Source organism: Castanea sativa, chromosome 12, assembly GCF_040712315.1.
Source record: "Castanea sativa cultivar Marrone di Chiusa Pesio chromosome 12, ASM4071231v1".
In the NCBI taxonomy this organism is placed as follows: domain Eukaryota; kingdom Viridiplantae; phylum Streptophyta; class Magnoliopsida; order Fagales; family Fagaceae; genus Castanea; species Castanea sativa.
In genome coordinates, this window is record NC_134024.1 from 49,645,444 (window position 1) to 49,717,532 (window position 72,089).

The 72,089-nt window shown below is 33.4% G+C and overlaps 2 protein-coding genes across 2 annotated transcripts; both read right to left on the reverse strand.

Annotated features, from left to right (window-relative positions):
* Positions 1 to 37,641: 37,641 nt before the first annotated feature.
* On the reverse strand, positions 37,642 to 44,188 carry LOC142619866 (uncharacterized). The gene is made up of 4 exons (XM_075793205.1): positions 44,057 to 44,188; positions 43,138 to 43,922; positions 41,453 to 42,843; positions 37,642 to 37,976 (listed from the first exon to the last, which is right to left on the reverse strand). Exons 2-3 carry the CDS (start codon positions 43,781 to 43,783, stop codon positions 41,546 to 41,548), a joined length of 1,944 nt encoding a protein of 647 aa, XP_075649320.1. The 5' UTR covers positions 43,784 to 43,922; positions 44,057 to 44,188; the 3' UTR covers positions 37,642 to 37,976; positions 41,453 to 41,545.
* A 6,500-nt stretch (positions 44,189 to 50,688) lies between these two features.
* LOC142619559 (putative metal-nicotianamine transporter YSL7) lies at positions 50,689 to 56,699 on the reverse strand. The gene is made up of 6 exons (XM_075792698.1): positions 56,065 to 56,699; positions 52,910 to 53,064; positions 52,650 to 52,747; positions 52,429 to 52,563; positions 52,089 to 52,278; positions 50,689 to 52,008 (listed from the first exon to the last, which is right to left on the reverse strand). Exons 1-6 carry the CDS (start codon positions 56,465 to 56,467, stop codon positions 50,896 to 50,898), a joined length of 2,094 nt encoding a protein of 697 aa, XP_075648813.1. The 5' UTR covers positions 56,468 to 56,699; the 3' UTR covers positions 50,689 to 50,895.
* Positions 56,700 to 72,089: the final 15,390 nt, after the last annotated feature.

A 72,089-nucleotide genomic window follows, 5' to 3' on the forward strand; every position in this document is an offset into this window, starting at 1 on the left:
CTATTTAGTTTTTTTTTTTTTTGGGATATAATGTCGGCAAACTATCAGTCTATTACTAGTTTTTACCTATTTTCTTACTTATATCAATTTTTTTACTTCAAAAAAATGTAGATCACAAATCTTTTTTTATCACAATTGTGACGTGGTAGCCTGTAAATGAGAGAGAAAAAATAGTAAGTCTATGAGTTGTGGCAAATTTTTAAATACACAATAATTTTACAACAAAGTCGTAGATAACAAACTATTAATATTTTTTATTTGAATCCACTATTGATATTATTTTTTTACTTAGAAAAAATCTAAGACCATAATTTTTTTTACCACAAGTGTGATGTGGAAGCCTATATATAAGTGATGGAAAAAAATTGTAAATTTATGTGAAAGTGATGGACAACTATTAATAGTCTACTACATCAAAGTTGTAGTAAAAAAAATGATATGTCTACAATATTTTCACAATAAATCTTTTTTTTTTTTTAGAAACTTTTCATAACAAATTTTAAGTAGCAAATTGTCACTGGTTGTAATTGATGGGATAAAAAAATATTGTAAACGTAACACTTCTAAAAAAAAATGTTCAAAGTTTGGTAATAAACTAAGTTGTAGCTTAAGGCTACAATTTCATTCAATTTTTTTTTAATGGATATGAATTTTGACAAATTCACAATTAAATTACATTTTATTCTTATATTTTTCTATTCTTGCAAGATTTATAGAATACCAAAGATCTTCTAAATCAAATGTTTAAATTTTATATTTTTGTAATTTAAAATTATGAATAAAAAATAAGTTTATGAATCAAAGTATAAATAATATCTTATTGACACAAAACTTTTTTTTTTTTTAAGAAAGCTATTGACACGAAACTTGATGTGTGTTTTAAAAACATTCCCAAAAAAAAAACCATTTAATCCAACTGTGAGAATTTCAAAGTATGTAATTATGTTAAATTTTTTAATGAGAATTATAACTTTAGACTGTAACTAAATTTGCAACTAAACTTTATAAAAAAAATTGTGATCGAAGTTATGGAAAAAAAGAAAAAAACAATTATGGTTCCAAAACAATTATTTTACTTATTTTAATGTATCCGTTAATGTATATCTTTAGGACATACATTAATTATTTATTTTTTAAAATATTTTATATGTAAATGAAAAAATTATATAAAAAAAATTAATAACTTTTCCATTTTTCTATAAAAAAATTTCTTAAAATAGGCATAGCTGCATAGGGTTAATAAAACCCTTTTACTTATTACCACTAAAAAGTTGGCTTGAACTTTATTTTGAAAAAATGGATGTAAAAAGTTAGTGGGATATATAGCTTTATTTGGCGTTGGCGTTGGCGTTGCCTCGTCCGCTTGCAATGCCTATGGTAACCTCTGTGCTTGTGGTGTCCGAATCAGGGCCCCACACGCATATTGAATTTGGCTCCCGTTACAAGAGACTGTTCAATTGTCTTCTTATTTGTCCTTTTCTTTACGGTTTTTGTTTAAATTCACTTTATATATATAATCATGTTAATAAAATATGGGGTAATGGGTATCCTTAAGTTAATTTTTAATAAATTATTTTAGAAAATTTTTCACACAACTTTCATGGAAAATATAAAATACTATCAAAATAAATATTTTTTTTCATAAAAAAATATTTTAAAATATTTTTTAAACTAATAAGGCATAGTGCATAGTGGTAATAAGACATTTGTCAACATTTCTCTAAAAGATATTTTAATTAAAGTATTATAAAATAGGTTAGCAATGAATTTTTTCCCCAAATTGATTTGAAGAAAAATTTATATTTTTTAATGTAACAGCTCTTTTTTTATACAAGATAGAATTTGTACTATAACCTAATTTAAGTGTATGTGTGTGTGAAACTCCCTCCTGGAGATTTAAACCCTGATCCTTACTTGCTACACCCCACAAGTATTTATACTTGTGAAGCAGCTACTGCACCAAGAATATACGGTGGCCTTGTCCCATTTGAGGTGTAATTTGTAACAACTCTAAAATGAGGTGTTATTTGTCACATTTGTTATAATTGGGATGTTGACTTCAAGTTTTTTAAGTAACTAGTGAAATTTATAAAAGGTGCTATATTTCATTGTTCCATGCTCTGAGAAAGATGGTCATTGGACTACCAAAAGTGTTAATGGGGAATTAATTGTCTTCGTAAATGAGATTTATTTATTTAGTTTTCTTCAACACGTTTTTTTTTTTTAAAACAGCAAATCGTTTTTTGACAGCAAGTCATGTGTAATTTAAATATTCATTTTTACAACTCATGACTTTTAGGTTACTTAGGAAACTTTTTTTTCTTTTTTGACTGGTACTAAGGAATCTTTTCTTTTGGAATAAAAATGGAAAATATTTATGGCACAATTTAAGAAGTTTATAGTGGATAATTATTAAAATTATGGAATTGATAGTGCAAAATTTAAGTTTTTTTTTTAAAATTTATTGGTGACACATGGCAAAATGATTGACACGTGCCAATAGATTTATGCTATATGGCATTTGAGAAGTGACATGTACCAATAGTTGTCTATCACGTGGCGTTTGAGATGTGTTATTGTTTTTTTCATTGTAAATGAAACATGTGTCACCATTTTGTGTATCCACCAGTTTGTGGGATCCAAATTTTATAGTAATATATTATAGATAGATAAATAGATGTGTAAAGATTTTTGGGAAGGTTTGCAATAAATAATGGTTCTAAAAACTTAGAAAGATTAGATTTCGAGGAAAAAAAATCATCAACCAATGCAAGATAAGTTTTAAATTTTTTTTTTATATATAATATTTGACTCATGTGATATTTTACGAATTTTTTGGAAATTATTAATAATTAATTATCTATTAGATCGTGTGGCACCCTATATAAAGAAATGGTCCAGTTAACAGTGCCCTTAAGACATTTGTTAATAAACTATTTTCTTTTTTTAAAAAAATTTGATACTACTTTTATGATAAATATAAAAATTAAAAAAAATTGTAAAAAAATTATTATTTTTTCCCTTTCCTATAAAAAAGTTTTTAAAAGTATTTTTTAAACAAATTCCTTTAGAGCATCAATTAACAAAATCCATGAAAAGAAATGAGTAGATGGTAAATCTTTAGAACATAAAAGTGAGCTCATGGATTTCCTAAAAGACGACGCCACCTTTAGCATTTTTTGATTTATTATACATTTTTTTTTTTAGAAAGTTGATTTATTATACATGTTTGTATTTGTTGGTTGTAGATATGGTGTTATATATATATATATATATATATATAATAGGTGAAATTGAGAGAAACTCAAATTAGAATTCCAAATTAGAGTTCCAATTTTGTGTTATGTGTCATAAATTATTTATTCTTAAAAAGTTTTATTTCTTAATTTTAGAATCAAATGTGGGACCACATCATAAATATTCATTCAAGTGAGTTATTAAGTACAAAAATTAAAAAGTTTAGAATAAATGAATGGTAAAAAAAAAGTGCTTCACAATAAATTTTTCTAAGAAAACATGGACAATTTACATTTTATACCTAATAATATCCTTACAAATTTTTTTAAAGAGTTTACAAATATAAAAATGACTATCAAGAGTATTTAAATTATATATATATATATATATATAAATTATATTATGTATCTTATTTTACATATTTAAGTGTATCAATGCATATGCATGGAGTTACAAGCTAGTTTAAATAGAATACAAACCTTCTATATTATTTTTTATGTTCCACCAATTACAACTTGCCATGTATTTGTTTAACTTTCTTTATAAAATAGCCAAAGTTTAAAATGGAAAAAAATAAACTTATGAAAAGTTGTAATTGAAGGAATATAAAATGAAATACAAAATGTGATACAAAAAATTTGTATTCATTTAAATAAGTCAATGCAAAGAGAAGAAGAGCATCATAATCTTGTTTGTAGAATTGTAGTTGGCTATTGTTAAAAAATAACAAAAACAAATTTCAGGAGAAAAAAATAATTAAAAATAAACTTCAACATCTTTTTTTTTATTTTGTGGTTAAAAATTAGATTATGAATAAAAACTTTTATAATATTGATGATGCTCAAAATTAGTCGTAACTCCTTCTTCTCAAGTTTTGGAAGACCAACAAAAGATCTTGCAAAAAGATCACAAGGAACTGGGAGTTGGCATCAATGTGGTACCGGTCAAAGTTTCTATGATGCTTAGGCACAAATATGTTATTTATTAAATACACAGTGCTTGTAGAATTTCTCTCATACCTTGTCATGCCTGGACTGAGATCAAAATTTATAATTTATAAATTATTTGAGCCAAATTTGACATAGTCTAATTTCATATTGTGTGGCTGAAACAGACGTATAATCTTGGAACCATTGATTTTTTTTTTTAAAGAAGATAATTAATTTGATAATTCCGCAGCTTGAACTTTTCTACCTTAAACCTCTAAATGCTTTGTGTATAAAGAAATATCAATTCGGCTACAAAATCGTTAACTTTGAACCATTGTAGTATGAAAGATACATAAAAGTTAATTTATGGGGGATAAAATATATACAAATTGGGTCATAGTCATTTTAATATATTTGAATCATTGAACTTAGTCTAATATAATATAATATGGATTGGTTAGAAGAGGCCGCTGATGTTTAATAAGTTATAACGAGATTGTCGGTGTTCATCATAAAAAAATAAAATAAAAAAGTGGAAAATACAGAGAGAGACAGAGAGACAGAGAGAGCATAATTAATAAGGAAGTGAGGGTATAAGTTATATGATATACCTTCTGTTTGGTGTCCTGTAATACTAGATCTGTTACGATCATGACATATGTCAATAAGAGACATGCGTCATGATCGCAAGCCGGAGGCACTGGACAGTTGAGACAGAATCCGGGCCCTAAGGAATAAGAAACGAGAAATGGTATGTCAGGTCAGAGGACAAGTGGTGTTTCTCATGCACGTGATAATGGGTCTGGTGGTCATCGTCACTGTCACATTTGCAACACTCTCTGTACGTCTTGCTCAATCAATAATGTCCATATTATACGATTCCAACATTAGTACCTTTTATATATATACATATATATATATATAATATTTAATTAAAAATCTTAAGTTTTTTTTTCTTTCTATATTTAAATTAAACCAATTATTAAAATGAATGATACTCTGACTTCGGTTTCATAAATGTAATATAGTAAGCTGATACTCTGTCTCATTGTTCTTTTTTAACAAAATATTCTATAATTATATATATATATATATATATATATATATATATATATATATATGTGTGTGTGTGTGTGTGTCCAGTATACATATTAAGCCATTTATTTTTTAAAAATATTTTTTTTAAAATTGAAAAAACTGTCAATACTTTTTTAATTTCTGATAGAATATTTTTAAAAATAATTAATTATTGTGTGTCCTTAAAGCACACATTAACAAAATCTTTTTTTTAATGAAACATTTTGTTAAAAATGTTAGACTTACTGACTTAGACATAGGCATAGATACAAACTTCAAGGAATGTGTTTTATGTCATTTATTATAATTTAAAAGAATGTCATTTCTTGAAATTCTAAAGAAGGATGGTGCGATTTATTTATATTTATTTTTTTTATCTTAGGAGAAGACAATAAAGTTCATAGTTTATAAGCCAAGAGTAGGTAATAACATATGCTTAAAAACTTATGTACGTTCCCAACCCAAACTTTTCAAATTTCATTGTTAGTTCAACTGCAACTCTACTTTACTCATAGAAACCGAAAAAGGGGATAAATTTTTTGAAATTCAAGCAATATAATTCTCTAAATTGTTAAGTTGGGATTTTGTTGATTTTATTCTGTAAAGTGACAAGATTCTAGTTTTAACCTTACCGTTTTAAACTTATTTTATAATGACCTACAACCTACAATATTATTCCAACTCCTAACTTTCTAGCCAATTAAAATGTTAAAATAAAGTAAAAGTGTAAAACTAAACCAAAAATAACAGAGTTCTATCATGAATTAACCAAGTACATTGTTTTTCTTTTTATTTATTGTGAATTAACAAATTCAGTTTTTTTTTTTGTGCAACTTATGACTAGTGATGGTGTGAGAAAAAAATCACTGGGGGAGGGATGCCCATAAATGGGGAGGTTAATGGTGCCCATGTTGAAGTTGGGTTTAGTGCAAACTTATCACTCAACCAGATTTCTTTATATAGAGAACTCTTTCATCCATTGTCAACCAACGAAGCTAAAGATTTCTTTTATATCCCATTTTTCATATGGGTATTGGGGATAACTAGTTAGTAAGAATGCCAACTAAATTTTAGATCTGACAAGATCTCTATTAGATTTAATGAGATCTCAACAGATCTAGTGATTATAATAAAATAATCTCAATTTTAAGAAATTTTTTAATATGACTGTCATTCTCCACTAACAAAAAAGGATATAGGGATAATATTTCATCTTTTGTGTCATTGCGCACATGTTTCTCTACTTGGTTGATGGTTTGCATAAAATTATCATGACCCAACGATTAAATTCTTAGTGAGAATTATTGACTTTATGATTATTATTAATTACCCTTTTTAACTCTCTCATCATGTATTGTCAATCTTGTGACCCAATAGCATTACATGTGAAATATATATCACATGTGAAAAAAACTCTTTTAATTTTGAAAATAACAAAATTGTCACCATGCCTTGCTCTGAGTTTCTTACATTTTAACATTTAAGCTGTTTTTCTTTTTCTTCTTTTTATTTATTTTTATTTTTAAATTTTAATATATTTTTAAAAAATTTTAAAAAATAAATTTCAAGACAAAGTTTAGTTACAAAATTAGTTGTAGTCTAAGGCTACAACCTAACTTAATATCTTTTTCTTAGATGTGAATTTTGATAAATTCACAATTGGATTATATTTTCTTCTTTATATCCTTCATACTTGTAAAATGTCTAGAAAATTAAAGACCAATAGTTATGTCATTAGTAAATTTTTTAAATTGTAAGTTTTTGTAATTTAAAATTATACATATAATATAATCTTATAGATTATATAGTGAATAATATTGAATTAGCACAAAATTAGACATGTACATTAAGAGCGTAAGGAATATGCAATCCAATGGTTAGATTTTTGAAATATAATGTTAATGATATTGAGTAAGGTTGTAGCCTTAGGTTATAATAAATTTTATAGCTAAATTTTATTGTAAATTATAACTTTGGATTTTAAAGTTTTACATTGTTTTTCATTTGAGAATTTTATTTTAGTCTATCAAGTCTGATTTTGCTTTTGAAATTATCATTTCTTCCATCTCTGTTATTGACCTGGCTTTTAGCACCAACAAAATGAGTTGGTTTTCTGTCAATCTCTTTGATCAAATTAGCCTTGGACATGGATTGAAGGACTTTTTAAAAAATAAAATAAAACTTGGTGGACCAAAATGAAAAAAAACATACACAGAAGGAATTAAAATGAAAACAATATCAAACTTTAAGGATAAAAAGTATAGTTTAATATTTAAAATTTTAACTTTGTGATACACACACACATATATATATATATCAATTTATTTATGACCTTTAATTCTTTTTTTTGGGGGGGGGGGGGGGGGGGTTAACTTTCAAGGTATCATGAGATTCCTTAAGATTTAGCCATAAAATCATATTCCGAGGATGTACATATATCTTAGCTTAAAAAAATTAACCAACGTGACAAAATGGGCTTGAAAGTGTTTAAACTTATGATGTCCGCTTTTTATAATAATTTTTTATTATCAAATCAAGACACTAATTGATTTTTGGTGTAGCCGAAAATTAAACTCTAAATTTTTTGTTCAACCATAAAAGACTTTACTAATTAAATAATTAAACATAACAAGACAAGCCCGAAAATATTAGATAAAAGAAATGCACATTTTTGTCCGAATAGAACCCGTGGTGTTGGAAAAAGTCTAATTACCTTCTTATTATTATCATTATTCTTATTTTAAATTTTCAAATGATTTCTGTATTTTTTTTTTTTTGTTGGGTTGACGCAACGGGAAGAAAGCAGGGGAATGAATGGAGATGGATGGAGGAGTACACCTACGCGAGCACTTCACGGTCCACTAGTTCTTTGCCACGTGGAAGTAGGTGATGTTACTACTTCTTAGGAAATTTGTCACCTCCACTCAACAGTTGCGTATTGAATTTTGGTAGACTTTTCTCTGTTGTCCCCGTCTCGGTTTTGGCCCTTATGTTTTGACTACCATGCACTTCATGTCACTTATTTTATTATTTTCTTTTTTGAGGGTGACTTGCGTGGCTACACTGCCTAGGTATTATCGTAACACCAAACTCGCCTCAAGGGGCAAATAGATAGAGCACTCACAAAGCGCTGATAGGCATGCTTGAACCCATGCAATGTGTGTGGGTGCTTATTATTAGATATATTTTTACACAACACATGTTTTCTCTTCTCGTATTTACGGTATATCTTATTAGTTATTTATGATGAATTTTATAAATTAAATTAAGAATAGAGCTTATTATGAATGTGAGATTGTAAGAACCTAATCGTTTTCTAATATTTGCATAGTATTTATAAAAAAAAATATAATAAATTTTGGTAATTTTTATGATAAATATGACAAAAAAACTAAAATTTAAATTAAAAAAAAAACTTATTTTGCTAAAATTTTTAAAAAGAAACTGAAACTAGAATTAAACATATGTCATGACTTATGAGATCTATTATGATATTTTGTTGGTTTTAATTGATAATCAATGTATCTATCTTATATTGTGTAGCACCCTATATAATGAAGATAAATGATAAATCTTTTTAACATAACAAGAGCTCATGGATTTCCTAAAGACCAAGCCACTTTATTCTATTTTTTTTTTTCATTTATTATAGAGGTTTTGTATATGTTTTTTGTTTTTGATATGGTCATATGGAGGTTTATAAATGTTGGTTGCAAATTAAGTCTAAATACAATGATATCTTCTGATAAATTTGGTGTTATCTTGGATTAGATAAGGAAAAAGAAAAAAGAAAAGTAACAAGTAAAGAAGAAAATTTCAATTTTGTTTTTTAGTTGGGTTGTTGTTGACAATGAATATCAGAGAAGATGAATTTGGTGTTGAAAATTATCTCAAAGTCTTATGCTCAATTATAAATGACACATATTCTTCAACGGTTCATATTTCAATTAAAATATTTAAAAAAAAAACTAAATGTCAAGATCCATTTTTGTTTTTGTTAAAGTGCAAATAAATAGAGCATCCACAAAGTGCTAATGGGCGTGCTTGAACCCATGCAATGTGCATGGAAGCCCGAGTCGTTTTACATTAGGCCACCAACCATGTGAGTACTTGTTATTAGATATATTTTTACACAACACATGTTTTCTCGTCTCGTATTTATGATATATCTTATTAGTTATTTATGATGAATTTTAATAATTAAATTAATAATAAAGTTTGTCATGACTTTGAAATCGTAAGAACCTAATCATTTTCTAATATTTGCATGGAATTTGTCAAAAAAATATATAATAAATTTTGGTAATTTTTACAAAAAACTAAAATTTAAATTAAAAAAAAAACTTATTTTGCTAAACGTTTGAAAAAGAAAATGAGACTAAAATTAAACTAAATGTTTTGTGTGAAACCCATTGAAATTCCCTTCTTTTGTGTGTGTGTGTAGAATCACGTTAGTAAAATATATGTGAATTAAATCATTATAAAAATGTTAGAGAGGAAATTATTATTTTTCTCTCAAAATTTTTTTGAATAAAATTATATATATTTTTTATATGGTACCGCTAAAACAAGGTGTTATTTGTCACATTTGAGACGTTGATTACTAGTTTTTCAAGCTTTGTATGTAACATACAAAGTTTCAAGTATTTAGATCTCTTGCGATCGCACAGTGCAATCACATTGTGGTTGTGCGGTGTAAAAGTTTGGTAAAAGTTTTAAAAAAAATGTAAAAAATTGAAAAGTTGATCTAAAGGCTTGGATTAAAATTGAACTTCTAATTTTAATCCCACCTATTGATTCACTATTGTTTGATAACTATTGTACCAAATCTGGACCCAAGTTTTAGAGGGTGCTCTACAGTTAACTCTAAAAAACTCGATAGATCTTTTTTTTTTTTTTTTTTCCTTTCAAAAAATAGGATAAGATTTGTTGAAAGTTGAAACATATTTCATGACTTATGAGATCTTTTATGAAATTTTGTTGGTTTTTTTTTTTTTGAGAAATTTCTTTTGTTGGTTTTAATTGATAATCAATGTATCTATTTCACCACTGCACATCCTTGGTGTGATGGTCACTTCACAAGTATAAGATAGATAAATAGACGTGTAAAGATTTTTGGATGGTTTGCAATAAATAAGGTTCTAAAAACTTAGAAAGATTAGATTTCAAGGAAAAATAATCATCAACCAATGCAAGATAAGTTTTAAATTTTTTTTTATATATAATATTTGACTCATGTGATATTTTACGAATTTTTTGGAAATTATTAATAATTAATTATCTATTAGATCGTGTGGCACCCTATATAAAGAAAGGGTCCAATTAATAGTGACCTTAAGACATTTATTAATAAACTATTTTTCTTTTTTTTTTAAATTAATACTACTTTTATGATAAATATAAAAATAAAAAAAAATTGTAAAAAATTTATATAAAAAAATAATTATTTTTTCCCTTTCCTATAAAAAAGTTTTTAAAAGTATTTTTTAAACAAATTCCTTTAGAGCATCAATTAACACAATCCATGAAAAGAAATGAGTAGATGGTAAATCTTTAGAACATAAAAGTGAGCTCATGGATTTCCTAAAAGACGACGCCACCTTTAGCATTTTTTAATTTATTATACTCTTTTTTTTTAGAAAGTTGATTTATTATACATGTTTGTATTTGTTGGTTGTAAATATGGTGTTATATATATATATATATATATATATATATATATATATATATATATATATATATATATATATAATAGGTGAAATTGAGAGAAACTCAAATTTGAATTCCAAATTAGAGTTCCAATTTTGTGTTATGTGTCATAAATTATTTATTCTTAAAAAGTTTTATTTCTTAATTTTAGAATCAAATGTGGGACCACATCATAAATATTCATTCAAGTGAGTTATTAAGTACAAAAACCAAAGAGTCTAGAATAAATTAATGGTAAAAAAAAAGTGCTTCACAATAACTTTTTTCTAAAAAAAATGGACAATTTACATTTTATACCTAATAATATCCTTACAAATTTTTTTTAAAGAGTTTACGAAATATAAAAATGACTATCAATAGTATTTAAATTATATATATATAAATTATATTATGCATCTTATTTTACATCTTTAAGTGTATCAATGCATATGCATGGAGTTACAAGCTAGTTTAAATAGAATACAAACCTTCTATATTATTTTTTATGTTCCACCAATTACAACTTGCCATGTATTTGTTTAACTTTCTTTATAAAATAGCCAAAGTTTAAAATGGAAAAAATAAATTTATGAAAAGTTGTAATTGAAGGAATATAAAATGAAATACAAAATGTGATACAAAAAATTTGCATTCATTTAAATAAGTCAATGCAAAGAGAAGAAGAGCATCGTAATCTTGTTTGTAGAATTGTAGTTGGCTATTGTTAAAAAATAACAAAAACAAAATTTCAGGAGAAAAAAATAATTAAAAATAAACTTCAACATCTTTTTTTTATTTTGTGGTTAAAAGTTAGATTATGAATAAAAACTTTTATAATATTGATGATGCTCAAAATTAGTCGTAACTCGTTCTTCTCAAGTTTTGGAAGACCAACAAAAGATCTTGCAAAAAGATCACAAGGAACTGGGAGTTGGCATCAATGTGGTACCGATCAAAGTTTCTATGATGCTTAAACCACAAATATGTTATTTATTAAATATACAGTGCTTGTAGAATTTCTCTCATACCTTGTCATGCCTGGACTGAGATCAAAATTTATAATTTATAAATTATTTGAGCCAAATTTGACATAGTCTAATTTCATATTGTGTGGCTGAAACAGACGTATAATCTTGGAACCATTGAATTTTTTTTTTTTAAAGAAGATAATTAATATCATAATTCCGCAGCTTGAACTTTTCTATCTTAAACCTTCAAATGCTTTGTGTACGAAAAGATATCAATTCGGCTACAAAACCGTTAACTTTGAACCTTAATAGTATGAAAAATATATAAAAGTTAATTTATGGGGGATAAAATATATACAAATTGGGTCATAGTCATTTTAATATATTTGAATCATTGAACTTAGTCTAATATAATATAATATGGATTGGTTAGAAGAGGCCGCTGATGTTTAATAAGTTATAACGAGATTGTCGGTGTTCATCATAAAAAAATAAAATAAAAAAGTGGAAAATACAGAGAGAGAGAGAGCATAATTAATAAGGAAGTGAGAGTATAAGTTATATGATATACCTTCTGTTTGGTGTCCTGTAATACTAGATCTGTTACGATCATGACATATGTCAAAAATAGACATGCGTCATGATCGCAAGCCGGAGGCAGTTGAGACAGAATTCGGGCCCTAAGGAATAAGAAACGAGAAATGGTATGTCAGGTCAGAGGACAAGTGGTGTTTCTCATGCACGTGATAATGGGTCTGGTGGTCATCGTCACTGTCACATTTGCAACACTCTCTGTACGTCTTGCTCAATCAATAATGTCCATATTATACGATTCCAACATTAGTACCTTTATTTTTATATATATATATATTATTTAATTAAAAATCTTAAGTTTTTTTTTTTCTATATTTAAATTAAACCAATTATTAAAATGAATGATACTCTGACTTCGGTTTCATAAATGTAATATAGTAAGCTGATACTCTGTCTCATTGTTCTTTTTTAACAAAATATTCTATAATTATATATATATATATATATATATATATGAGTCCAGTACACATATTAAGCCATTTATTTTTTAAAAATATTTTTTTTAAAAATTGAAAAAACTGTCAATACTTTTTTAATTTCTGATAGAATATTTTTAAAAATAATTAATTATTGTGTGTCCTTAAAGCACACATTAACAAAATCTTTTTTTTAATGAAACATTTTGTTAAAAAAGTTAGACTTACTGACTTAGACATAGGCATAGATACCAACTTCAAGGAATGAGTTTTATATCATTTATTATAATTTAAAAGAATGTCATTTCTTGAAATTCTAAAGAAGGATGGTGCGATTTATTTATATTTATTTTTTTTATCTTGGGAGAAGACAATAAAGTTCATAGTTTATAAGCCAAGAGTAGGTAATAACATATGCTTAAAAACTTATGTACGTTCCCAACCCAAACTTTTCAAATTTCATTGTTAGTTCAACTGCAACTCTACTTTACTCATAGAAACCGAAAAAGGGGATAAATTTTTTGAAATTCAAGCAATATAATTCTCTAAATTGTTAAGTTGGGATTTTGTTGATTTTATTCTGTAAAGTGACAAGATTCTAGTTTTAACCTTATCGTTTTAAACTTATTTTATAATGACCTACAACCTACAATATTATTCCAACTCCTAACTTTCTAGCCAATTAAAATGTTAAAATAAAGTAAAAGTGTAAAACTAAACCAAAAATAACAGAGTTCTATCATGAATTAACCAAGTACATTGTTTTTCTTTTTATTTATTGTGAATTAACAAATTCAGTTTTTTTTTTGTGCAACTTATGACTAGTGATGGTGTGAGAAAAAAATCACTGAGGGAGGGATGCCCATAAATGGGGAGGTTAATGGTGCCCATGTTGAAGTTGGGTTTAGTGCAAACTCATCACTCAACCAGATTTCTTTGTATAGAGAACTCTTTCACCCATTGTCAACCAACGAAGCTAAAGATTTCTTTTATATCCCATTTTTCATATGGGTATTGGGGATAACTAGTTAGTAAGAATGCCAACTAAATTTTAGATCCGACAAGATCTCTGTTAGATTTAATGAGATCTCAACAGATCTAGTGATTATAATAAAATAATCTCAATTTTAAGAAATTTTTTAATATGACTGTCATTCTCCACTAACAAAAAAGGATATAGGGGTAATATTTCATCTTTTGTGTCATTGCGCACATGTTTCTCTACTTGGTTGATGGTTTGCATAAAACTATCATGACCCAACGATTAAATTCTTAGTGAGAATTATCAACTTTATAATTATTATTAATTACCCTTTTTAACTCTCTCATCATGTATTGTCAATCTTGTGACCCAATAGCATTACATGTGAAATATATATATATATATATATATATATATATATATGTAAGTGCATAATTGCACCTGGACCCAAAGGCAACTGTGAGCTTAGGCCCAATGAGCCATAAACAATGAAATTTGTAGAGTATAGATTTGAAATCTAGTCTAGGGATGCTGAAAACTTACTAAACAGGCTAAGGTGTAAAAATGCTTGTGAATAGTAAATGATTATGGCAAAGGAACTTCCTCGGACGTAAGCCGAGGACAATTTCTGTATTATTTCTCTGTCTTCTTTGAAGTTTACAATTCTTAGTCCCTATTTTTGATCACTGATCCTCATTTCTTTGCCCTCTACTCTTCTCAAATACTTCTTCTCTTGGTACTTTATTCACGTGTTGCATAAATCTTATCTTCCCTCCTCTGATACCACCTTTTTCAAGTGTTTAAATAGTAACCAGAAGGTTCAATTCTACTGTTTAGCGGTCACTTCCCCATTAATGCGGCCAGGGAGGTAAGTGCAGGATCTTTAATGTGGAGGTGGCAGCCTTTTTCTAAGATATTTCTCTAACACCGGTGCATCTAGAGGGTACAGGGATTCTCCTCTCAACCAACAGTCTTTCCGGAACTCTGCCTTGATCTTTCTAGCGAATCTCCAAGTCATCCCGAGTCTGTCCGAGGAGAGATTCTTCTTTGAATGCATCCTCGGACCCTCGGCTTGCGGACCGACTTTCAGTCCTAAAGGCCTTTAGTCAAGAATGAACTGACCCTTCTTATCAGAGCCCAAAGGCCCAAATACCTGCTCGGGTCCTTTTACTCCCCACAATATATATATATATATATATATATATATATATATATATATTTCACATGTAAAAAAAACTCTTTTAATTTTGAAAATAACAAAATTGTCACCATGCCTTGCTCTGAGTTTCTTACATTTTAACATTTAAGTTGTTTTTCTTTTTCTTCTTTTTATTTTTAAATTTTAATATATTTTTAAAAAATTATAAAGAATAAATTTCAAGACAAAGTTTAGCTACAAAATTAGTTGTAGTCTAAGGCTACAACCTAACTTAATGTCTTTTTCTTAGATGTGAATTTTGATAAATTCACAATTGGATTATATTTTTTTCTTTATATCCTTCATACTTGTAAAATGTCTAGAAAATTAAAGACCAATAGTTATGTCATTAGTAAATTTTTTAAATTATAAGTTTTTGTAATTTAAAATTATACATATAATATAATCTTATAGATTATATAGTAAATAGTATCGAATTAGCACAAAATTGGACATATGCATTAAGAGCGTAAGGAATATGCAATCCAATAGTTAGATTTTTGAAATATAATGTTAATGATATTGAGTAAGGTTGTAGCCTTAGGTTACAACAAATTTTATAACCAAATTTTGTCGTAAATTATAACTTTGAATTTTAAAGTTTTACATTGTTTTTCATTTGAGAATTTTATTTTAGTCTATCAAGTCTGATTTTGCTTTTGAAATTATCATTTCTTCCATCTCTGTTATTGACCTGGCTTTTAGCACCAACAAAATGATGTTGGTTTTCTGTCAATCTCTTTGATCAAATTAGCCTTGGACATGGATTGAAGGACTTTTTAAAAAATAAAATAAAACTTGGTGGACCAAAATGAAAAAAAACATACACAGAAGGAATTAAAATGAAAACAATTGCAAACTTTAAGGATAAAAAGTATAGTTTAATATTTAAAATTTTAACTTTGTGATACACATATATATATATATATAAATATATATTTCAATTTATTTATGACCTTTAATTCTTTTTGAGGGGGGGGGGGGGGGTTAACTTTCAAGGTATCATGAGATTCCTTAAGATTTAGCCATAAAATCATATTCCGAGGATGTACATATATCTTAGCTTAAAAAAATTAACCAACGTGACAAAATGGGCTTGAAAGTGTTTAAACTTATGACGTCCGTTCTTTATAATAATTTTTTATTATCAAATTAAGACACTAGTCGGTTTTTAGTGTAGGCGAAATTTGAACTATAAATTTTTTATTCAATCATAAAAGACTTTACTAATTAAATAATTAAACATAACAAGACAAGCCTGAAAATATTAGATAAAAGAAATGCACATTTTTGTCCGAATAGAACCCGTGGTATTTTTTTTGAAAACAATAGAACCCGTGGTGTTGGAAAAAGTCTAATTACCTTCTTCTTATTATTATTATCATTATTCTTATTTTAAATTTTCAAATGATTTCTGTATTTTTTTTTTGTTGGGTTGACGCAACGGGAAGAAAGCAGGGGAATGAATGGAGATGGATGGATGGAGGAGTACACCTACGCGAGCACTTCACGGTCCACTAGTTCTTTGCCACGTGGAAGTAGGTGATGTTACTACTTCTTAGGAAATTTGTCACCTCCACTCAACAGTTGCGTATTGAATTTTGGTAGACTTTTCTCTGTTGTCCCCGTCTCGGTTTTGGCCCTTATGTTTTGACTACCATGCACTTCATGTCACTTATTTTATTATTTTCTTTTTTGAGGGTGACTTGCGTGGCTACACTGCCTAGGTATTATCGTAACACCAAACTCGCCTCAAGGGGCAAATAGATAGAGCACTCACAAAGCGCTGATAGGCATGCTTGAACCCATGCAATGTGTATGGAAGCCTTTTACATTAGACCACCAACTATGTGAGTACTTGTTATTAGATATATTTTTACACAACACATGTTTTCTCGTCTCGTATTTATGATATATCTTATTAGTTATTTATGATGAATTTTAATAATTAAATTAATAATAAAGTTTATCATGACTTTGAAATCGTAAGAACCTAATCATTTTCTAATATTTGCATGGTATTTATCAAAAAATATATAATAAATCTTGGTAGTTTTTACAAAAAACTAAAATTTAAATTAAAAACAAAACTTATTTTGCTAAACTTTTTAAAAAGAAACTGAGACTAAAATTAAACTAAAATTAAACATATGTCATGACTTATGAGATCTATTATGATATTTTGTTGGTTTTAATTGATAATCTATGTATCTATCTCATATTGTGTAGCATCCTATATAAAGAAGATAAATGATAAATCTTTTTGACATAACAAGAGCTCATGGATTTCCTAAAGACCATGCCACTTTATTCTATTTTTTTCATTTATTATAGAGGTTTATATATGTTTTTTGTTTTTGATATGGTCATATGGAGGTTTATAAATGTTGGTTGCAAATTAAGTCTAAATACAATGATATCTACTGAGAAATTTGGTGTTATCTTGGATTAGATAAGGAAAAAGAAAAAAGAAAAGTAACACGTAAAGAAGAAAATTTCAATTTTGTTTTTTAGTTGGGTTGTTGTTGACAATGAATATCAGAGAAGATGAATTTGGTGTTGAAAATAATCTCAAAGTCTTATGCTCAATTATAAATGACACATACTCTTCAACGGTTCATATTTCAATTAAAATATTAAAAAAAAAACTAAATATCAAGATCCATTTTTGTTTTTGTTAAAGGGCAAATGAATAGAGCATCCACAAAGTGCTAACGGGCGTGCTCGAACCCATGCAATGTGCATGGAAGCCTGAGTCGTTTTACATTAGGCCACCAACTGTGTGAGTACTTATTATTAGATATACTTTTACATAACACATGTTTTCTCCTCTCGTATTTATGGTATATCTTATTAGTTATTTACGATGAATTTTATTAATTAAATTAATAATAGAGTTTATCATGAATTTGAAATCGTAAGAACCTAATCATTTTCTAATATTTGCATGGTATTTGTCAAAAAATATATAATAAATTTTGGTAATTTTTACAAAAAACTAAAATTTAAATTAAAAAAAAAAACTTATTTTGCTAAACTTTTGAAAAAGAAAATGAGACTAAAATTAAACTAAATGTTTTGTGTGAAACCCATTGAAATTCCCTTCTTTTGTGTGTGTGTGTGTAGAATCACGTTAATAAAATATATGTGAATTAAATCATTATAAAAATGTTAGAGAGGAAATTATTATTTTTCTCTCAAATTTATTTGAATAAAATTATATATATTTTTTATATGGTACCCCTAAAACAAGGTGTTATTTGTCACATTTGAGACGTTGATTACTAGTTTTTCAAGCTTTGTATGTAACATACAAAGTTTCAAGTATTTAGATCTCTTGCGATCGCACAGTGCAATCACATTGTAGTTGTGCGGTGTAAAAGTTTGGTAAAAGTTTTAAAAAAATGTAAAAAATTGAAAAGTTGATCGAAAGGCTTGGATTAAAATTGAACTTTTAATTTCAATCTCACCTATTGATTCACTATTGTTTGATAACTATTGTACCAAATCTGGACCCAAGTTTTAGAGGGTGCTCTACAGTTAACTCTAAAAAATTCGATAGCTCTTTTTTTTTTTTTTTTTTCAAAAAATAGGATAAGATTTGTTGAAAGTTGAAACATATTTCATGACTTATGAGATCTTTTATGAAATTTTGTTGGTTTTTTTTTTTGAGAAATTTCTTTTGTTGGTTTTAATTGATAATCAATTTATTTATTTCACCACCACATACCCTTGGTGCGATGGTCACTTCACAAGTATAAGTGCTTGTGGGGTGTAGAGGGCAAGGGTCAGGGTTCAAGTCTCCAGAAGGGAACTTCACATACATATACACTTAGATTAGGTTAGAGTAGAATTCTATCTTGTATATAAAAAAAAAAAGTATCTATCTCATGTCTCTCAAAAAAAAAAAAAAATATCTATCTCATATTGTGTAGCACCCTATATAAAGAAATAAGATAAATGATAAATCTTTTTAACATAACAAGAGCTCATGGATTTCCTAAAGACCATGTCACTTTATTCTATTTTTTTCATTATAGAGGTTTATATATGTTTTTTGTTTTTGATACAATGACATCTGCAGATAAATTTGGTGTTATCTTGGATTAGATAAGGAAAAAGAAAAAGAAGAAAGTAACACGTAAAGAAGAAAATTTCAATTTTGTTTTTTAGTTGGGTTATTGTTGACAATGAATATTAGAAAAGATGAATTTGGTGTGGAAAATAATAGCAAAGTCTTATATATGCTCAATTATAAATGACACATATTCTTCAACGGTTCATATTTCAAGTAAAAGATTAAAAAAAAAAAAATGAACAATATAAGTTTATATATTTAATATAAAAAAATTTGAATGACTTGAATGAAATTTGAAATAGTCTAAATTCATTATGATACTATACGATCTAGAAGGCGTTGACATTTTCTCTAGTGGTACATAACCTAACTGTGGGGTCTGATCTGGTAAGGTAAGGGGACAGACAACGTTTGTCATCTCATGCACGCACGTGATGAGGTCGCACCACTGTCTCACTCCCAGGTCCCATGCTGGTGGGAATGGGATCGATCGATCGATAATGCCATATTGCGATTCCCATATTTTAGTCCTTTCCATCCTACATTTTTTATATAAATAAAAAATGACCTAATCACTCACACGTCACCAAAAAGCAAATTAATATCTTTGCTTAATGATAAATAATAATTATCATAGAGTGGCAAAAGCGGCTCTAAATTTTTTTTTCCTGTACTTATTATGAAACTTAAATTATACAAAATATAATAAAAAAAGAATTCCATATATTTGACAAAAAAAAAAAAAAACACAAATGCATAAAATCTTACAATATTCTTCTACAATCTTATTTTAAAATTGTTTAACTACAAATTTAATTGTAAACTCTTACTAAAAGAACTAAAATGTTTATAAATTTTAAAATCTAATTTTGGAATTGCATGTTATTTCTGTTTTGAAAACATATGTCAAATGTTATGTCAATCGAATGTTATTTACTATTAGATCTATAAAATTATTTTTTATATATAATTTCAGACTACAATTAAAAAATCAAAATTTAAATATTTGATTGATGATATAAACTATTTTTTTTATCTTATTAAAATTTTGCAAGCATGGAAGATATAAAAAAAAATGCAATCCAATAATAGATTTATTAAAATTCATACCTAATAAAAAAAAAATATTAGGTGAAGTTGTAGCATTAGTTTACAACCAAGTTTGTTTTCAAACTTTATCTAAAGTTTAATTATGTTTGGTCTAAAAAAATTTAGGGTGGTCACAAATTTTTTATAAAGGTAAAAAAGTCATAAATTTCTAAAATTTATACATAATAAATATTTTTTAGGTTGGGTAGTACTGTGATCACCCTAGCTTCAATAATAAGGAGCCAACCTATGTAGAATGGATGCCAGCGACGGATCTATATATTGACAAGGGGGCAATGGCTCCCCCTAAATTTTGTTAAAAAAAATTAGTATATTGATAGTTATTAATTTTAGCAATTTTGTTTAATAAAATTACATTCTTCCCTCTTAACAATGCCATCAATTCTTTTAAGAGTAATGTTATAGTCACACATTTTTATACAACATTTTTACAAAGATTGAGGTAGCAGATTCTTATTGGTTTGCACACTTATATCACTTTTAACTTATCAATAATCACTTACTACATTAGTGATCTGTAAAAATTTTGTAGTTTTAAAATTCTCCACCTTTTAAAGGCCATAAAAATTAATAGATTAAATCTAAAACAAAATATACAAGTCCAAAAAAATTAGCCCAACAACAAAATTTACCAATAATAAAGCTAAAAAAAAAAAATTAAGTTCAATCAATCTATTTTACCAAAAACAAAAAACTTGGTCATTTAAAAAGTTTTAAATAAAAATCCTTAGTGATAAAGTAATAAAGTTAAAAGCCGGAGCTGCCACACACAGTTAGGCTTGGTTTGGATACAATTGAATGTGTCCAATGTTCAGCGTTTTCCAGCCCCTTTTTTTTTTTTTTTTCTTTCTTTTGCCGCGTTTCAGACAAAACGCACTGCGCGTATTATGCGCGTACTGTTTATGAACTTTTCAGCAATTTTTTATTAAAAATAGGTCCCGCAGTATTATTCACACATTTAAAAATTATTTTGTTACATTATTTTCAATTTTCAGTTTTTAGTTGTATCCAAATGGATCCTTAGTAGCAAAGCCGCTCTCCTAACTCTAAATCCTGGCTTTGTCCCTGATGGACGCCATATATTATTCTATCGCGTGTATCTATATAATATATATACACATACACATACACATACACACATAAGAGTTCTTCATTCATAAAAAAAAAAAAATACATATAAGAGTTCTAATTTACTTGCTTTTTATAGTTCCTTGTTACTGACATCTCTCCACTGCATTTCAAAGTCCTCTTAACCCAATACTAAATCATATATATTCACTTAAATACAAAGTTAAATAATCTGTTCAAGTTCATAATCAATCAAATCGAAACTTGACATAAGGCATCGATCTATTTGTAATTACATCGAATAAGTTAAAATTAAAATAATCTCAGACAATTGGATAACGTAAAATAATCTTGGTTCAACTCTCACACGTAAAAATCTTCCCCACCCACTTCTACTATAAAGACATTTGCTTACTTATATTGGCTCCAATGGAAACATTCATGCAATTCAACTTTAGGTCACACATTTAAATTTAGAACCGAGCTTTGTTCATGGATCTCCATCTAAATCCTTCAATAAAATCAGGTTTCTGTCAAAAGTCTATGGTCTGTTAAGCAAAACCTTTTCTTAATTAAGCTGGTTTTTGAACTTAAAAAGAAAGGGATTCTCTTGCCACCACACCTCCATATGCTCTTCAAGTCGGTCTTGAAAACTTCCTTGTTAAGTCTCTTAATTGTTAACAACATTTCCTCCAGGCATGTTTACACTCCACAATCCAAATCTCAAAATTCAAGTTATTGGAATATTATAAATTTTAATCATTTAACCACATACTTCTCATATTTCCTTTCAAAATCTCATTTGTTGGGTCTTACCTATTAAAATTTTAATAGGTAAGACTCGACACATGAGTTTTCAAATTAGAGGTCAAGTGGAGAAGACAACGAAGGAACTTAGGACATCTTGTTTTGATACTATGTTAAATTAGCGATTGTCCAAAAGTTTAAATTATTAATATATGGTAAATCTAATCCTTTAATTACATATTTCTAATAATATTGTATTGATTAAATGGTAAATAACATCTAATTAACATAAAATTTGACATACATGTTAAGAATTATGAAAATATGTAATTCAATATATATATATATATATATATATATATATATATATATATATATATATATATGTAAGCTACGTTATTACACCTTAAGCTATAAAAAAATGATTTGCAGTACATGGAAAATCCAAGCAATTCTATATAAAACCTGACAAGTTGAACTGGCTACAATAATATGTGGAGTTTCATCAGATTTGAAGGAGTTATATAAAAAATTTAATTAAATATCTAGATTGATACAAGAATTGGGTCCTTGGTTCAGCGGTCGAATTGGCCAATCAACCCGACTAATATAGGCTTATTACCATAATTATTGAATCTAAAGTTCAGTTTGTTTTGAATTCTTTTTTTCGAAAAAAGTTTTTTTCCATTTTCAGGTGTTTGTTTACAGATAAAATATAGTCAAACTTGTAAAATATTTCCGTTGACAATAAAATGCTTTATAAAAAAAAGTTGTAAAATGTTTTACCTTTGAAAATTTGGTAAAACATTTTCCAAAAACATACAATGACTTCTCCTCTCCCATCTAATCACAAGGTCACCAATCTAGTGGTTGAAGACACCGATGACTAGAACCTGCGGTCTAGTGGTTGGAAACTCTGCTCCAACGACTAGTGATGGCGGTCCAGTGTTCGGAGAGTTTGCTCCAACAACTAGTGTTGGCAGTCTGGTGGTCGGTTACTCCTCTCTGTCAATTGATGGTAGCAAGTAGCAACCTCGCTAGCTAGTGTTGGCGATCTGGTGGTCGGTTACTCCCCTCCGTCAATTGATGGTAGCAAGTAGAAACCTCACTAGCGATTGGTGCTAGTGGTTCGATGGTCGGAGACGCCACACTGGAAATTGGTGCTAATGGTTCAAGGTTGAAGATTGTATTAAGTATGTTATTATATGATTCTCAACAAAAGAGTATGTTATTATATTGTATTAGGTATGTTATTATTATATGTTGATATATTTTATGGTGAATATTGTGAGGATACTTCCCCAATTAATCGGAATTATCCGCTTTGGGGAGCCAGTCCCTCACGGTTTATTTCTCAAGCGACGTGGAAGCGTACGGATCTTCACCCTCTGGGGGCTTTACACCGCAGTCCCACATCGGCAAGAGTTCCCTCCCACTCATGGTTTATAAGCTTCTGGAGCGACCATGAGTGTACCACTACTACACATGTGTTGTAGTGGTACACTCATGGTCGCTCCAGAAGCTTATAAACCATGAGTGGGAGGGAACTCTTGCCGATGTGGGACTGCGGTGTAAAGCCCCCAGAGGGACTGGCTCCCCAAAGCGGATAATTCCGATTAATTGGGGAAGTATCCTCACAAATATGTTGCATAAAATTATTTTGTGTTTTTTTAAATTAATTTATCAAATTTCTACATGTTTTTAATATTTATTTAAATTTTAATTGACTATATGGTTCAACCAATGATTTTCTAGTTGAACCGGTAATATATATAATGACCAAACGTCTACATTAAATTAAACTCTCATCAGGATTTAATAACTATATTGTTTATTAGATTAACTCCTTTGAAGTTGTCACCTTTAATCTTTAATCTCAAACATTATTTTTGAATATAATTTGCTTAGATTAGTCACAACGGTATCACTCTTCAGTCTTCTAATAAAAAAAAATAAAAAAGAAAGACTACGGTATTACATCAATTGGTAATAAAGTAATAGTTGTAATCATCAAAATTACCCATGGAGACAAAATTTTAGCAACTAGAGGCCAAATTAGAAGCGAGATTTGACGAAAAAGTGAATAAACTAGAGGCTAGATTGAAGGAAAAAACCGAAGAACGAACTTGAACAAAAATTTCAACAACTCAAAGGTGTTTAGCATGGAGTAATGTTTTGTAATTTTCGAAAATTTTTTAGGATCCTTGTTGAAAGATTCCCTAACATTCTTATGTTTGGTTGCAAATCATACAAAAGAATTAGATACCTTTGAATATTTGGATTATCACTCAATAATCCTCTTTTTGTAAGAATGTGGATTTCTTTCAAAACAAATAGGTGTCTACATTCTTATGGCTAGAAAAAAAATTTATACATTTTTTTTAATAACCTGACAATTTTACCCATTCCTACTCACCTTTCACCAATAGAAATAAAACTTAAAAAATGATAATTATAAATTGACAATTTAAATAATTATTTTTGTATTAAACATTGCGAAAATGTTATACGATATTTGTATTGAATTTTCCATGATTTATACTAGTAGGTTATATTTTGTTTTTCATCATTTATTTTGAAGAAGATTAAAAAAATAAAATGATTCTATGTTTACAAACCAAAGGATACCTTGGGAAAAATAAAATTTTCTTATAAGATGGTGAGGAAAAAATCAAATATAAGCATCTCATATTCCCAAGAATTTTATTAGATTTTAATTGAATCAAACATAAGAATAGTTACATTCTTATGCATTGGCAAGCATCAAATTCTGAGAAATTTAGATGTCGGGAGTAATATAGATTTGCCAAGCAAAACGGCTTTTCAGTTTCTTAAGCATCTGTCTAATTTCCAAGGTGTTATACGTATACCAAAAAGGTTGTAGAGAAACAATGCATTTGAATCTGGCGTTGATCGAAAGGATCAAATGGAGTTGGAAATAATATTTTTGAATCATGATAAAACATTTACGAGAATAATACTCTATATGAATTTCTTTAATTCTAGTGGTCATTCACTATCACATATTATTTCTGGTGCTGAATAATATTATACTATATATCAATAATATGAGTTTATCTGTCTTTCTTCTTAGTGTTTTACAATGAGAGGGGGTTTTTTTTTTTTTTTTGGGATGATTTTTATTAAGACGAGACGAGAGGGACTTTAACACAAAGGGGACAAGTCCCTTAATGAAGCCGCCTCTAATGAAGTATGTGAAAAGTAAGAGATTTTCAACAAAAACCAAAAGTTGCACAAGCAATTGAAAAAAAAAAATCACAATCAAACGGACCCAAGAGAAAAAAAAGAAAAAGTTCTCACGTAATTCTAAAAGAAAAAAAAGAGTATGTCAGAGTCAAAATATGAGAGAAGGTCCATAATCTTATTGAAAGACAAGAACAAGGCCCATAATTTTTTTGAGTCTAAAAAATAATATCCCAAATATATATTATTGATTTTATTGGGATGGAAATCGTAGGTTTAATTTAATTTTAAATATTTTGAGTCTTTGTTAATTACATAATAATTTCATATATTTATCATTTCTCTCTCAAATATGTGGACCTTTCTTCTCAAAAATAAAGAAAGAAAGAGAAAAGGGTGTGGAGAGTGGACCTCATACTACTATATATTGTGAGAAAAATGATGTGAATATGCAGGTGGAAGAACATTACATGGAAAATTAAAAATGTTGAAGAATTTTTATGGTTGGTATGAAGAGTAGTTAGTTGAGAAAAGGGTATGATTAACATCACATGGTAGGGACTTTATGGTTTCTCATTGCCCAACCTTGTCCTTGATTAATTAGGTTGTTGGCATTATTAGATTAAATTAGATTAGATTAAGGTCGTCCAATGTTAAGAAACTTTACTTTATAACTGTAAGTGCACAAGTGCTCCTGGCCCCAAGAACAGTTATGGGCCCAGGCCCAATGAGCCTTAAACAATATGAATTTGTAGAGTGTGGGCTTGAAACCCAGGTTAGAAGTGTGTGGGGATTGAATGACAAACTAAAGATTGCAAGTGCTTGGAAACAACAAGGAATATTGTAAATCGGCCTCCTCGGATGTAAGCCGAGAGCTGTTCTTATATTATATTTTCTCTTTGTCTTTTTTCTTTTTAGGTTACAAAAAGTCCGTCCGTCTTTCTGTCCCAGGTTCCTCCTTAAATACTCCTCTTTTTTAATACTTTGTACACGTGTTGCCCCAACTCCTCCCTTAGCCTAGATATTTCTTTTCTTAGTGCCTTTGAACAGTAACCAGAAGTTTCCCTTCCACTGTTCAAGTGTCACTTCCCCATTAATGCGGCCAGGGTGGTAGGTGCAGGGTCTTTAATGTGGAGGTAGCAGCATTTATCTTTGACATTTTTCCAACATCGGTGCTTCTAGGACATTCAAGGGTTCACTCCCTCTAACCGTTGGTCTTGACCGTGTCATTCCCTAACCTTTACCATGAAGTCCCGGGTTCTCCGGTGTCAGTCCGAGGGAAAAAACATCCTCGACTGGATCCTCGGATCCTCGGCGTATGGACCGACCCGTAGTACTAACAAACCCTAAACCCAAGAGCATGTCGGCCCTCCTTAGCAAGACTCAACGGCCCATATTCCCATCAAAGTCTTTTTACTCCCCACAATAGCCCCTCAAAACTCTAATTTTCGACATCCGAGGAGAATAATAGGGTTTTGATCTGACGAGGATCCACTCCACACACTTTATAATTGATGGCACGTGTGAAAATCGTTTCGCGTCCCAGAAGATGCCACTTGGCAGTTTTATTTTCAAAAACGCGCGCATTTATTACTGTAAGTTACTCTTTGTCTCCCATGTTCAACGGTGAGATGGGCATCCAACGGTCCTCGTTACTCCACAAAATTTTAGGCGGGACAAACATAATTTCGAGGCCGCCTTTTCGCACGTCGTGACGCTTCGGGAACCTGCGCCTTCATTTAATTCATCAGGGATCAATCCCATCAAAACACCAACAATCATTCTTTACCAGCAGAAAACCGTGGAAACTTGAACCTTCAACTTTGTAAGTTCTTGCTCTTTCTATTCTTAACCTTTTCTGCTCGGATACAGTCCTCGGCTGTCTTCGTAAATATTCTCCCTTTTAGAGTTTAGCCTTTCGTTCTTTTTTAATGGGTAGGTTTAAGTGTCTAGTTGATACCGTCGCTGGGATGGAAGGCTTTAGGGCCAAGTACCGTATTCCCAGCGACGTAGGGCTAAAATATTGCCCGGCAGAAGCCGTGGCCGGTTCTAGGAAAGGGGGAGAGGTTATCATCCCAATGATAGCCTTTATAGAGGGTGGGATGACCCTCCCAATGAGACCTGTAACTAGGGAGTACCTTCGCAACCACCGGTTGTGTCCCGATCAGTGCCTCCCAAACGTTTTTAGAGTTTTGGGTAGTGTAGATGCTCTAAATGAGCAAATGGGTTTAAACCTCACATGGCACGATGTCGTGTTCCTATATGAGTCCCATAAACTTTCTAAGGTAGGTTATTATATTAAGTCTCGGTCCAGCACCGTTAGGCTAATCTCCTGTCTGCCCAAATCCAACAAAGGCATGAAGGACGACTACTTGATCGTGTCTGGGAACTGGCACGACGGCCTCCACTGCCCAGTTGAGTGGGGGGATCCAGGTGCGATGCCGTAGGATTAATCTCCCCACAACACAACTTTTTCTAACACACACAGATTTGCGTATTCGTACTTACTTAAACTTGTTAAATATCTGTGTGAATCTGACCAGGTTTGTTTGTTTTGATGTCTTTTTTGCAGATAAGCAACACGTGCGTCCTTGTCTGAGTCATTGTAACGTCGCGGATCTAAACCGAGTACTTCGCTCCGAGGTGTTCGTCAGCGAGGACCTACAACTTAGAGCCGCCCATCTGATTTTAGGATACGATCCCATCTCCTCAGACTTCCAAGAAATAGAAAACGCCATAATCGCGGGTGACCGGAGACGAAGAAAAATAAACGTAGCCCGGCCCAACTTTTTAGACGACCGCGACCTCCCGGACGCTCCTAACACCGTTTTGTACAACCAGCCTATAGCAGCAATTCCCCTTGCTGTGCACTCACATGCAACTGTCGTTCCAGAAGAGCAGGTGTCTTCTTCGCACACACTTGACGACGAGATAGATCAATTCCATCTCGAAGACACCGAGAGACCTTGCGGGAACCAGTTTGTGGTACTTTCCGACGAGGAGGAAGAAGCCACCGAGGCCTCTTGAATTGCAGGGTTTGTGGTTGCCCTACCCGAGGACGAATCCGAAGAAGATATGGGAAGAATGCAGGGTCTCCTCACTAATAGAGCCGCTAAGGTTGTAGAGAAAAAGACGGGGGACGTCGAGTTCCCCGTCTTTACCACCTCCCCTCCTCCGTTGAGCCAAAACTTCCAGCCGAGGATCCCAAGAAGAAGAGAAAAGGGGATAACGAGGGGACGATTAATAAGGACCCCAAGAAACCACGACAACAACTCCCGCGGCCCGACGAAAGTAGGACAAAAGCAAGGGTAGGGCCCGCTCGGTTGAAATCGGGGAATTCGGGGACGAGGCCGAAGTGCGCCGAGCACCGACCACCCGGTCCCCCGATCTGAGGCGGACGGCGCACCCATCTCCGCCGGTCCGATAAGGGCGTGCTCAACAAGGCCATGCCCACCACCTGGCCGAGGTTTTGGAACGCCCTCTCCTGTTGCCCAAGGACATGGAGACCTTGAAAAAAATGGGCCAGCCACAACTATTCCTCTCACTAAAAAGAGACTTAGCGCTGGTAAGTTTTTCCCATTTTTTAGGAAGATTCCACTTTTAACAATATTTATAAGTAAGTTTGTTTTTTACTATTCCTAACTCCATCATCCTTTGTTACAGGCTATCCAGGAGATCTTTGTAGCCGAGAAGTTTATAGAAGACACTCGGAAGGTAGCCGGGCCGAGCTCGAAATCGAGCCGGAACCGAAGTCCTCGGGCACAGCCCTTGCTGAGAATGAGAAGTTGACCTCAGAGGTGGCTAATCTGAGGAGAGAGAAAAATGGGGTCGAGTCAAACTTGAAGACCATGAAGACCCAGATAGAAGGACAGCGTAAGCTCCTTCGCGAAAGAGATGAAGAGCTCTCCCAAGCTCAAAGGGAGTGCTCGGATCTGAAGAAGGAACTGGTGTTGATGAAGAAAGAAGCCAGCTCCTTCCAACTCTCTCTTGAGCCGCGGGCGAGTTTCGAAGAAGGGGTAGCAACCACGAGAGGAGCGGTGACAGGAGTTCGCGGCTTTATGCCGCGAATGCGTCAAAAAGTATGGGGGAAGCATTAAACGTAGCGGTAGAGTTCCCTCTATCTTCGGATCCGAGGAAGTCCGAGAACGTTTGGCTTCCCCGGAAATACAGGAGATTGAAGAGGCTCCTCGCCACTCCTACCCCACGAGACAACTCTTCTGCTCTACCTCCGTGGTCCCACAAAGAAATTTCGATCCTACGAACCTTCGGTTCCAACAAAGAGAAGGAAGGAGGAGGGATGCGAGAGAAGGACACGAACCGGACGGTGGAACCCAACGTCCTTTCAACGAAGACGGCAGATAAGGGAAAGCAAGTTTTGACCCCTTTTAGTTGGAGTTGAGGGAGACCGAGGGCACTAGTACCTCTCAGCAAGACCCCCCTACAAAAGCTTAGGACCTATCTTTAGGACTTCTCTTTTTCCATGTTTGAATTATATATATGTAATGTATATTTGACTAATTAATGAAGAACAATTTCATTTTGCTTTTCACTTGGGTTGTATCTGTTTTACTTTACTTTTTTTTTTTGTATTTGTTATAAAGATTGCCATTAGCACATAACAAAAATTTCTCAGAGTAAACAAATCTAACTCCAAGGATTACACAATCATAACTTCCACATAATCATAAGCGCATTATTAAAGGTTTAACAAAAGGTGGTATGGTTGAGATATTTAAACAGTGCCTTTGATTAAAAAAGGAGAGAAGATCCTGTATAACGATTAAACCCTTGTAATGTACAGCATTCTTTCCAGTAGGATGTAAGGTCCGAGGGCCGTTCCTTACACAAATTTGCTTGACATTTAAGGATATAAGACTTAAGATCCAATTTAATAAACAACAACGCATTAACACCCAGGCATAATCAGAAGTTAACTTTAATCAAAGTCGTGGTCCGAAGATAAGTCTTAACCAATCTTTCGTTTAATTCTTAAAAATTGTAACTTCAAATGTTAATTTCCCCAAAGTAGGAGGTCCGAAGACTCGGCATAACTAAGGTTCTGTTTAACAAGTGACAAGACATCAATTTCCACAAGGTTTGTGATCCGAGGACGACACTTAACCAAGTTTCTGTTTGATTCTTAAAAATTGTAACTTCAAATGTTAATTTTCCCAAAGTAGGAGGTCCGAAGACCCGGCATAACTAAGGTTCTGTTTAACAAATGACAAGACATCAATTTCCACAAGGTTTGTGGTCGAGGACGACACTTAACCAAGTTTTGTTTGATTCTTAAAAATTGTAACTTCAAATGTTAATTTTCCCAAAGTAGGAGGTCCGAAGACCCGGCATAACTAAGGTTCTGTTTAACAAATGACAAGACATCAATTTCCACAAGGTTTGTGGTCCGAGGACGACACTTAACCAAGTTTCTGTTTGATTCTTAAAAATTGTAACTTCAAATGTTAATTTTCCCAAAGTAGGAGGTCCGAAGACCCGGCATAACTAAGGTTCTGTTTAACAAATGACAAGACATCAATTTCCACAAGGTTTGTGGTCCGAGGACGACACTTAACCAAGTTTCTGTTTGATTCTTAAAAATAATAGCGAAAGCATCGTAGCCGCCCATAAATTTGAAATATTAATTGACATAAGCTCATTTCATTAATAATAATACCTTCTAAGATTATTTACATTCCATGGACGTGGTACAATTCGTTCGTCTAGGTCATTTAGCCTATACGACCACATGCACGCTATTGAAACAATGCGATAGGGGCCTTCCCAGCTTAGGTCCCAGCTTACCCCAAGCCGGGGTTCTTAGAAGTGCCTACAACTTTCCTTAATACAAGATCACCAAGCGCAAGTGGCCTTAGCTTCACGTGGGCGTCATATCCTCGTTTTAGCTTCGTCGATAATAAGCCATTTGGACCATAGCTGCCTCACGCCGTTCCTCAAGTAAATCAAGATCTTTCTCTAGAAGTCCCTTGTTATTCTCTGGACTAAAAGAACTTGTCTTTAGAGTAGGAAAACCAGATTCCAAAGGTATCACCGCCTCGGCTCCATAAGTTATAGAGAATGGCGTTTCTCCAGTGGACCTGCGCGGAGTGGTCCGATACGTCCACAGGACATGAGGGAGCTTTTCTACCCATTTGCCTTTCGCATCATCCAACCTCTTCTTGAGCCCGTTGACTATGACCTTGTTAACGGCCTCGGCATGCCCATTTCCTCGAGGATAAGCTGGGGTAGAATATCTATTTGTGATACCTATGTCACCACAATATTGCCTAAAGGCGTTGCTGTCAAATTGAATGCCATTGTCTGAGATAAGTGTATGCGGTATACCAAATCTAGTAACAATATTCTTCCATATAAATTTCTTGGAATCAACATCTCGGATATTGGCTAAGGGCTCAGCTTCAACCCATTTAGTGAAGTAGTCTGTTCCATGACGGCCATCTTTTGTTGCCGGCAGAAATTTCCTCGGAAATGGCCCTACAATGTCCAAGCCCCATTGTGCGAAAGGCCAAGGGCTGGAGAGGGTTAAGAACCCCTCGAGGTTGGTGGATATTAGGGGCGAACCTCGACATTGATCACATTTTCTGGCATAATCACGAGCCTCCTTCGCATATTAGGCCACTCGGTAACCCCGAGTCGGGGCTGCTATGGGCTAAGGATCTTCCCCCGGTGTGGCTCCCACAAATTCCCTCATGCGGTTCCTCCAATAATGTTTCGTTGATTCGGGGTGCACACACGACAAATACGGTCCCGAAAAGGATCGTTTGTACGGCTTTCTGGTCCTCGGACAACCGAAACGAGGCGCCTTTCGACGTACCTTTTCCGCTTCGACCTGTCTTCGGGAAGAATGTCGTTTTTAAGAAAAGATATGATCGAATCCATCCGGCTAGGACCGGACCTTATTAGATGGATGCGAGGCGCGTTGGTTACAAGAGAAGGTTCTACCAAATCCCGAACGAGGATAACCCTTGGTAAACCTTGAGCGAGGATGTTGCCAACGTAGCCAAGGAATGCATGAGTGTTTCCACTCCTAGAAATGTGAGCTAAGGCAAAGGAGTCGAATTCCCGCCCGCCGGCGTTTGACCCGGGCCAAATATTCCCGCATTCTGTGGTCTCTAGCCTCCATGGTCCCCGTGACACGGCCGACCACTGGCGAGAGTCCGAGAACACATGGATTTCCTTGCCACCCATCTTATGTACCATGCATGCCTACTAAGACGCTTCATGCTCGGCCTCATTGTTAGTAGCCGAGAAGGCCAATCTCAAAGATTTTTGAAGACAATTCCTTCGGGGACATTAGAACAAGTCCAACACCGGACCCTTTTTGATTAGCGGCCCATCCACATAAACTCTCCAAGCCGAGGGCGATACGGGTGATCACACCAACTTGATTTTTCACCCATGTGTGCTTCTTTTGAAGTTTCTTCTAACAATGGTTCGTAAACTGCCACCAAATCCGAGGACTGTCCGCACTTTACCGAAGTGCGAGGCTTGTATTTAACATCAAAGGCTCCCAAAATGGTTCCCCATTTTGCCACCCTGCCAGAATAATCAGCACTACGCAATACAGCCTTGAGAGGCAACTGGGTCAAAACAACCACAGTATGAGATTGAAAATAATGAGGAAGTTTACGCGTGGCGTGGACTACAGCCAGAAACGCTTTTTCCAAGAGGCGGATAGCGCACCTCGGCCTCATTCAGAGGACTTACTAACGTAGTAGATCGGTCTCGCACTCCGTTTTCATTCCTTATAAGGACTAAGCTCACCGCGTGAATAGCCACGGCCGGATAAGCGAATAAAACCTCGTCCACCTCGGGCGAGATAAAATGGGTGGCCGAGAAAAGATATTGCTTAAGTTTGTTGGAAAGCTAATTCGCGATCCTCGGTCCATTGAAACCCTTTCCACTTGTTCAACAACCGAAAGAAAGGACGGCACCGGCCGACTCGGCCGAGAAATAAATCTATTCAACGCAGCAATCATTCCAATCAATTTCGAAGATCTCTTTTGGGTTCCTAGGCGGCCGCAAATTCGAATAGCCTTAACACCTTTGGGTTTACCTCTATGCCCCTATGAGTAATCATATATCCCAAGAACTTTCCAGATCCCACGCCAAAAGAACACTTGGAGGCGTTAAGGCGCAACTTATACTTCCTTAGCATCTGGAAGGTGTCGGCCAAATCTGTCATGTGTGAAGGTACTGTCTTACTCTTCACCACCATATCATCCACATATACTTCTATGGTTTTCCCCAGTTGCTGTTCAAACATTCGGGTCATCATTCTTTGGTAAGTAGCCCTAGCATTTTTTAACCCAAATGGCATGACCTTATAATGATAGTTCCCGGTTGGAGTAATGAAAGCAGTCTTCTCTTGATCCTCTAACGCCAAGGGGATTTGGTGGTAACCCTGGAAGGCGTCCAAGAAACTCATCCGAGGATGTCCGACAGTAGCATCTACCAGTTGATCAATCCGTGGCATTGGGAATGAATCTTTAGGACAGGCCTTGTTCAGATCAGTAAAGTCCACACATACTCTCCACTTTGGATTCTTCTTTTTAACAACAACAGTATGAGCCAACCATTCGGGGTAGAAAACTTCTTTGATAGCCCCCGCCACTTGAGTTTAAGAACCTCTTCCTTCACAGCCTCAGAATGTTCTCGAGAAGATCGCCGAGGTGGCTGCCTCCTCGGAACAATGGCAGGATTGACGTTTAAACGATGACAAATGAAGTTCGGATCTACACCTGGAGCTTCATAGGGGTCCCACGCAAAAACATCTAAATTATCCTTCAGAAATTTCAACAACTCCATCTTCTCTTGGTGTGGCAAACGTATGCCAACCTGGAAGAACCTCTCTGGATCATCTGTTATTACAAACTTCTCTAACTCCTCACAAACAGCCTTTCATCTCACGTCATCGCTCAGTGCCTCCGGAGCTGTTAATTGCTATGACTCCTGGATGGGCAAAGTTGATGACTCAATTTCTGACTAACGAAGCACCGCAGCCGATATGCATTGCCTAGCCACTACCTGGCTGCCGAGGATTTCCTCAACATGTTCCCCCGAGGGGAATTTCACCTTAACATGTAAGGTAGAGGAGACGGCTCCCAGAGCGTGCAGCCATGGCCTAGCGAGGATGGCTGTATATGGAGAGTACGCGTCAACCACAATGAAATCCACCTCAACCGTTTCGGTGCCGGATTGAACGGGTAAACGGATCTGTCCCTTCGGCACAACGGCTCTCCCTTCAAAGCTTATAAGTGGGGAGTCGTAAGGAGTTAGATCTTCCAACCCCAACCTTAGCCCTTTAAATAGATCAGGGTACATGATATCTGCACCGCTGCCCTGATCTATCATCACCCTTCTCACATCATAATTCCCTATCCTGAGGGTAACCACAAGAGCATCATCATGGGGATGGATAGTCCCTACTTTATCCTCCTCGGAGAAACCCAAGACGGGTAAAATGCCCTTTAATCTCTTCGGCCTGCTACCCACATCCTCGGCCTGAGGATGGGAAACCGCCATCACCCTTGTGGGACCTGAGCCGGTCCTACCGCAGTGTGCAAAATAAGATAACATTAATTGTTCCCGATGGCTGGCGGGATGAATTGTTCCTCCGGTTGTTTGAACCAACTTGACTAATGCCCAGCTGGCCGACACAAGTGCTTTTAACTTTCCCTCACCGACGAGTCGCTCTAGATGGTTCCACAGTGGTCCGACAGCTTCTCGGTAGTGTGGCCCACATCTTGATGGTACGACAAAAGAGGTTTTGATTTCTTCTCAGGTCCCACCGCCATCTTTCCGGGCCATCGAAGAAGGGCTCTTACGAACTTTTTCTAATAACCGATGCACTGGTTCTCGGAACACGACTCACAGCTGAGGTGCTTGTCGAGCCGGATGTCCGAAGTAATCCCTCCTCGGCTTGTTGTTGTGATATCTGTCCGACCGAAATCCGCTTCTCTCCTGGCGGATAACCTTCTCCTTTCCTTTCCTGCTCGCCGGTCTTCCTTTACCCTTTTGTATTCATCAATACGATCCATAAGACGGCGTACGCCGCGGACGGCTTTTCGTCAAAGACTTTCTTAGGTCGTGATCGGTAGGGGAGACCCACCTTAAAGGTATTAAGCGCCACCTCATCAAAGTCGCCGTCTATTTCATTAAACATCTCCCCAAGTATCGGTCGGAGTATGCTTTCGGTGTCTCCCCCTTCCTTCATGGCCATGGATAGCAACGAGTCCAATGGCCGAGGGACTCGCTACACGTAATGAACCGCGAAGCAAATGCCACAGTTAGCTCCCCAATGAGCCTACAGGATCCCGATTTGAGACCGTTAAACCATCTCATAGCCACAGTCCCAAGGCGGGAGGGAAAGACTTTACACATCGAGTCTCGTTGTGAGAGTGCACGCCATCCTTTGGTTGAAGTGACTCACGTGCTCCACCGGATCGGTCAGAGCCATTATAGATGGTAAAGGTGGGCTGGGTGAACCTCCCGGGAAGCCTCCTCTCAATCCTCCGTGAAAACGGAGATTTAGAGAGTTGGTGCAACGCCACTACTCATGGTATCGTTGCCTAAGCCCTAGAACGAAGCTTCTTGCGTGCAGGGTTGGTCGGTCGTCCTCCTTACCGGAGGATGTTGCGGCCGCGGGGAACATGACCTTGAGCTGTAGCCAACTCCCATATCATTCTCTGCGAGGAAGAACTAGACGAGGACGCGGGGAAACCTTACGTTTAGCACGGCGTAACTTCTCTTCAAACGATTGATTTCCTTTCCGCATGGATTTAGAACCCTCATCGTGGGTAGTGCTACCCCCTACGAGTATGGCTAGCCCACAGGGTATTCTATATGGACGCTTCCCTCACGATCCCTACGATGTTCAAGACGTTCGAAATGATCTTAGGTTGTGATCCTTGTGACTCTGCATGGTGAGAGCCTAAGCTTGCCATAATATCCCTACCTCTTCTAGACTAAGTTCCCACGTACGGCGCCAATTGTAAGTGCACAAGTGCTTCCCCCAACAAGCAGTTATGGGCCCGAGCCCAATGAGCCTTAAACAATATGAATTTGTAGAGTGTGGGCTTGAAACCCAGGGTTAGAAGTGTGTGGGGATTGAATGACAAACTAAAGATTGCGAGTGTTTGGAAACGACAAGGAATATTGTAAATCGAGCCTTCGGATGTAAGCGTACCGTTCTTATATTATATTTTCTCTTTGTCTTTTTTCTTTTTAGGTTACAAAAAGTCCGTCCGTCTTTCCGTCGAGTTCCTCCTTAAATACTCCTCTTTTTAATCTTTGTACACGTGTTGCCCCAACTCCTCCTTAGCCTAGATATTTCTTTTCTTAGTGCCTTTGAACAAGTAACTGTAAGTTTCCCTTCCATTTGTGTCACTTCCCCATTAATGCGGCCAGGGTGGTAGGTGCAGGGTCTTTAATGTGGAGGTAGCAGCATTTATCTTTGACATTTTTCCAACATCGGTGCTTCTAGGACATTCAAGGGTTCACTCCCTCTAACCGTTGGTCTTGACCGTGTCATTCCCTAACCTTTACCATGAAGTCCCGGGTTCTCGGTGTCGTCAGGGGAAAAAGCATCCTCGTGGATCCTCGGCGTATGGACCGACCCGTAGTACTAACAAACCCTAAACCCAAGAGCAGGTCGGCCCACCTTAGCAAGACTCAACGGTCCATATTCCCATCAAGGTCTTTTTACTCCCCACAATAACATTATTAATTTCATTTATTAAAATATCTATTATTATTTTTATTTATTAAAAGATCCTTAGATATTGAGGATTTTAATCAGATGGTCTTCATTTCATTTATAAGTATAGTTTAGATTTTTTTTTTTTTGGTGTGTGGATTTAACAATATATATATTGTGTTAAAAGACTTTCTCAAAGGAAAATTCGATCTTTTAGCCATTTCCTTTCTCTCTTTCCTTCCTGGCCTAAAACCAAAAGTAAGTAGTGATAGAGTAGAGTAGAGTTTTCTAATCTCTAATTTCGCCTTTTGATCATTCATTTGCTTTTTATCCAATTCTTTTCTTTCTTCTGTCTTTCTATTATGTAAAAATAGCATAAACGGAAGCTATATAAAAGCCATATCATTGGGGAGCAGCCAAGTCCACATGAACTAAAAAAAGTCACAATTTTCTTTTTTATCTTCTTTACACGAAAAATTCTGAACATGATAATTACACCCATTGCCTGCCTTGCCTTTTGGCCATAAAAATGATTGATACCAAATAATTAATCATTTTTCTCCCCTTCTTTGCCAAAGGCAAGGCAAGAAAAGGAGGGATGGATGTATCACTTTCACTTTAAAATAAAATACAGCTCCGAACTTATTTTGCTTATATTATATTATAGACTCAAACATAAAAGTTTATTTACACTTTACAACACGCAAAAGACCTTTGCATTCCAAAAGACTCTACAGTTCATCTAAAATTTTCTGAGGATACACCTGCCCTAAAGCACAAGGAGATTCTTTACATAGCTCATAGCTGGTAACCAGGGATAATGGAGATAGGACTCCAAACGAGGGGGGCTAACCAAAAAAAACAAAAAAATCACCTGAAAATAGATACGTCCCTGCCGGTAAGGTAAGTATTGTACATGAGCTTCCCAGGACAAACTTGGGGAGCATCTTTTCTTGAAAATCATCTGAAAATAAACAATGATTAATATGGTAACACCCAACAAGAACATTTAGGACTAATTAAATGTGATGTGAAGAAGAGAGGTACTGTATTTGTAAAGAAAGGCTGCATATATAAATAGCAGCAGGGGGTTCATTCCAGAATTAATTCTTAACATTTATATATATATACTCCACCCTTCCCTGCTTACCATATTCATCCTTTGACTCACTCCACTACTAATTTTCCCTCAAGAATAATGACATGACATATTACAATACAATAAATAAGACATTAATTTTTACCATCTTTCAACAAGGAGTACTTCACTAAAATATTATCCTTCACATTTTAACATATTTCCAAGAGAATAAAAATGAGGTCGCGTCGCGTCCTACACCCACCAACTTGTATTTTTCACAAAAAAGATTCACAACCCATGCCACCAGTACTTATATTATGCTCAAGGACACAATATCAGCTACATAATTATTAGAAGAAAACTGTTTTAAAACTTTGTCATGCATGGATTGGTAAATTATAAGTTTATTTACGCAACAAGTAAAATATCATTTTGACTACAAGTATATGGTATACAATTACAAAAACTTGTTTTGAAAATGCTGATGTTAAACTGGACTGCTTAGATACTCAACCTATATTTCACCATACAAGTCTTATGATCATTAGTAGTTTTTCCAGATACTAACTAACTAACTACATCAATTAAATAAACCTGCAGTTCAAGACTAAGTTTAACGTCAAAATCATGTGATAAGTTAAACTTGATAGTTTACCAAGAGTTGTAAAAACAAATTATGACAAGCATGAAGGCCAAGAAATGCTTAGTAAATCACCTAACAATTATTTACTCTCCCTGTCTCTTTTTGTTGGTCTTGTTTAGAGAATTTAAAACATCATATAATGCATATCTTTCAAATAAAAAAGTATAATGTTTCCAAATTTACCCTCTTTAATTTCAAATTTTAAACTCAAATCAATATATCTATATTATTTATAAAAGAATTCCCCTCTTTGGAATGTTTGGATTGGACTTTTATGTGGTTCAAAAATACCCTTAAACCTTAGTTTATCAGGGAAAAAACTTGAGGAAAAAAATATATCTTCACCTCCACTTAAAATGCCTACAAAATACGACACCCTCTAACTAATCCATGTCTTCAAAAAAAACTTATCAAATTTTTTTTTTTTAAAGGGAAACTATGACACTAGATCAAAAATAAAAAAAGCCTAATCGCATGTGCAAAGCGCGTGTGATGAGGCTAGTATATATATATGCAGAGATATCATGCAGGAGAGCATGAGATTCTGCCATATGTTTGGATGAGTAGTTTTTCATTTATTCTTTCATCTCCATATTCTTATCAATGATCAATTTAAGCTATAAATGCAGAAGATTAAACAATTCTGGTTCCACCCCCTTTTCCAATTTCTTGAACTCTTTTACTTTTAATTTTATAAATTTAAAAAATGTAAAGTTTTCTCCATTCAATGTTAGTTTTTCATGTCATTTTTATATATTCCAATTTCACAAAATATCAAAGGGCCAAAAGAAAAGTAGGGAGAGAGAGAGATCCAAATACGTAGAGTAAAAAATCAGTGTTAATAAGAGTATGAAATTAGCTTTGGTTTTAGGTGCATATGATCTAAACTTTTCAACAACATTGTCAAAGCTTGATACAGTGCTTCAGCAGCATTTAGGGTTTCTAAAAAGTATGTTTGGAAAAGAGATAGAGCCTTTATCCGTGTTATTTGTGTTTATTTAGTATATTTTTAGGAAGTGCTTAATCTTTGTAAGTGAATGAGGTACTCAAATGTATGTAAAATTAAACTTGAGATATGAAATAGCATATTTTTATATTTCTCTATTCAATTGTTGTTATATTTTTAAGTCTCTTGACAAAGTACTTTTAGTTTTACAAATGAAAAATTATAAACCTTAAATATTTTATTTCAGCCTTTAAAAGTTCACATTTTTTTTTTTGAAATACTCCTAAGAAAAATATAAAGAAATAACAAGAAGTTTCGTATTGAAAAGGTCAAAAGTAAGAATGAAATCTACATGTATGCCTGATAAAATAAAATAAAAATCAATAGGCATGTGCTGTGGTGACATTTTTAGGGTTTAATTAAATATGATTACTTATGGATATACTAGATTACAATTTTTTTTCTTCATTATTTTAGTGACATATAATACATAATTGAAATTAATTTTCCAAACATTATTATACATATAAGTATTATAAAATAACTAATAATGAACACACACATTACATGGGATATCCACTAGTAAAATTAATGAATGAAGTGTATTCTTCAAATAAAGTAACGCTTTGTTTGTTTCAACATTAACATTTTCTAGAAAATAAATCATTTTTTAAAAAACTAAATAATTTTTCTATGTTTGGTAGCAACCTTAAAATGAGTTAGAAAACTATTTTTAAACTTCCCTTATTTAGCTAGGTGAGAGATAGAGTTGTTTTCCTTAAAATTTTAGTAAAAAACAACTCTATCTCACGTCAAACTAAATAAGGGACGTCAAGATATAGTTTTCCTGCGACCCATTTTTTCCTAATACCACCAAATACAAGAAAATGCGGAAAACTATCTTTATGTATATAAAGTTAGGAATGTTCAAATATTGTATGCATTGACTTTTAAAAAACAAACATATTTAGGGTGATCCCAAAATGGAATAGAAGACCAACAAAAAAAGATAGATGTAGAAAACAGCAGAAGGCTAGATGCCTCAATGCCGAGAACTAAGCCCAGAAGAAACCTACTTACAAGGGCAAGAACAGACATCAGTTAACAAATGCTAACATGCAGAAAGGCCAAACTTCTCAGTGAATGAGCATTAGGCCCTAAATCAACTCATCAACAACAGAAAGAACAGACATTTCAAATACATTGACATTTTATGCCATTTGGTGGCTTGGACCAAGTGGTAATCAGGTAATCATTATGGCACAAATAGTGAAAGTATAAAAGCTAAGCCCTAAATCAAATCCCAAAATTTTGGGTTCGGCTTACTGTTTGGAAACTAAAAGGAAGACAATTTAAATCATGGTAAGTAGCACCCATAGACGTGTAACTTTTAATTGCAATGTACTATAATGGCTGTTCTGGAACTGTGATTATGAACTTTATAACCTGGACAATTCTATTTTCCCCCTTTTTTTTCATGTTGGGGAAACTTCATTAGTCTTATGTGCACCTACTCATATGATTTTGTTCAAACTCCATGTGAATATCCTTCTAAACTTTATAGTGCTGTATCAAACAACAATACTCATGTCTGCATTATTCCTATATAAGATACAACCAACCCAATCATTTTCAGTGTTAAAAAGAGACAAAATCAGAGGACAATAACTGTAAGAGCAGATGACAAGGACCAGAGAAATCTAACACACACTACAATATAAACATATATCCTACATGTCATAAAAATGTAATTAATGGTAAACAACCCACCTTAGAGGATGAATGGGAGAAGGAAGCCTGCTGCATGGGATCTCTCAACCGTTTGAATTTCTCAAAGCAGGCTTGACATCTCCTTCAGAAGTTTCAATTTTCCTTTTCCCCATCCCCATTCTCTGAATAGAAAGTCAACTTCTCTTTTTCCTCTTGGAGTACTCGTAGCCTTTCTGTGAGCCGTTCAATCCCCATGTCAAGTTTTTCACTACTGATTGCAAATAGAGACTCTCTCCCTGAGTCAGAAAGCAAGCTTTTGCATTGTGAGTGACTCAACACTGAAAACTTATCACTCCTATCGAAATAACCTTTATGAATGTTGGGCTCAGTGACTGTCCTGCTTATGATTGGATGGTCACTTAATGTCTCCCTCGTCCAGTCCCCAGATGCTCCCAGTGTCACAGCACAATCTTTGAGTTCATCAACAACATTTCTAATTGATGACCCACTTTGATCTTTCAAAGTTTCATTTTTATCATCAACGACATGAACATCATAAACAACTGGTTCTGTATCGGGCATAGAACAATGGTGATTGCTGCCTGCTTGATCCTTATCATTCCGATATTTCTTGAGCTCCTCACCATCTAAAGAAAAATTTGTGTCAATGCCATTGCAAATTTGGGTTGCCTCACTTGTCATTTCTTGGCATTCTATGCTATTATCCATATTTTCATTTTCTTTACCTGTGAAAAAGACATTTTTCTCAAGAAGGCTATATCCTTGAATTTGACCTTGTTTCTCAACTATAGGAGCCTCATAATTTGAAGACCAATTTACTCTGTTTCCCACTTTCTTACCAATCAACATATTATTCTCAATCTGCAGCATTGGTTGTTCATTGTAAGACAAATCAAGGGAAGATGAAGGTCTTTGTCCCCAATTATCCATTGTATCATTTATATCACCTGTTGGCATCTCATTTTCTAAAAGACTCATCTGCCTGTACTCTTCAATTTTCTTCTCCAAAAAATGATTCTCCATCTCCCTCCTAAAAAGGATCTCTTTCAAAATATTCATCTCTTCTTCGTCATAATCACACTTTTCTTCTATCATCCTTTGGTACTGCCTCGATTCCATTTCTACTGATGCCTTATCCTGGTTCAAACGCGATATCATGGACATTGCTTCATCAGCAGCACTTGCAGCAGCTGCTCTTTCTTTTTCCAGTTCTAGGATAAGAGCAGCATGAGCAGCTTTCTCTTCTTCAAGAGCTAGTTCCAACATTCTGATATTATCCGCTTCATTTCCAACAATTTCCATATTGTCTGGAGCATTAGTTATGTACGTTGCAACTGAAGATGAGGCGCCCTCATCACATGATCTACTCAATTCAAAACTATGCTGGTTTCTTTCCCCCATTTCAATGCTAATAGGTCCAATGATTTCACCTAAATGGCATAAAACATCAGCAACCATACTACAATATTTAATATGTCTAGCCTAATTAAAGTTAGAGCTTCAAATGTAATCAAAATTCAATTTTCAACATTTTGAAGTTTTTTGACCTTTTGTACAGAAAGACCAATATATGAACAGAACTTTAAATGTTGTTTCTTGTCCAAATAGATTTAAATTGAAGTCCGAAACTCTTATAGTAGTCAATATCCTTGTTTAGTATTGCATTTAAATAGTCATATCACATTAAACATTAAAGACTGACAAGTTTAAATCATTTCACTCACCTGTAAAATCATCTTCTCTCACAGGTTCAGAACCTAAGCTTTCACTGTCTTTGCCTCTCATTTCACTGCCATGATAAGGAAAATTTGCAGCAACAACTGACTGCGAATCATCATTAGGCAAAACATAAGAGAATTTTCTGTTGCCAAGAGCAGTTTTCCTTCGTCGCCGACTTCCAGGCCTTTTCTTCAGATCCAAAACCCTCTTCCCCTTGGCATCAAACCCACTTTCCTTGTCAACACAGTTTTGCAATAGTGGACTATGAAATGATGAACTGCAAGACGCTTCACCCTCTAATTCAAGAACCCCATTTTCAAAACTTCCCTTTAAGACCAACTTCCTATCTAAACCGCATCCTTGATTCTTAAAATCAAAAGGTAACTTGCTCAATGCAGAGTTCACAACAGAATACATAATCGCTGTTGGCCAATCAAAGATCAAAGTGTGCCAGCACAAATTGCTATTTTTATAACCAAAAACCCCATTACAAGGACATGGCAGATACAGTCCAAAAAGGGTCAAGAATTTCGAGGTGAAAAACACATAAACTGATACACACAGCAGGAAATAAGCCAGAGAAAGGTGAAGAAACGCTACTATAAGACCACCAAAAGTCCATGAATGAAGCGGTTTAAATCGGAAATCCATTGTTTGTTGAAAATCTCAAAACCCCAAAGATTTACAGAGAACACAAACAAGAAGTAATTGATCATAACAACACATTTGGAGAAGTAGAACCTCAATACCCACCAACAAGAAGCAAATTGAGCAAGAAACAACAAAGACCCTGTAAGCAAAATGCAATATAATAATATGTATATTTATCAGAAATGATAAATTAGAAAACTTGGTTGAAGAGGTTAGCTTAGTTAATAAGAAAAGGAAGTAAAAAAAGAAAAAGAAGAAGAAGAAGTGAAAAACCTGGAACTAGAAGTGAAGTTGAAACTGCAACCCCATAAAGAAACGATTTTGAGATGAGATAAGGTTGATTCTAGCTACCGACTTCTTTCTTCCTCGCGTGGGCGTGGCGTACTGTTATTATTATTATTATTTCACAGCAAAAGGAAAAAGAGTAAAGACAACTCAACTCAACACAACACGACACAACATGACACAATGTTCATAAATCGTAATACACATACATCACATACAGGTACTTCACGGCTTTGTCTGTTCACCAGAGAAGTTGACATGGGAATTTGTATACGTACACGTGCTCTCACTTTCCACTGTTCCCACTTCTCTTAATTGTTGCTTCTTTACTTTATTTTAGAATGTTTTAAAATATACCCATCCTTTAAAAAAAGTAATTAAATAAATTTTTCTAACTTACCATTTACTTTATTTAAAAATTCAATACTATTTTTTACTATTAAAGCTTAAATTCATAATGATGTATTTGAAAACTTATACTTTTTAAAGTAAAAGGCAGTAAATTAAATGGTTTTTTTTTTTTGAAAAAATTGAGTTTTTTAAACATGACAAAGTACCCATTATAGGAGAGAGTGAAATAAACCAGCCTACAAGTTGGCTCAATTTGCTAGAAATATCCCGAATTACATTACCAATGTAGAGGAATCTTCTAATATTATTTCTTCTTAATTATTTTTGATGTAGAAGTAGAATGCATTTGATTTATGAGTGAAATTTGAAATATTCCCATAAAAAAAAAAGAAAAAAAAAAGAAAAGAGAATGGAGGTAGTAATGTTTTGTGACTACAATTATTCTTTTTTTTTTTAATAATATTACAAACACATTATTTTCACACGACATTTTCTATAATAGTTTGAAATTTTGAATTGATAGATTTATTATCTAGTGAATTAATATGAGCTTACCACTGACACCACTTTATCATCAATCATTAACAACTTGTCACATCAACAATTATGCAATATTGTTTGAAATTTATTGTGGCTCTAAATTTATTGTTCCCAGTCTAAACAAGGTTGGAGAAACAATAATACTATAAATGATTTAATTAACAATCATTTAATGTAGGTATAATTAGAATAAATTTATATAGCAATTCTATCTTATTTTGGGATGTTTTCAGATATTTTGAAGAGAATTTATTGATTTTGATCTAAAATAAGAGGGTTATAAAAGCTTAAATAGTAATAACTAGTACTTCATAACATATATATAGGTATAATTAAAAACAACCTCAATTTACACACATTTATTATTGGAGTTTGCCAACCATCATTTGACCCGCCGCCAATAAGAAGAAGAAACGAAGTAACGAAGGAGGGAGCCACAGCATTCTGATTCATACAACCTCATTATTCCCACTTTGATCAAATGCCCCTTTTGCTCACCTGTCTCTTTCTTTTAATGGACCTATCAATTTTGGCCAGAAGGAGTATATCATAATATCAATAACCTCAACGTCAACATCAACAACTAAAAAAAAAAAAAAAAAAATCACACGTACAGCATAAGGTAAAATTCACAAAAAGAAGAAGAAAAAGAAGAGACGTTTTCATTTGTTGGGCTAGTCTTTTGATCACGAATTAAATATCATGGCATTTTCTAAAAAATATAGAGAAATTTTGATAATTTTTTTTTTTTTTGTGGGTAGAGAATATCTTCTTGTGAATAAACAACACTCAGTTATCTTAATTAACATGAGTTCTAATTAACTTAATTGATAAAGTTTTTTATAGTTGAATAAGAGATCTAAATAAATTTTAATGTGTGACTTCAATTAAGAACTAAATAAATAAATAAAACAAATCAAGATCCATCCAAACGTTATTGAAAGTCCAACTTTAGTGAAATAAAAGAGAATGATATAGTAGGAATCATTCTTCATCTAGAATTTTGAAGATGAATGTGTGAGATAGAGGATTTAACAAATGACTTTACTTATATTTTTAAGTAAAAAATCCTTAATAATTACAAAAGGAATCAAAAGAGATCAAGCTTGTCAAAGATGAGAATTTCCAATTTGACTAGTTTTAACTTAACCTTTTTGCCTATTTTTTTAGGGTCCATTTGGGATCCGTTACTTTTGCTAAAACTGTAAATTTCTTGCTGAAAATATCGTAAATAAAAGTAAAAGTTAGCTAAAATAGTACAGTAGAATCTATGAATAGTACCAAAAAGTACAATAGCACCCATGAATAGTAGCAAAATAAACTGAATAGTAAAATAAGTTAGCAAGAATAATCTTTGCCAAATGAACACTTATTCTTCAATTTTTAATATGCACCAGATCAATCTAAGCTCCAATTCATAGTTAAACCGATCAATAAGACAAGTAATTGACTGTACTAATCTTCCTATAAGTCCTATGCACTTATTTTCTTTATTCATTAATTTAAAAAATAAAATAAAATAAAACCCATAAAAGAATTGGTTCCAATTTGTACATGTCATGAATGGTAGAAGAATGAATATTCAATTAACTCATCCAATAAGTTGATTCCTATGCAACCTTTAGCTACGAAGTATATATATAGTATACTGTATATCATAATTGAAGTAAGTAGTAGGACTTAAATGACAAGTAATTTTTAGATACTCTGGGAGAACGGTAAGGTCAATAATAAGTGTGAGAAGAAAGAGTACAATTTTACTATGCTTTGCGGATTGCCATTACGTAAAAGTTTTTCATGATGGCTTAGATGATGTATTCAAAGAAATGCAGTATTCTCTATTGATTGCAATCCATCAAATATTTGATAATTGTGGCCATAAATGCTTGCCTGTGCAGTGTTGACATTTGCATTTATTATGATACCAAAATTTTGCCGGACCAACCTCCAACCTCCACGGCTCCACCTCTGTGACTACCACCACAATGTTTCCACCCTTCACAAGACACGCTTCATGTTATCTCACATCCAACTCTTTATCCACTTCATCAATTACACCTAATCTCCAATGCCAACTGAGGATGTCAACAAGGCAACAACTCTGTCGGCATTTTGGATTGGATTGAACTTTGTTAGAATTTATAACAAATTGTCTGAGTAAAACTGTTTTAAGTGTTCCTTTTTTTTTTTTTATTTTTTTTTTTAGGTATAGAAGTAATAAGACAACAGTATAATGGGCTTAAAATTGGTTGGGCTTAAATTGGTTGGGCTTATACACTAACGACTCCCCTCAAAATTCAAGAAGGAGGATGAAAGACCAACTTGAATTTGGAAATAAGAACATCCTCGGGCTGTGACTTGGTAACAATGTTTGCAAGTTGATGTTGACAGTATGACAATTAATCTCAACTAGAAGGTTACCCGCGCGTTGCGCGGATAATGCTGTAAGCTTTTATGTAAAATGGTTTTTGAAATTTTTGTATATATATTATAACATAAATGGTGGATATTTTCATTGCTAAAATCACCTACAATTATAGTAGAAATTTCAGAGCATGTAGGCATATTTTGTTGTCTACCATCAGTTGATCGTAAACCAATTAATTGCAAGCATACATTATGCATATCAAACTCCTTGAACCTATCCCTTGTCATACGAAATTTCTAACCAAGGCATTGACCCTATGAAGCATCTTCAGTTGATCATAAACTAATTAATTGCAAGCATACATTATGCATATCAAACTCCTTGAACTTGTCCCTTGTCATACAAAATGTCTAACTAAGGCATTGACCCTAAGAAGCATCTTCAATAATATTTTAACTATAGCAGTGCTAAGGTTGCATAGTGATTCATGTCTAGGCAAAGCAACAAACACACTTTGATATTGTCAAGGCTCTTGCGGACAGTCATACATGATACTTGACCAATAAATAAATAAAGCAAGTAGTTTCAATGATGGTTGAGGTAGACATGATTCAACATATTTAACAATTTTTTAACCACCGCACACCCTTGGTGCGATGCTCACTCCACAAGTATAGTACTTATGGCGTGTGGGAGGCAAGAGTCGGGGTTCAAGTTTCCAAGAGGAACCTTCACACACATATACATTTAGATTAGGCTAGAATAGAAATTATATCTTCTATAAAAATAAATAAATAAATAAAACAACTTTTTAACAAAGGTGTACCAGTATAATATATTTAACAATTTTTTAATACCATTTTGAGTTTATATAGATTCTAGGCTACTTCAAATAATGGAGACACCACATAATTTTTTTCTGCCCACTTAGTTCTTAATTTGTACCTTTGGGGTTCTATTGTTTCTTTCTTTGTTCTTATTTTTAACAATTGAGTTTCTATCATTTAGTAGGACATAGAATATGTGTAGATTGTGGTGATTATTTTAAAAATTTGCTACCAAATAATACTTAACCCCTCAATAGGTAAAAGAAAATTATTCACCTAAAAATAATAACTTCTTTCTTACCCGTAGCTAATTTAATTTGTTTCATTTATGTCAATTATATAGGCTACTACATCATACAACCAAATAAAAATTATAAATTTTCTGTCAAGCATTTTATCAAATACTATGAATTCAAAATAAAATATATGATTACTCTTGGGCTCTTTGCACTTTGAATCCCACAAAAGTTTTGCCTCCATTGGCGCTTTGAATGTGACCCAATCCATAGAGATACATGTATTTGTGCTCCGACTGCATGTGGCTTGGAGGAGCTTGACTTATTGATTAAGCTTGATTTATTGATTAAGCTTCTTCTTCATTGATCTTTCTACCTGCCCAACAAAACCAGATTAGTTACTCAACCTGTCTTTGCCTTAGGGTCTAAATATTACCCAATTCAACTAATTTTCTTAATCACATCCTCATGTAACATATTTAAATCACTCACCAAAAGCCAAATCATAAATTACAAAAACAGTGTGGCTCAGTAAAAATCTCAACCAGTAAACAGTTCAAATGAAAAGAAACAAACCACCATCTAGTTCGATTATCAAAAACCCATTACCAAACAACAACAAAGAATGAACAAATTGAGCATTAGTATTTTGTACCTCTTAGATACTGAAGAAGGGTTTGATAAATTAGGGGCTGGTGGCATTTTCTCCTTGTGTTTAGTTACTTTAGTCCCCGGCCAAAACATGGTAAAGTTGAAGCTTCAATCTACCCGAGTCTATCTTCCTTTAAACATTGCAAACAGCAAACTTAGTATCCCAAATAAAATTTTGAAAAAAAAAATTGAAAGAAAGAAACAAAGAGAGAGAGTTGGCAATATTTATTTATTTACAAACACTAAGAAAGAAGCTTTTGTCCATGAACTCAAAGAGGAATCGTTGATCCATCAATATATAATTTTCAAAAGAAATAGGTACAATAGTGTGCGTTTAATTGAAAGGGGAAGTGAAAGAGTTTTTTGTTTGTGTTTTTGCGAGAAGAAGTGAAGAGTTAAGACTTAAGAGACGTAGAAAGAACTGAAGAGTTAAGAAAGAGAATGAATGAAATTTAAAAAATTTAAGATGGGTTTGATTTCAACAGAAATTACTTGGAAAGTATAATATTATTGTAAAGGTGTAATAGTGCAAAGCTTGGTCTCACTTTGCCAGGTGCTTATCCATAGTGTGCATTTAAATTTGAATGGGGAAGTGAAAGTTTTTTTTTTTTGTCCGAAAGAAGTGAATAGTCTTTTTTTTTTTTTTTTTTGATGGAAAGAAGTGAAGAGTTAGGAGAGAGGAAGAAGTGAATTGATTTTTGATGAAGCAATAAGTGCTAAACATAAAAGCTGCATTGTTTTAATTTTTGAAGTTGGAAAACATCATTTCATAATAAAAAGGATTGCAAAGAACTCATATAGAGCGCCACATGGCAGAACCTCATGCATTATCGCATGAGGTCTCTGCTTTTATATATATATTGATGTGCTATTTGTGAATTTCATATCTTAATTGTGTAGATTTGATTGGTTCATAAGTGATACAAGTAGTCCCAATTATTATACTAATCTAGTTTTTTTAAAGTAATGTAAGTGTGACTAGCGTTTTTCCTTATGCCATTACAAATAATATCAAAGAAAATCTAGTAACGAGGGTAAGAGAATATATCCTTTTAAAGTTGAAATTTAAATATGACCATTTTACAAATAAACACATACTCAAATTACTCATCTTGTGAGCTTAGCATTACTGCTAATAATTTTCTGCTTAATATTCATTAGATTGCTATTATCAAACGTAGGCTTTATAACAAAACCAACAGAGTAATATTATTCAAAACAAACAACTAATACTCATCCAAATCTAATAAGACTTCTAATTAGTTAAGGTTGTTGCTGCCATCTTCAACTTATCCCAAGCAATTTCATGTCATCCGTAACAATATTTTACTCAATTTATATTTTCAAGCCATCAAATTCTTCAACTAATTCTTACACTGTCAAATTCTTCAAGCAATTCCCATCTTTGCCTAGAGAGATGATGCAAATGTATCCCCCACGAAGTTTCGCAAAATATCAATTCTCAGTTACACTAACAGCATAATCTGTACCAGCCATAACATTAGTGTTTAACAATATTCTCTATAAGTCAAAGCCACCTAGGGAGACGTGGTGGAAAAACAGGGATATGTAAGCAGCAAAGAAAATAAGTTATCCAGTATTCCAGAAATAATATTCACATCTGCCCACAAGGGAGAGAGAAAAAGAGACGAAGTAAAAATTTACCTTCCTGGTATTAAAGTCTGGTAAAAACATACATGATCTTCTGATCACATTTATGGCTGCTTTGCTATACCTATTCTATTCTTGTCTCCACACCAGAAATTAAAGCTAAAAAAAAATCAGTGTTATTTTACAAGTCCTTGGATGCACCAGGTTGACTTCACATTCATTTCTTATATACTAAACTTAGCCCTATGATCCTAAGAATGTATCAACCTTAGCATTATTCCCTCTTGACAGAAACTTCATACAAATTGGTGGCTTAACCCCAGCCAGAGCAAGGATAGAAGCAGGCAAAGTCCATATCCCATCCCCACATATCAAACCAGAGGCTACCGCAGGTGCTAATGCATCTGCCTTGGCCTTGTTTATTTTTTCCCACACAAACAATATTAAGCTTCCAAGACACATATCAATGGCAAAATATGATCCTATATAGAAAGGTATTGCCATAGCCATTGGAAGTGGAATGAACCGTCCCCACTTTTTACCCACCAAATCTTTAATCAAATTGATTAGAATGGCTGCACCAAAGAACACATAACAGAGTAGAAGGCAATTCTTTGGCAGACTTGAGAAGCCCTTTACCCCCAACAAAACAATGTTGCGGAACACAACAGCATTAGGAGCAGGGTATTGACTTCCAGGTTGCCCAAGGTCATCAAAGGCCTTGTAAAATAGCCAAAACACACAAGGGGAAATCACACAGCCCATTGCTGTGCCGATTATTTGGCTCACAAACATAGAGCGGGGTGAAGCCAGTGTCAAGTAGCCAGTCTTGAAATCCTGCATTAAGTCAGAGGCTGTCGAGACAATGTTCATCATTACTCCACAAGCTGCTAGGCCTGCAAGAACTCCACCATGTGCGGCACCCGCCCATGCTCCAATAATAAAGATGGCAAGCTTTCCGTATGTGGATGCAAGGGACCAATCAGTGAGCCCACAACCATATGCATTACAGAAAGCCAATGCGGGTGCGAATATATAGATGACGAATATGTAATACCATTTGAGTTGGTGAAAGATATGTGGAAGAGTGGCCATAGAGATGGAAGCAATAGCAACATAGCCTCCAACAGCAAACATTATTGGAATTTGATCTTTGAGAAAGAGTTGGGTCCGTCGCTTGTCATCATATGAGAGCTGAGACTGAGAGCTCACATCAGAAGAATGGTCTGCAACAGGGAGTTCAGAGCTCACATCTTTGTACCGGAGCTGATGAAACAAACCTAAGAGGGTTCGACTTAGAACCTTGATGAAGTTATATAGACCATCTCCCAGGATCATGGCTATGGCGATAAATACCTGTATAAAGCTATAATAAATTAATTTCTTCAATAAATAAAAAAGCCTTCATGAAATTGTCTCTTTGAGTGGGAATTTACCCTGTAACCTTGAATACCACTCATGCTGCCTGAGCTGAGGTCTGCACTATACCAGTCACCTTTTCTATCTTCTATGAGGGGCCACATCAGACCCCAAGAAATAATCCCTCCAAGCAGAACTGATATATTTACAATATAGGGGCAAATCATTCCCACACCAACATATGTTGCTGAGAAATCAAAAAAAAATCTGCAGATAATCACAAATTAGTGTTAGCCAAAACATTCATAAAGAATAGGGCTTAGTTGAAGCAAAAAGCCTACTAATGCAATTTATTCTTTGCATAAAGTAAAATGAACTTACTATTAAAAGGAAAGTGGAGGGTAGCTATTGATTTACCTGTTATCAAACGCTTTAAGCCCTAATGAAGGAAAACTTGCAAACCCACAATTATCTCCAGCAGTATAGAACCACTGAAAGAAACCCCATAAAAAGCTGAAGGTGAAAAATTTGCCCAACTCTCTCACTTGTTTCCTGGAAAAGTAGAATCATTGAAGAAAGATATTGTAAATTTTCATTTCGCATTTAACTAGAAGCCATTAAGTGCCACACTGCCTTACTTTGCTAGCTTGGCTCCTTGAGGTGTGTGGAAGCTGTTGATAAGATGAGCAGTTGCAGAACCACTTGGATACGTCAGTTTGAAGTCTATTATCATAATCTGACACCAACCGTAATCCACATCATTGGTGAAAAATATGCACTATGACAAATTTTACTTGTGTTTAATGAATTATTTCCAAAGTTGTTTTTCTTTTCTTTTTTTTTTTCCCCATCAATGAAAAGTGTATATTCACTGAACATGCACAAATATTCTGCTTACCTTTCGAAGAGGCACCACCGAGAAGAGTCCAAGAAAGCTGACTACAAAGAGAAAGCCAATGATCCATCCCAAAGATAGTTTTTTGAAATCAAGTGTATCTGTTGATTGTTTGGCTATACGTTCACTCATTGCAAAGAGGTAGCTTCCAAAACCTCCTGTCAGTACATATCAATTAAAAGATAGAATTTTCAGTCTACTAGGAACAGTCAAGTTCGAGAAAAATGTTATTGATTCTAAATTATACAAAATAATTTTTGTTTGTTGTATAGATTGGGTCATATTTTCATCATGAAACATGTTTAGAAACTTGACACAACAAAACTTGGAGTTTTGGTGCAACACTCTACTTTCCAGATCATGATATTAAGACAAGTTAAACATATCTTCGTACAAGAAAGAAATAGAAGGAAAAATTAAATCTCATATATATTTAAGGAGTCATCATATATTACATAGGTTAAAGGGGCCACCCGTTGTCACAGAAAAACAACTCTGCTTAGGCTTTATTAAATTTATGCTGAGATGTGTACTAAGCTACTAAATAATGCAGGTCTGCCAGATACAAAAAAAAAAGCTCAATTTTGTCAAGTCTATTCAAATGAAACTTGCAAGGGCAAGTGGGGATTGGATTAAAGGTGTTAACCACTATTTTTAAAATTCAACCAAGCTGAAACACCCCAATGATATATTTAACTAGCCTCATTTACACCCTCATTTTCACTGAAGTTAAAAATTTCAGCTCTTTGTATATTATAAAAATAGTTTTGATTAACGCAGGATATATTTTACATGTTAAGACTTAAAAAAAAAAAGCACATCTTAATGCGGAAATGAAAAATGCAAAAGGGGAAAAAAGTGGATTAGAATGAACTACTTGTCATGAAAGAGTGATAGGTGTTTCTTACAAAGCTCTTCAACTATAAAAGAGCAATATGTTTGTACTTCCCCAGAGTAATTTTTGAGGGTGATTCAAAAAAATTTATTGTCTTTTTTATTTTAGGAGGTACACCCTCCAGCTGGAAAGTGCAAGGCCTAATTTAGGATATAATCAATCTCTCACATTCTTTTGAGTCTTGTATTTTTGTTTGGGTCCTCAGGGATGTATTGGCTCACGCCTTGTGTAAGTTGGCAGTGACAAACTCTTTTGCTGGCTTTGTCGTGAACCCCTCACAAGCTGCCAGATTTTGGAAAGCTTTGCGTGTGGATTTCCCACTGTATTACTTCGTTTTGTTTTCTAATACAATTCAGTTATTTTACCAAAAAAAGAAAAGAAAAAAAGAGTAGCAAATAACTTCTGCCTGTCTCTCAAACCACAAATACAAGATCATGGTCAGTGGGAACCAAGATGAGGACTAAAATGGCCTATGGATAACAACGAACCTTTTAAGAATATGTGCAAAGGAAGATTACATGCTTTTTCCTACTTAAATTTTTTTCTCCCCTCATTTTATCATGGTTTTTCCATATGCTCTTCTTATTTTATTTATTTGTTTGTTAATGGGTGAACTGGAATCTTTCTACTAAGTTACAAAACAATTTAGTTTTTTGTGCCATTTCACTGTCCACATGCATCATCCTATGAAAAGAGACAAGATAAAACCGGACAATTATGTAGCTTAAAAAAAGGAGGACTTTAAAGTAGCCGATTTTTTTGACTCCTTAATTATATAAAATCAAAATATGTCCAAAAATCAGGGATATGTGAGGCTCTAATGCCGTGCGGCGATTCCTGATACTGATAAGTATGACAGTTTTGACTTGTAAAAAGGAAGATAGATGGCAGTCACTACACTAACAAAGTAAAAGTCAGATTTATGCTTTTAGCATATAGATAGGCAAAATTTTTCAAATAACTATAAAAATCAAACTATATCATTAGTTAGCCAAAGTTTGAAACAAATTTGGTATATAACAAATCGAGTCCCTTAGACTCGATTTTGGAATGCTAAATCGAGTGCACAGATCTCGATTTCAACCTCATTCGGAGCTGATGTGGACACCTGGTCCACGTCGGCATAGAAATCGAGTTCTACGAACTCGAGTTCTGTCAAATAGAAATCGAGTCCGTAGGACTCGATTTCGTATCACCTAAACCCAGACATCGCTGAAGAAGAAAACGTTGAAGAACCAGAGATGAAGAAATCAAAACCCATGCGTCGAAGAAGAAGAAGAAATCAAAACCCAGAAATCAAAACCCATGCGCCGAAGAAATCAAAACCCAGAAATCGCTGAAGAAGAAAACGCTGAAGAACCAGAGATGAAGAAATCAAAACCCATGCGCCGAAGAAGAAGAAATCAAAACCCAGAAATCCGATCAAAACGCCGAAGAAGAAATCCAGAGAACAAAACATCGAAGAACACCGAGTGGAGAGTGGGTTTGATTCGTTTTGGATTTGATTAGTTCACGAGTTTTTGGGGCTTGGAAGTGGAGAGTTGCTGAAACAACACTCGGTTTTTGGGGCTTGGCTTGGAAGAACACCAAGTTGGTTTTTGGAACAACGCTCAGTTGCTGAATAGAACGTAAATTTCTGAAACAAAATGAAATCGAGTCCTAAGGACTCGATTTCTATTTGACAGAACTCGAGTCCTCTGGACTCGAGTTTTATGCCGACGTGGACTCCCTGTCCACATCAGCTACAAACGACCTTGAAATCGAGTTTATTACCCTCGATTTAGCATTCCAAAATCGAGTTCAAAGGACTCGAATTGTTAGATACCAAATTTGTTTCAAACTTTGGCTAACTAATGATATAGTTTGATTTTTATAGTTATTTGAAAATTTTTGCCATATAGATATGTTACAATTAAAAAGGAAAAAATAAAAATAAAAATAAAAATAAATGGGGAAGAGGAAGAATATAATCTGATTCAAGGATTTTAGCCATAGATCAAGTTTGCAATAAATTTGTTAATTCAATGGTTTTGCCTACACATATTCTCAAAACCATTTAACTCGTATTATTCAACGAACAAATTAAAATTTCTACTCTATATTTTTTCTTTCTTAATGATTGATTTTCGACTAAAACCAATAAAGTGTCAGTTTTTGTGGAAGAGACATTGGCATCACACAAAAACCCGACTTCTAAATAATCCACTAATATCAAAACAAGAAAGTAGAGTAGTTGTGAAGGGTAAAAGAAAAGAAAGCATACCACTAAAGGCGATTCCGGAGGAGGCAACAACACAGGTCTGGATAACAGTGTTTTCTTGCCTTGTAAAGGGCTGTCTCAAAAGGCCAGATTTGTGAAGTAACTTGGTCCAAGTCTTGACGAAGAAGAAGCCCAAGAGTCCAGCAGAGACATTGAGAGAAGGTATAATACCTGTGGTGAGATTGAGTTTCATGACTATGACGCTGAACAGTATGCTCAACACAAAGCTCACCACAAAGGCTCTCAACGTCAGCTGCTTTCTCCATGACGGCACCTCTTGGTTCTCAAATATCCTCTCCACTGACAGCTCTTCTTCTTTCAGCTGCTTCTTCTTCTTCTCCTCCTCCTCCTCCTGGTTGTGATTTTCTGGACCAAAATCATTCTCCTCCCTCTCATTTTTACCCATAACTTCTTTTCCTTTTTATGGGTTGGAATCTCAACTCTCAAGTATGTGAATGAATCTAAAATAAAGCTGGTGGTGGTGGTGCTTATCTTAAAAAAATGATAAGGGATGAGGAAGAAAATAGGTTGCGTCTGTTTACATTTCAAACAAGATAGGTTGCGTCTGTTTACATTTCAAACAAGATAAGAGATAAGGAGATTGAAAATTGATGAAAAAGTGAGTTTAATAGGATGTTATAAATTGTGAGCTTTTATTTTTATGAATATGTCCCTATTAATTGAAAACTGGTAGTGAAAAAATTTAGTTATAAAATTAATTATAGTTTAAATATGTAACCTTATTCAATATGTCAAATTAGTTGTAGTTTGAATTTTATGTTTTTTACGCTTTTAATATATATGTCAAATTTTATGTAAATTAGATATTATTTTCTATATGATCTATAAGATTATATTTTATGCATAATTTTAAATTATAAAAACTTGCAATTTAAATAATTTATTGATGGCATAGTTATTCATTTTTAATTTTTTAGAAATTTTGTAAGTATGGAGGATATAATAAGAAAATGTAATTCAATGGTGAATTCATCAAAATTCATCTCTAATAAAAAGATATTAAGTAAGGTTGTAACCTTAATGCTACAACTAATTTTGTAGCTAAACTTTGTCCAAAGTTATAAGTGAGCAAGGAGCTAGGGAAGGAATATTTTGGGACATTTAAGACTTAGAGCACTCACATTGGTGGATACATAATAGAAAAAAATGTAAAATTTACACAATTTTAACTAGTAAAATAAACCCATGTCAGATAGTGTAAAAGTTTGTAACGCTCTGTTTGTTTTAGCAATGATGTTTTCTAGAAAATAAGTTATTTTCTAAAAAGCATTTTCTATAAAACTATCTCATTTTCTAATGTTTGATAGAAATTTTAAATGAGTTGAAAAACAACCTCATAACTTCCCTTATTTAGCTTGCTGTGAGATAGAATTGTTTTCCAAAAAAATTTAATGTAAAACAATCTCCAAAAATAAGCCATACTTTTTATGTTGACCAAAGATAGTTTTCATTTGACTCATCTTTTTTTATGCTACCAAATACTGGAAAATAAGGAAAACTATTTTTACACAAGGTTTTCCATTGAAACAAACGGAGCATAAAAATACAAATGAGTTACAGTAACTGTGTAAATATACACTGTTATTGCAGTTTTGTGTCCTATTATTTTATTAGTTTTCATGTTTTTTATATTATTTCATGCTCTCCCACACCGCTACTCTCTTTCCTCAGTCATCTCTCATCTCTCACTACTTAGCACTCGTCCTATCTCTCTCTCGAGCTTCCCTCCCAATCAATTTTCACCTTCACAGCCTTTTTTCGATTAGGAACTTAGTTTAATTTTTTCTTGGTAGTGCCAACTAGACTAGCCTTTTTTCTTGTGTATCGACTAGGCGGCACTGATCTTCTTCGCAAGGTGTTGTGCTCCTGGACTTTGTGTCTATACTGGGTAGTGTTGATAAATTTGTACAAGTCTAAGTCTAATTTTCAATTTCAGAAGCGTTACTTTTGATTGATTTATTGTTGTGAAAATTTTGTTTTGTTAGCTAAACAAATGGGGTTTGATACTGTGCCTATCAAATGGGCATCATTGATTTGGTTGTTTAGGTTGGATTCATTAGCTGATGTTGTTTGGTGATGACTGACATTGTTTGGCGGAGGGGAAGGGAGAATATGGGATAAAGAAAAAAGAAAAGCAAAGAAAAGACAAATTAAAATATAATATTTTAATAAAATATAGCGTAGAATACATAATTTGATGTTGGAGTTTTGGAAAAGTTGCTATGTAAAATAGAAAAAAAGAAGTTTTATGCTAAAATAAACAATAATTTTTATACAAATTGATGTGAATGTTTTTAAAGTTTACGGCTTGTAAAATTTTTCAAGTTTACTACTTAACAACTTGAAATCCTCTTAAATGGAAATCTATATATAATAATAATAATAATAATAATAATAATAATAATAATAGTAGTAGTAGGTGAAATTGAGAAAAAATAAAATAAAATTCTAAATTGAAGTCTAATTTTGTGCCACATGTCTTATCTAATTTTAAATTTATGTGTTAAGTGAATTATTAAGTGCAAAAATCAAAGAGTCTAAATTGAATTTTAATAGAAGTTCAATTTTGTGCCGTGTGCCCCATCTAATTTTTTAATTTTTGTGGAAAGTGAATTATTGGGTGCAACAACCGAAGAGTTTAGATTCAATTAGATTCTAAATCATGTCTAATTTTGCGGCATGTGTCTCATCTAATTTTTTTAAATTTTTGTATCAAGTGAATTATTAGGTGCAAAAATCAAAGAGTCTAAATTCAATTTAGAATTCAATTAGATTCTAAATTGAATTTTAATTGAAGTTCAATTTTGTGTCATGTGCCTCATCTAATTTTTTAATTGTTATGGTAAGTGATTTAATTTTTATGGTAAGTGAATTATTGGGTGCAAAAATTGAAGAGTCTAGATCTAATTAGATTCCAAATCATATATATATATATATATATATATATATATATATATATAATTGTGATTAATTTTAAATATACATGTGTATATGCATAGAATTACACGCTAGTATAGATAATAGAACACTCAAATGATATTAGCTTCTCCATTACATGCTAAATTCAAAATTGCAGAAGATAACGTGTGCAAAAGTCATTGTAGTAATGATCAAACTTTAATCAACGGAGTAGACTTAGGCATCTAGCCATGATACAGCCATTTAATACCATTGAATTGTTTTATTGATATAAAAGCAAATTTTTTTTTTTTTGGATTTAGGTACAATTATTTAAATGCAGTGGTATACTTTAGGAATTTTGGTTGAATTCAAACACATAATAATAATTAAATTCAATATATTTAAATTTAGTTAAAAAAATTAAAATAATCACTTGAAAAAATTAAACTAAATATTATTTTTGAGCATTTGTTTGAGATCTACTTATTTTGTTAAAATTGAAATTTTTTTGTTAAAAATACTGTAGATAAAAGTAAAATTTAATTGAAATAGTATAGTAAGATCCATAAATAATACTAAAAAATACAGTAAAACTTATAAATAATAGAAAAAATAAATGGCAAACTACATATTTAGTCCTCAACCTTTACACCATATGTCAATTTGATCCTTAACCTTTTAACTATGTCAATTTGGTCCCTGACATTTTGATATTGTGTCAAAATAATCATTGCAGTTAAGTGATAGATGAAAAATGCTGACGTGGTTAACGGTCAAAATAAACTAAATTTTTTTATTTCACATAGACTACTATCTGTACTGCCATATCAACATAAATTAAAAAAAAAAAAATGTAGATCAAACAAAATTCCTAAATCTCAAACAAATATCTTTGATTCCGCCTCACCAAAACTTGATGACAAATTCAAAGAACATTAATAGAAAACAAAATCTAACACAAAAATTCCAACTTGAGCATAAATGCGTAATAACAATCGTCCATAAATGTTTTTAAATCAAATGGGTAATTGTTAAAAAAAAATTCCATTCTTTCCATCAGAGTTTCCGAGAAAGAAGAAGAAGAAGAAGAAGAAGAAGAAGTAATACCCAAATCAATGGAGGCATGGATGAAGAACAACATTGGAATTTTTTTTTTCTTAACAAAAAAAGGGGTTTCTTTTCCAATATTTTCGTTGGAACCAAACACAGTAGAATCGGTAACTAAAAAACTTGAAAAGACAGATATGGAAGGTGAAAACGCAGGGGTGAAAGAGGTAGAGAGAATATTCACTAAGAAATGAGAAAGGGGAGACCATCAAATAGCCTAAGCCTTTAGTTCAGTCCTCACTGTGACAGACCCAACAATTAGTCTCATCTCTATGTACTCACGCCACAACTTTACAACAAAACCCAACAGAGAAATTGGGCTATTCAACTCACAACCATAAACAAAATGACTTCATTGCACGCCTCTTATATTAGGTAGTCCCCACCAAATGATGGACAACAAATTTTGGAACAGTGATTGTGGGTTTTAGGATGCCATTGCAAAACAAGGCTGACAAAGAGAAAGTCAGAGTGATTCCTGAGTTGTTGTTTGATAGATTTTCAGATATCTTTATTTTTGTTTGAACTATTATGCTAATGGTGACGGTAGATTAAGAGGTTCCATTCTTTTGGCAAGGCGGGGAGATGCGGATTGATTAAGGATGGAAATAGAGAGAGATTTTTATTTTGTATTAGTTTAATCTTTAATGATGTGGGGATCTGAGGGTCAATTTAATATGACGTGGTTTTTTTTTTTTTTTTAAGGTTCTGCTGATGTGGTAGTTCATGTAGCAGTTATGTGGCAAAAAAATTATACTTTATTTAATTGTTAGCTACGTCAACATTTTTTATCCATCACTTAACGGTAAGGATTATTTTGACCCAATATCAAAAAGTCAGGAATCAAATTGACACATTTAAAAGGTTAATGACTAAATTGAAGTATGATGTAAATATCAAGGACTAAATATGTAATTTATTCAAAAATAAACTAAATAATAAAATAAATTAATTTTTTAATTTTTGTCAAACATACAAAAGGTAAAAGTCACTTCCTACCGTAAAAGATTGGAATGTAATGCTGCGTTGTGCGTGCGTATGGATAAAAATAGGGATTTTTTGCGTGATTGAAGGAAGCACAAGTGTTCCACAAGTCAAGTGACATAAGCACAAGTGTTCCCCAAGTCAAGTGACAAGAATGCAGGGGTCCATACTTTTTGGAGAAATCAAAATTGGTAAGCCTTTTATATTTAAATATTAAAAGGGTCCGGTTAAATCATTTATTTTTGAAAATATTTTTTCGATAATTAAAAAAATTGTTAAAACCTTTTCAATTCTTAAAAAATATTTTAAAAAATAATTAATTATTGTGTGTTTTTAAGGCACACATTAACAAAATTCTTCATAAAATAAATAAAAACAAATGACAAAATAAAAGAGCATAAAAAGATTGAAAGATACTATCCTTCTACAGTAACATACATCTATTTCATATTGTTGAATTGTCATGTGTGATTGTTTTACATGGAGAAAGCAAGCATTCTTAAATAAACAGCTTCCTTCTACTTGAATTTATAGAATTTAACTCTCTTAAATGCGAAAAAGGCTTCAAAAGTTAGAAGCAGAGCATTTTAGAGGCAAACTTGAAGAAGGCGAAAAAAGAAGAGTCTGAAACGTTGACAACACAAAAATATTCAAAGGAGTAAAATTCTCTTTTTCACATTGATATCATGAGCAACACGCAAGTAATTTCGCTGCTTGTTGACCAATACCAACACTTAAGGCTCTTAAATCTACCTTTTTTCAAGCGTTTGCAGTTTGAAATGGACTTTTCTAGCTTTTTCCATCTCCTCTCTCACATATAAACAATTGCTTTTATCTCGTAGTTTGTCGCTCACTACCACTACATTCACATTGTTAGACAATATACATATTATTCATAGAGCTTTAGCAAGTGAGCTTTAAGAAGCAATAATATTGGAATCTCAAAAAAGAAACAATATTATTGAAGATATGGCTTTGAGTAAGAATCGACAACTTTTGTCTAAGATTGCAACCAATGATCGTCATGGTGAGAATTCTCCTTCCTTTGATGGGTGGAAGGCATATGATAACAATCCATATCACCCTATTGATAATCGTGAAGGAGTTATCCAGATGGGTCTCGTAGAAAATCAGGTACAAGGAAAACATCGCCAAGATCGGCCAAGCAAAACATGACTGTCTCGTTTGCTCTAGTAGCTCCACCACTCATGACTATGCGGCTTGGATCAAATGTGACCCTACCACCTCTTGCTTTACCCATAAAGTTTGCTACAGCCTGGAAATAGTTCACACATTTTCTTCTAATTGTTAGTAATATATCAAATATGTGTGTGTGTGTATATATATATATATATATATATATATATATATATATATATATATATATATATATATATATATATATATATATGCCAGCTCTACGTCCACATTTCTCTATTTTATCTAATTTTCCTAACCCCAATACTTTAATCATTCTACGAACAATAAATTCATAATTGTCTAAACTCCTCGAAGCCATGATAGTCCTGGAAGATAGCAATATTCTTGAATTCGCGAACTCCTTCAGCTGTGCAAATGGAAGCTTTAGGATTTCTCCTAATCTACTTTTGAAGAAAATCAAAGCAAAGCTAAGATACATACATATATAACTCTGGATGTTAATTAATGTGCATTTTTAGTGAGGAAGAATAAAATTCCTCTATCCCAACGTGTGCTCCACTCTAATGCTCTACCAGTCACACAGTTTGACTCTTTTTTTTTTTTTTTTCCTATGACATACTGTAGTTGGTAGAATATAAAAGAAGCTTATGTGAGATAAAAGCAAAATTAAGTATAAAATTATCCATCAAACCTGATTTTCTGCGAGACCCATCTAGATAACTCCTTCACGATTATCAATAGGGTGATATGGGTTGTTATCATATGCCTTCCACCCATCAAAGTAAGGAGAATTCTCACCATGAAGATCATTGGTTGCAACCTTAGACAAAAGTTGTTGATTCTTACTCAAAGCCATATCTTCAATAATATTGTTTCTTTTTTGAGATTCCAATATTATTGTTTCTTAAAGCTCACTTGCTAAAGCTCTATGAATAATATGGACATTGTCTAACAATGTAGTAGTAGTGAGTGACAAACTATAAGATTGTGGCTATTTATTTATAGGTGAGAGAGGAGTTGGAAAAAGATAGAAAAGTCCATTTCAAACTACAAATGCTTGAAAAAAAGGTAGAGTAGAAGAGCCTTAGGGCCTGTTTGGTATTAGAGTTCAAACTCACATTTTTACATTTTAAACAACATTACACACACTTTTTCACCCACACGTAGTTCAAAAAACGACAAAAATCCTATCTCAAACTACAAAAATCTCATCTCAAACTACTCTACCAAACACCCTCTTAATTGTTAGTATTGGTCAACAAGCGTAATTAAGTGTTAGTATTGGTCAACAAGCGTAATTACTTGCGTGTTACTCATGGTATCAATCCTTCACGTGGAAAAGAGCATTTTACTTCATTCTTGGTCTTTGAATATTTTTATTTTTTATTTGGATCTATATATAGATAGTTAAAAAAAAAAAAACCTATTAGTCAAGATTTGGGGCTTTAGGCAATTGCATCACTTGCATCTAGGGTGGAGCTATAAACTCAAGATCCATTTATTTAATAAATTAAATATATGTAATTGGGATTCTATGTGATTATTTATAAACTCAAGATCCATCTAATAAATATCCAATGTGGGACACAACACACACTTGCACAATGCACATTGAAACAACTAAATCGATAGACGTCGTTTTAGAATTACATTGACTTTGGTTTTCAAAATATTAAAAATGACAAGTTCTATAGTTCTTGTAGGGATGATGGGCCCAAGATTATATATTGGGCCGTGGACCTTGTGTGAGGACATTTAGTGATCTGAGGATAGATAAACGATAGGAAAAACATAAGAGTTAGAATGCCACGAACAAATTATGGATGCAAAGGTTGTGGAAAATAGTTCAAAGAAGAATGCCTCCTTGGCTAAGCAAAACAAAGGTAAGAAGGATTGGTCCACCCTCGAGGGCAACACTTCAAAAGATTCTATTGATAAGGATAAACATCAAGGAAGCATAGAATAAAGCAAAGCCGAGAAATATCTAAGAGAAAGCTGCTACCACCGCATTGAATACTCTACAGCTAACCTTCTGGCCGCATTAATGTGGAGGTGATAATTGAACAATGGAGAAGCCTTACAATTGCTCCCGAAGCCTTACAGTTGCTCCCAAAGACTTCATAAAGGTGCTAATGGGACAAGGATCAAGGCCAGTAGCGTAACCTACATGTGGACGGTGGAGATGAAGGGAAGAGGGGTATATAATAGAGAAAGAAGCCCCTTGCATGAGGGATCAGAGATTTCAAAGAAAAACATTATAGCAACAAGAATTGGACTTGTAATCAAATTCTAAAGATATATATATATATAAGAACTAGTCTTCTAGGATTGTGCCGAGGACGATTTTATTTGGGTAAAACCAGTTTATTCTTATTTTCTTATCATCTGGGCTCATTGAAATTGCCATCTAATTCATTAAAGCCGAGTTTTCTAGCCCACTCTCTACAAATTCATTGTATTGGGCTTTTTGGGCCAAGATCCTTTTCCTTTTGGGCTTGGGAACCAAATTGCGTCCTTACAATTGGCGCCGTCTGTGGGAAGTACTTGAGCTTTAGTGAAACCAACACTTAGTCATGGTAGGCTCAGGGCCAAACCGAGAGGAATCTGTTGGGTCCCAGTGTCAAGATCAGTTTCTTAGTCTTGAGCGGAGAAGGGACTGGGAGGTTAGTGTACATACCACACATACTAGTAGGAGCCAGTCTAGGAGTGGGAGCCACGTCTCTTATGAGGCAACCACCAGAAGCATGCAATTAGAAATTGATCGTTTTACGAAGAAAGTTGCATTGAGAGCGACATAGAGGAACTCCTTCAAATTCTGACCATTCTTCTGATGGTGATAGTGATAATAGCTACCGACCCAGGTTAAGGACTCCTCCTAGCGAGTTTTTTTCGTGTGACGAAGAGCGTCATGATAAGCGGGGGAGGAGAAGTCCGTCACGTAAAGGCTTGGGCAACAATGCCATGAGTAAGGCTTTAAATCAAATCTCCAAGTCACCTTTTACTTGGAGAATTGAGGGAGGAAGGCTTCCCCAACAGTTTACTTAGCCAGCGTTTACCATGTACAATGGTAGGACGGACCCTATGGAGTACGTGAGCCACTTCAACCAAAGAATGGCTGTTCACCCTAAGAACAAGACTTTGATGTGCAAGGTGTTTCCATCCAGTTTAGGGCCAGTGGCGATGAGCATTTATAGGCGCGTCTCAGATGCCAAAGCGTTAGGAACGTGCTACTAGGCAGTTGAAAAGGTGCCTACACAGACTGGAACGATGTGAAAGAAGAGCAGAATTGAGATTATGGTATCAAAATCCCTTTCTTTTTCGAGGAGCAAAAGAAGGAAATTTTAAGGGGCTATTGTAGGGATGATGGGCCAAAGATTATATATTGGGCCGTGGGCCTTGTTCGAGGACATTTAGTGATCCGAGGATAGATAGACGATAAGGAAAACGTAAGAGTTAGAACGCCACGAACAAATTATGGCTGCAAAGATTGTGGAAAATAGTCCAAGGAGGAATGCCTCATTGGCTAAGAAAAGTAGAGGTAAGAAGGATTGGTCCGCCCTCGAGAGTGATAGGCCAAAAACGTATTGACCCATTGTGATGAATTGACCAATTAATTAGTCAAGTGAATTAATTAGGTTCAATTACATGCAATGAGCGTGGTAGCACAAACAAATCACTAAATAACTAAATATGCAGCGAAAATTAAATGACATGGTGATTTGTTTACGAATAAGGAAAACCTACATAGCAAAAACCCCACTGGGTGATTTTAAGGTCACCACTCTTGAGAATCCACTATTATCAAAACAAGCGGTTACTAGTAAAGGAATCTCAGTACCTTATACCAATCTATAGTTGAACCCTTACTCCAATACCCAATTGGACTTGTTCTGTAGTGGCAATCTCTCATTTTCAATGCACGGCTCCCAGTATGTGACTAACCAATATATGCGCGGATCCCAGTACGCGACTTGATCACTAACTTGAGAAGGATGTTGGCTGCAAAGTTCTTCAGTTCATCACACAATGAAGATCATGAAGTTACTTGGTCACAAAACCCTATGGTATACAAACACAATAGCTTCTTCAAGATGAACTAGGACAAATATTGTCTCCGGTTACAATTTGCATGAACAAAACTTTGCTCAATACTTGCGCCTTTTTAGATGGCCCTTAAAATAATCTTTATATATGTTTAGGATTGTGAGAAAAGGAAACCCAAACACATACTCACGGATTAGATGAAAAAAGTCCTGAAAAATCGAGTTTCATAAATCTTGACACATACCCTAGTTGTCGAGCCTCAAGCTGAACAACTCTTTTAAACCTCTATTGATACTAGCTATCGAACTAGCTGTCGAGATTTAATGAGCAAAACTTTTTCACTTGATTCTTGGACAGACTTGCACGGCTTTAACATTCGAACTTGAAACCTTGTTTATTGAAGTATTAAACACATCATAAATCTACCAAAATAAGTGTAAAGTGCGTCATGTCAAAGGATTAGCCAATTATATAAAATGTTGACATATGTTCCTAACATCAATCACATATGTCCTAATAGAGGGCAACACTTCAAAAGATTTTACTGATAAGGATAAACATCAAGGAATCATAGAACAAAGGGAAGCTAAGAAATATCTAAGAGAAAGCTGCTACCACAGAATTGAATACACTGCAGTTAATCCTCTGGTCGCATTAATGGGGAGGTGATAATTGAACAGTGGCCAGCAGTCTTACAGTTGCTCCCAAAGATTTCAAGATGGTGCTGATGGGACAAGGATCAAGGCTAGTAGCGTAACCTACGCGTGGATGGTGGAGATGAAGGGAAAAGGGGTATATAATAGAGAAAGAAGCCCCTTATATGGGGGATCAGAGATTTCAAAGAAAAACACTGTAGCAACAATAACTGGTCTTATAATCAAACCCTAAAGGAAGATATATATAAGAACTAGTCTTCTCGGACTGTGCCGATGACAATTTTATTTGGATAAAACCAATTTATTCTTATTTTCTTATCATTCGGGCTCACTGAAATTGCCATCTAATTCATTAAAGCCTAGTTTTCTAGCCCACTTTTTACAAATTCATTGTCCTAGGCTCTTTGGGCCAAGATCCTTTTCCTTTTGGGCTTGGGAACAAAATTGTGTCCTTACAGTTCTAAACTCTAAAGTCTAGAGACTAAAAGGTCGTTATCCTTGTGGAAAACCTCTTTGATTTGGAAAATTCAATGTAGATTCAAATTCAGTATAAATATCCAATGTGGGACACAATAATTAATTCGGTAGACATCGTTTTAGAATCACATTGACTTTGGTTTTCAAAATATTGAAAATCACATATTGTATAGTTCTAGACTCTATAGTCTAGAGACCGAAAGGTCGTTATCCTTGTGGAAAGCCTCTTTGATTTGGAAAATTCAATGCAGATGCAGATTCAGTGTAGCTAAACCAAAGTGACAACACAAATGCCTGTATGCTTTCTCAGCATTTATGAGTTATGACAACTATTCAATAGCTAATAGTAAAGGGTTGTTTGATTGTGTTGCTTAAACAACAGTTTTCGTTGTTTAAATAACACAACGCTTCTTCATCCACACGTATTTCTACAATACTTAAACAACGTTACTAGAACAACATTACCAAACGAGCCCTAAATCTCCAATAATCTCTTCTTTCTTATAGTATTGTTAATCCTGTTCCGTTGTAGGATCTTTATGCCATTCCATTCCATGGCCAAATAGCCCTATTTCTCAAAATATGTAGCAATATACACTCTTTGTGAAATATTTAGGAGAATGGCATTCTTTTAAAATTTGAGTTTAAGAAACTCGAGTTCTACATGTAACTCAAGTTTACAAAAATCAAGTTCCATAAAAAAGTGTGCGATGGTGGCATCCAATGATTTGCAATTTAGAATTAAAAATGCCACGTGGAACTCGAGTTTACATCTAGTTTTCCAGCCCACTCTCTAAAAATTCATTGTACTGGACTCTTTGGGCCAAGATCCTTTTCCTTTTGGGCTTGGGAACAAAATTGTGTTCTTACAGTTCTAAACTATAAAGTCTAGAGACTGAAAGGTCATTATCCTTGTGGAAAACCTCTTTGATTTGGAAAATTCAATGTAGATTCAAGTTCAACATAATTATCCAATGTGGGACACAACACACACTTGCACAAAGCACAATAAAACAATTAAGTAGGTAGACATCGTTTTAGAATCACATTGACTTTGGTTTTCAAAATATTAAAAATCACATGTTGTATAGTTCTAGACTATATAGTCTAGAGACCGAAAGGTCGTTATCCTTGTGGAAAGCCTCTTTGATTTGGAAAATTCAATGCAGATGTAGATTCAGTGTAGCTAAACCAAAGTGATAGCATAAATGCCTGTATGCTTTCTCAGCTTTTATGAGTTATGACAACTATTCAACAACTAATAAAAGGTTGTTTGATTGTGTTGCTTAAACAACAGTTTTCGTTGTTTAAATAACACAACACTTTTTCATCCACACATATTTCTACAACACTTGAATAGCGTTACTAGAACAATATTACCAAACGGGCCCTAAATCTCCAATAATCTCTTCTTTCTTATAGTATTGTTAATCCTGTTCCGTTGTAGGATCTTTATGCCATTCCATTCCATGGCCAGATAGCACTATTTCTCAAAATATGTCGCAATATACACTCTTGTGAAATATGTAGGAGAATGCCACTCTTTTAAAATTTGAGTTTAAGAAACTCGAGTTCTACATGTAGCTCAAGTTTACAAAAATCGAGTTCCATAAAAAAGTGTGCCATGGTGGCATCCAATGATTTGCAATTTAGAATTAAAAATGCCACGTGGAACTCGAGTTTACGTCTAGTTTACTAGCCCACTCTCTTCAAATTCATTGTATTGGGCTCTTTGGGCCAAGATCCTTTTCCTTTTGGGCTTGGGAACAAAATTGTGTCCTTGCAGTTCTAAACTATAAAGTCTAGAGACTGAAAGGTCGTTATTCTTGTGGAAAACCTCTTTGATTTGGAAAATTCAATGTAGATTCAAATTCAGTATAAATATCCAATGTGGGACACAACACACACTTGCACAATGCACAATTAAACAATTAAGCAGGTAGACGTCGTTTTAGAATCACATTGACTTTGGTTTTCAAAGTATTAAAAATCACATGTTGTATGGTTCTAGACTATATAGCTAGAGACCAAAAGGTCGTTATCCTTGTGAAAGCCTCTTTGATTTGGAAAATTCAATGTAGATGTAGATTCAGTGTAGCTAAACCAAAGTGACAGCATAAATGCCTGTATGCTTTCTTAGCTTTTATGAGTTATGACAACTATTCAACAACTAATAGTAAAGGGTTGTTTGATTGTGTTGCTTAAACAATAGTTTTCATTGTTTAAATAACATAACACGTATTTCCACAACATTTTTTCATCCACACGTATTTCTACAACACTTAAACAACATTACTAGAACAACATTACCAAACGGGTCCTAAATCTCTAGTAATCTCTTCTTTCTTATAGTATCGTTATTCATGTTCCGTTGTAGGATCTTTATGCCATTCCATTCCATGGCCAAATAGCACTATTTCTCAAAATATGTAGCAATATACACTCTTTGTGAAATATTTAGGAGAATGCCATTCTTTTATAATTTGAGTTTAAGAAACTCAAGTTCTACATGTAACTCAAGTTTACAAAAATCGAGTTCCATAAAAAAGTGTGCCATGGTGGCATCCAATGATTTGCAATATAGAATTAAAAATGCCATGTGGAATTCGAGTTTACGTTGAGCCAAAAAGGGTCGAGTGCTGTTTTTTATTGAGCCTGAAGTGTGATAACAAAATAGGATTAGGGAGAAAAAGAAGGCAGGGGGCAGGAGACCAAGTAAAAGACAAAACAAAGATTTTGATAAACACAAAAAGGTATTGTTTGAAGAAGAGAGAGGCAGTGAGCTAGTGAGATTTGTACAGAGTTGGTGAGATCGGCCTTGAGACACAGGAAAGCAAACCATGGCCTTGGATTAAAGGTCTCTTTGTTTTTCAGTTGTCTCCTTGTCCTTGACTAGACTACTACTCTGCCAAGTTGTTTGCGTAAAATAATCTGCAAGCGCACAGAATCGTAACAAGTAATAAAGTGTTTTTAGAAAACGAATGTCGAACCCATAGAGATTAACTATGTTATTGAATACTAAAATTCACTAAATTAATTACTATTTGGAAAATCGAAAATAAATGGAACGTTATACTATCTAAGTTATATTAAACTATTTAATAAAAATAAATCTATGAATAAAAGATTAACAAAATGCAAAAATCTAAAGGTGTAAAAATATGATAAGAATGGATCTAGAGCGGTTGATTTCACCTAACAAATCCCACACAATTTATTCTTCCTAATTATTAAATTCTAATAATCTCCCGTTGATGATTAAAAATTCCTTAAGTATTCAATATCTTCTCTCGAATAATATTAAAAATATCTTCAACTAACAATTCCATATCTCTATGTGAATTTAATTAATTGGAGACTCATTACGTACTTTGAATTTTTTGAAAAATCACACTAATCGCGGTAAAGCATCTCTACTTTCGCTCAACTAATGATGTTTAATTCTAGAACTAAAATAACAAATCACCTCTCGGTCTCATTGTAATTCAATTTATCAAACAATTATTCGTAAAAAAATTAGTAAGCATTAAGAATAAGAATTAAACACTCAATCATGGAAATATTAAAAATAAAATAACTCAAAATATAAATTGTGTGTTCATTGCTAGACTACATCAACGCTCTAGAAAATAAATTTAGTTCATAATAAAATTGAAAAGAAAACAAATAAAACTTATGTCTTTCATCTGAATTGGTTGACCAACATGAAGCTCTCGCCTTTGTCCTCAGATCCTCCTCTTCATAATGACTCCCAAAACAAGTTCTTCTATGCGGCACCCCCTTTTTTTCTCTGGTCTTCTTTCTTTTTTCCCTAAAGAGCCTTTAAATAGGTCAAGGAATCCTATTCCCGTTTGGAGAAAATCCCAGATTTTTAGGCTTCACTTAACTGACTATTTTTGCCTATTTAACGTCAGAATTTGGACTTTTGGTAAACTACAAAGTTGTAGGCCTTTAAGTTAACTTTCCAGGCCAACTTGAATCATCTCGATTGGATATCTGAGCCGAAAGTTATGCCAAAACTACTACTGATGTGCAGGCTGGAATCTTAATCCGAATTGGACTTGGATTTGGTGCAAATTTCCTTTGATTACTTGCTCCACTTGGACTTGAATTTAATTGGGTTGGTCTTCTCTTGAATTCATGCTTGGCTGGATGAAAGTTGGCTTGATTCAATTGGCTTAGCCCCACTTTGCATGTAAAACTCTTGTTACCTATAACATAAAGATATTATATACTAATCAGTAACAAAATAACATAAAAGTATGGCTAAATATGTAGATATGTGAGTATTTTATTGTATATATTTCATGCACATCATAAGTCAAGTGCCAACCCAATGTCACGTAGCTCCTTAAATCTTAATTATCAACTTCTCTTGCGAATAATCATCATCTCCCAATCAAACGCAACTAACTAGCGTTTTAATAGTGTCTGTATTTCTTTTATTTTTCCTCACTGTCACTCATAAAGATTACTACATCTACAAGGAAGTCAAAGCAATGTCAATATTATTATTTGGAGCACCTTTTGGATCCTTTGACTGGAGATTGGCAAATGCTTAAGTTTCTATGTTCCTATCTATTTCAAATGCTTCCATGAATTCCTATCTTTTGAATTTTTTTCCTTGTTGCTTCAACACATTCTTTTTGGATTTAGTAGCATGTTTTAAATGAAGAT

What these genes read in the sequence shown, in the direction of transcription:
- LOC142619559 (XM_075792698.1), bottom strand. Translation starts at nt 56,467, where the DNA reads ATGGGTAAAAATGAGAGGGAGGAGAATGATTTTGGTCCAGAAAATCAC. An exon ending in CGGTGGTGCCTCTTCGAAAG is followed by an intron (nt 52,748 to 52,909) that starts GTAAGCAGAATA and finishes GGTTGGTGTCAG; the next exon opens with ATTATGATAATAGACTTCAA. An exon ending in GTGGTATTCAAGGTTACAGG is followed by an intron (nt 52,009 to 52,088) that starts GTAAATTCCCAC and finishes AGCTTTATACAG; the next exon opens with GTATTTATCGCCATAGCCAT.
- LOC142619866 (XM_075793205.1), bottom strand. Translation starts at nt 43,783, where the DNA reads ATGGATTTCCGATTTAAACCGCTTCATTCATGGACTTTTGGTGGTCTT. An exon ending in GAGAGAAGATGATTTTACAG is followed by an intron (nt 42,844 to 43,137) that starts GTGAGTGAAATG and finishes TATGCCATTTAG; the next exon opens with GTGAAATCATTGGACCTATT.